Below are 57336 nucleotides of genomic sequence, written 5' to 3'. Positions count from 1 at the left end.
CCATGCCACCGTCCTGTCTCAAGTGTTAGGAGCTTTCTTGTTTTTAGTTTTAGGTCTGTAATAAATAAGGTACCAGGACACTAAAATACAATAGTAAGGTAGCATCATAGGCCCATCTGACAGAAGAGCAGGTACCCTCAATAATATCGTTACAAATCAACTCACAGTCGTACTCAGTGTGGCCCCCCTGGCAGGAATGGGCGTATTATCAAGAGGCTGGTGCGCTCCTCCTTTTGCCTATTATAGTAGTAACATAAAGGATCCAAGAACTGAAATTTCCCCAGGAATCTTTTTCTGAGAGAAGGAAAACACCGAGGCCTGTGGTCAGCCGGAGCAGGGACTTGTCTCCTCAAAGGAAAAGTCACACTGTGCTGATAGCTGTCCGGAGCCAGCCCAGGGTCATTCAAGGCTAAAAGAATCTACTGGCTGAGGCAAAATTCTGATGCCCCATTCCAAAGCTAAACTTCCTCATTTCAGCCTCTGCATAACCTCCTCCTTTCGACCTCTGCAGATGTTGTTTAGCAGACTTCCTCCTTTTACCCCCTGCAGATGTTGTTTAGCCGGGTTGGGACTTTCCAAGAGATAGTTAGCTAAAATAAGATAGGAATTGTTTCAAGATGAATCACAGGATGTTCCCCTGCTGAGATCACCTGGAGGCATTCTCAGACCCCTCCCCTACTGCTTGGCTCCTGCTTCCACCCTATATAAGCTTTTGCTTTCGATTCAATAAACAGACCTTGATAGGAGTTCTACTTGGTCTCGCCTCCTTCTTTCTCGTCCCATCTTTTCAGGTATGGCTCCCCTCGTGACCCCGTAATTACTGGTCCTGCTGGACAGACAGATAGCTTGTCAGACCGCCATGGGGAAGAGACCAGAGTGTGCCAAGGGCTGCTTAGACCTGCACACTTCTTGCCTTGCACTTACACCTAGGCCCATGTTAGCAGTTGGAAATGGACATAGGGGCTCACCGAGCCTGTTAGTTCCTCTTTTTAGTGCAGCCACATTGAATATAATGCATTGTCTGCTGTTAACTATTAATACGAATTAAGAGGATGAGTGACTGACTGGTTTGTTAGGGCTGGCAAGGCCCAGGCTCTGACCCTAATGAATGCATGCATTCAAGTGACTAACACTAGGTTCATGGAACCTTCTAACATCAATAGGATGGATACTACTGCCTTGTCTTAGGGGCAGAGGTAATTTGCAGGGTCCTGTTAGAAAGAACAAAGACAGGAATGCATATTGAGCTGCTACTTGGTGCCAGGCAATTTCCACAAGCTTATGTCTTTGAATGTTCCCAAAACAGTTAGGCATCACCATCCTCAGTTTAAAAAAAAAAATGGTGATCAGCAGTATTTTGTGCCTCACACTGTAGCAATTTTTCTTTCTTTCATAGTGGCACAAACTAAAGGTACATTTACAATTCACAGATTCTTGCAGTTTATAAAATGTGATGTCACCAAAAGCTACTCTACTATGTGAAATTGTATTCTTCCTTGATGGTGCTCTCAGTAGCTCTTGAGTCTACAAACAACTGACAAAAAGAATTTCAGGGCGTTGACGGGCGCCCTCACCACAGCTTGCAGAGACACCCTCACCATGGTGAACTCTAACATTCAGTCCTGTGGGTGAGTGCCAGCATTTTGAGCATGTCATAGTAAATCTTGCCCGTGCTTTCTTCTCCTTGATGACTGTGGTGTGCTGCAGCACAGATGTTCTGTCCACCCAACATTAACATGACTTTAGATTTTTAGATCTGTCCTGGCAGGCTTTGCACTGTGCCTGGCTGTTATTCTGCCTAAGTGGAATCTTTTGAGCACAAGGCAATTGTCTGATGCTCTCGCTATATTTACTTTGGAAGTGTGCAACGTCTAAAAGGAGGAAACGCCTGGGATGCGCTCTTTAAAGTGGAGAAATAAGAAAGATAACTGGCTCGGGGAAAGGGAAATAATTGCAGAACAGAATAGAGCATTTTTTTAAAAAATAATCTGTAAGTGGTGTTTTGATAACATCTGAGAAGGTGTCTTAAAGTAAAGACACTGTCACAGATGCATGGACACTCATAATCAGAAGATACATTCTAGAATTTAAAAATTATAGAGGGATTTTAACAGGTTAAGGAACCTTCCCAAATGTACAGCTGCATCCTTCTCCTCACCATCTGATAGGAGGAGAGCACCTTAGTGCGGGTGAGCAAGCTTATGGGAAGGCGGTTGGTCACTATGAAAGTGGGAGACAGTAGAAAGGCTGAGTCATCTGGAACCCGTGTGGTTGGAGGTGTAGGGTTCAACCTCCAGCATCAATGAGACTCTTGACAAGATAATGAAGGCACTGACATCAATGGTGAAATAAAACTAAATTATAAAATAACTATGTTTTTAAAATATTTTTTATTATTTTGTTCATATTACATCTTGATTGTTAGCCCTTCCCCTGTTTCCTCCCATTCTTCCCTCCCTCCCACTTCCCCCCATAACTATGTTTTTTTTAAAAGGCCGCCGTGCTCCCTTATTGACAGTCTAGAGTCTCATGGCTTATGTTAGCCATGTTCAACTCTGCTCTAAAAATATTAAATGGAAATCCATGAATAAACAATAAAAATTCTAATTATGTGTCTTTCTCAGTAGTATGAAACTCATCCCACAAGGGATGCAAGTCACCTGAGTCCTAGGTGCACACACTGCGCTTTTGTTTTGTTTTGTTTTTTTGTTTGTTTGTTTTTAGTTTTTGTATTGATAATATTCATATTACATCTCAATTGTTATCCCATCCCATGTATCTTCCAATTCCTCCCTCCCTCCCACTTTCACCCTATTCCCCTCCCCTATGACTGTGACCGAGGGAGACCTCCTCCCCCTGTATATGATCCTAGGGTATCAAGTCTCTCCTTGGTAGCCTGCTGTCCTTCCTCTGAGTGCCACCGGGCCTCCCCATCAAGGGAATGCCACACTGCATTTTCTTTAATCAATTTAGAGCTCTCGCTCTCTCTCATCAAATGATGCTGCTCGGTTCAAGCATCCTTATTTTACTTCCTAATGCCCCCAAAGCATAAGCACAGTAATTTTGGTATTGCCAATAAGCCAATGAGAAGCTGGAAAGAATTCCTTTGAGGAGAAAATGCAATAGGGTACTTGGAGTCAGGGAGTACATTCCTACAACCTTCACTAGGATGCATGGTCATGATTAGTCTGTTGGTTGATTATTTAGTCTTGGTGATATTTTGTTGTGCCAAATTAATTAATAAGATTAATAACAGAAAAAAAGGAAGAAAAGATTAATAACAGGTATGTTGTGTATACTGTAATTCCTAAAGAGCTTGTCTAGGAATCAAGCCAAGCTATGGAATCATCAACCACTCTGGGCCTTGGGATATATTGCCTGTGGATCAGGGCAACTATTGTACAAGGTCACTTGCTTCTTTGAGGGTGTGTGTGTGTGTGTGTGTATTTGTGGATATATGGATATAAGGTAATAAAGTGAGAGATCCCTGAGGAAAGCAAAGCACAGAGCTGGCCCACAAATGTGTTTGATGACATGTTTTAGGGTCCATTTCATAGAGTCACAATTCTCTTAGTCCCAGTAGGCTAGGTGATTGCCATGGGAGAGACACTTTCCATACGAAAGTACTTTCCACATATCTTTTCATTTAATATTTAGGGTACCCCTATCAGATAATAATGAATACATTCTCCAATTTACGCTTGAGGAAAAGAAAAGCCCAGAAAGGGGCATGTTTAGAGAAATAAGGCTTCACATGCCTAAGAGCCATGTAAAGTCAAAAGTCCTGCAAGCCGCAGGCATTCAAATCTAAAGGTCAGGCTACAGTCAGGCTACAGTCAGAGTGGGCTTTAGCAGCTGTGAAAATGAAACCCTGGGAGTAAATGAGAGCTCCAGGATGGTGTCATAGCGAAGAAAGGATATACCTGAGCTAACTCATGAAGGATGGCTGTAGTTCAGACATGAAGTCCCCTCAAACACGCATGTGCTGAAAGCTTGATCCCAATACAACAACGTTCATGGATGCAGGTTCTGACATCATTAGTGTATTAGTTCACAGATGTATATATACTTGACTGGAGTACTGGGAGGGAGTAGACATGGTAAGAGATGGGGCCTAGATAAAGGAAATGTGTTTCTCCCTCTTCATTCTCTCTCTCTCTCTCTCTCTCTCTCTCTCTCTCTCTCTCTCTCTCTCTCTCCTCCCTCTCCCTCTCCCTCCTTCCCTTTTTCCCCTCTCTCATTTTCTTATCTGACACAGGTTTCCCACATGCTCCAATCTCAGTACCAAATGGCTACAGACAACAGGCATATCAGATGTTCCCTCACAGCAGCATGAAACTTCCAGAACAGAGGGGTAGACACAGGAAATGGAGCAACCTGCAATTCCATAGCTTAGTAGCAGGGAAACAGGTAAGGTAGGTATCTTATAAAAGCCCATGGAGTGACTGCTTCAAAGCCAAGATTGACAACAATGTCAAGGGTGCTACAAGCCACGGTAAGATGGAGGGACCAAGATTTGGACTTAGAAACATCAAGGGAGGCCTGGCAAGAAGGCTTAGTCATGAAAGGCTAGGCCCACAACCAATATGTCAAGAACCAGGAAGGTAAATGGTGATGTTGCCCAAAGCAGTGTCAGTGCTGGGAGGCATATGCCAAGATGCTGTGGGTTGAGGCGTGCAAAGGAAGGAGAGGCAGCAAGTGTGCACAAGTCTACAGGATGTGATAGATGGATACTATCCAAGTTCAAAGGGGATTTTTTTTTTTTTTGGAGATTACCCTTGATTAGATATAATCTCTTAACCACAGAGTTTGTTTTGAATGTGTGCTATTCTGCTTACTCGGGGCAAAATCCTGGGCATTGCTATCCCTTCTGAAATTCAGTTTCCTCCTATGTACAGAAAACAAGATGAAAAGGAGGGTTAGGAAAAATAATGTCATGTGTTTAAAAGCTGTCAGTCCCGTGTTCAGTATAAACAAAACCCTTACTTAGTGGAGGCTGCCATCTTATTGATGTTATTCAAGGAAATGCAGAAGTTCCCACTGTTGAAGGAAGAAGTTGAGATAAAGAAGAGAAAAGTAAATGGAGGACAGTCCCTAAAGACACAGGTTAAGATTAAAGCCACAGCTAGCAAAGAAATTGTTCTTTGAGGGGAGAGATGTTGACAAGAGTTGATGCAGGTCAGGCTGTAGCTTACGTAAAATGCAGGCTCCTCTCTGCCTTGGGCCTTCTAGTTTCTAAATGATGCAATGCTGGGGTCAAGTGCTGAGGGTCAGGTGATGGGAGCAAGACTTGATAAGAGCAAAAAGGATGAGTAATTCTCCCACAGAGTACACAGCGTTCCCTCAAAGTTGCTGATGGACATGGTGGACCTTACAAAATGTGTTGGAGACAATAGATCCCATGTGTCAAGTGGGTGGTGTTAAACATACCGCAGTGAGTCACTCACAGCATCAGGGATTGGCCAAAAAAGACAACATAGGACCCTACTGCTTTTAATCAGCTTTGAATAACATCCAGTCACATGATAAATGCCATTTTTGCTTAGAGGTTTTTTAAAAAGCAAGCTGCATTTCTTTGACAAAAGGATAGCTATGTCTTCTAATTAGTGATGTGACTCCTACGCCCTATTGATAAGTGTGCTTACAAAGACCTTTATACAGCTCTGTGGGGAGGGGCCAGGAAGAGCTCTCCTTCAGCATTGCTATTCTTGATGACAGGAGTCACAGGGCAGAAGCTCAACTTTAGAAGTAATAGAAGAGTCACGCAGGCCAGATGTGAAAGATACTGTTGCATAATTACACAAAAAAGAGATTATTTTTGTAATTTTTTATAATATTTTAAATCTTAGATCTTCTCTGCAGACAGCACAGTAGAAACACAGCCCACAATCCATCACAGAAATATGACTAATTGGTTCTTTATGCTTAGGTTGGTTGACAAAGTCTATATCTTTATCACAATGTCGTTATTTACCAAAATAAGAGACATTTGATGAGAAGCAATCAAATGGCATTGTCTTCTCAAAGGATTCATTTAAACAAAAGGATATTTATTTCCATTTCTTACTACTTAAAAAACAAAATAAAACAGTCATTAAAGTGGGCTGATGTAATAGGCACGTATTCACAGTACTCAGTCAGTAGAGGCAGGAGTATCAGAAGTTCAAAGCCTTCCTCAGTTTCAAAGTGAGTTCAAGGCCAGGCAGCCTTGCTGTGACATCTCCATGAGATTCTGTCTCAAAGGAAACAAACAGTAACTCATGATAAGTGAATAATAGCTATAAACGAACTATTTTTGCCACTGTGCTACATATCCTCACTGTACCTTCCTACACACTTATCTCTCCATGTTTTTAAACAGAAACTACTTTGATTTGACAGTATATATTATAAATAACTTTCATTAGTACTGTTTTCAATTACCTTTCTTAAAGATTTAATTTTTTTATGTGTATGAGTGTTTGACTGTATGTATACATGTACACCACATGCATGCCTGGTGTCTGAGGCTCCAGAAGATGGCTTTGAGCTTCTGAAACCGGAGTTACAGATGCTTGCGAACCACCATGTGGGTGCTGGGAACTGAAGCTGGGTCCTCTGGAAGAGCAGTCAATGCTCTCAACTGCCATACCATCTTTCGGGCCTACAACGATCTTCTTAATAGCTGTTACCCTGGATGTCCCAAAAATTCGAAAGGTGATCCTTTATTGATATCTGTGTTTATTTTCTCTAACTTTTTTTTTCTTGTTGAGTCTGTAACTCTACAGTAAGATAAACATCTTTATTTAAAATTCTTGATATATAGCTCATGTCATTCATGTAGATTCCTGGAAACATAAACGAGACATTAAAGATTATGTTTGCTTCTTAAAACACTTATTAATAAAAATTAAATGACATGCAGGTAGGTTTATAAAAATTAAATATGCATCTGGTGAAAAATTAGTGGTCTGAGCCCAGGATAGACTCAGCTGTAGCAAATACAGTCCATGCAGTATATGATCCTGGGGTGTAGGGAGGAGAGAGATAGCAAACAACCCTTTGTCACACGATGATAAAAGTGACAACCAGAAAGGACACAGGAAGTACATCCCCATCAGCACAGCAGAGTACCTGCTTCCCTAAGCTCAGCAACTGTTGGTAGTAAGCTTAAAAAAAAAAAAGTCCCAGTTTGACGCGTACAGTGTTTCCATGACCTGCATTCTCATGATTACTAATAGGACTTGTCACACCCCCCCCATACTTATATGCCTTTGACATATTTGGGGAGAAAATGCTGCTTAAAAGTCTGCACATTATTTGACTTGTCTATAAGTCTCCTAGAATTTCATTTCCATTCCTTATGAAATGTCTTCAGCTCCTGAGAGTTGGTGTGGAATAACCACGGTTGTGATGGAATCTCTGTTTTCAGGGTGACTTTATGGTGCTTGGATGTATTGATAAGAGCATAAGAAAGAACGAGAGAGGAACCTTTACATGGTGTGAACCACTCATTATCCAGTTCCTAGTGGCTCTAAAGAAAAGAATAAACAACCTTCCTGCCCCCTCAATCTCTGTATTGACGTGCGTGCTTTTATTTCTATCCACTTGCCCAAGCAATATTTTGTTTAGTTGATAGGTCCCAGCATCAGTCTTGAAGATGCTGATCTCAGTGAATGGAATTGCTCTCATCTGGCTTTGGGTCTCCTGAAACTGGAGTTACAGATGTTTGTGAACCACCATGTGGGTACTGGGACTGGACCTGGGTCCTCTGGAAGAGCATCTAATGCTCTCAACTGCCTAGCCATCTTTCCAGGCCTATAATGATCTTTTTAATAGCGGTTATCCTAAATACGCCAAAATTTAGAAAGGTTATCTATTTTTATTTCCTCCAACATTTTTTGAAACAGGGCATTCCATGTAGCCCAAGCTGTGCTTAATTTATAATCCTTCTATGTCATCCTCCCAAGTGTGAGATTACAGCTGTGTTGGACACCATGCCCCACAATGGTCTACCACTGATTCTTTTGTGTCCACAGAACCAGCTATCTACCCATCAAGGAACGCAACTCTCAACCCCACTCAGTGGTACACCCTGGTGGATGGCATCCTGTTTGTGCCTCGGTGGCTAGATTGGTTTTTAGCACTTGGCATTTTTTTGGTGGCTTATTTGTTTGACTGGTTGCTTACTGGCCTCATGCTGCAGTTCAGATTGGCCTGGAATTTACTATGTAGACCAGGTCGACCCAAACTTGCAGCTTCTCAGGAGGGAGAATTGCAGGTAATATCACCACACTTGAGGATGTGATACATTTTTTTAGCCAGTAAATTGAGAGACAAGTCCAGTGATGACCTCCAGAAGATATTTCCTCACTTTTGCAAAAGACAGACAGAGAAAGAAGCCTTTTCTTCTCCTATAGCCTCCAGGAGTGGTTGTCTCCTTGGAAACAGTCTGATCCTCTTGAAGACAGCAGACCAGTACCATGGGGCTTGAACCCACCTGAAGGGCATCATCTCATTTCTTTGAGGTCAGTTTCTTCTTGGGACTCTGTAGGGACTGGAGCAATTTGCTTCCTTTCTTCTCTTTTTTTCCCCTTCAGATTGTCATAAGATTTTTTAAAAAAATTTTTTTTGTGTGTTTTGAGATTGACAGAATTCTGTCCTTTCCCCTTCCTTTCCCTCCATCCCACCCTCACACATGGTCCTTTTTGCTCTCTTTTAAATTTATGCCCTTTTAAAAATCATTACTTGTTTACATACGTATATGTATATGTGTGCATGGTGTTTTCCATACAATATATTCTGATCATAGTTTCCCCTCCCTCATGTCCCCCTAGGTCCTCCCCACACCCCCACCCATCCAATTTTTCTTTCTCTCTCTCTTTAGAAAACAAACAGGCAAATACAAAAAATAATCATACCAGAATAAAACAAAGCAGACAGGGGAAAACAACAACAAGAAAAACAACAACAAAATAAATAAATAAATAGATAAATAAATACCACACAAGAAACACATACACACACAGCATAAAAACACATAAAAAAAAAAAGCATATTACAGCAAAAGAGCCATAAGGCCAAAAAAAAAAAAAAAAAAAAAAGTACAAACAAAGCATTAGGAGATAAAATATCTCAAAAAAATACAATTGAATTCACTTTGTGTTGGCCAGCTACTGTTTGGCATAGGGCCTGCCCAGTAGTGCGATTTGTATTCCCAGTGAGACTCTGTAGGAGAAAACTTATTTTTTCCTTTGTAAGCAGTTGTCAGTTGAGGGTAGCTTCTGGGTTAGGGGTGAGAGCCCTTGTCCAGCCCTACCTTAGCACTGGGAGCCCACCAAGCTTAGACCTGTGCAGGCCTTGTGCATTCTGCCACAGTCTCCTTGCATTCATCCGTGCATCCATCATCGGGTTTTGTCTGGAAGGCACTATTTTTCTTGGTGTCTCCCAGCCCACTCCCTCTTAAAATCTTTCTGCCTTCTCTCCTGTAGGGCTCCCTTAGGGCAAAGGGGGAGGGGTTTGATTAAGACATCCCATTTAGGACTGAGAGCTTCAAGATTTCTCACTCTCTGCCCAGTGTCCAGCAGTGGACCCCTGTATTAATTGTCATTTGTGGCAGGAGGCAGCTTCTTTAATGATGCCTGAGTGAGACCCTGATCTATGAGTCTAGCAGGATGTCCCTAGGAGTCATTTCATTGCTACACTGCTCTATCAGAACAACAGCATTTGACTTTCTCCCTGGCCACATTGTAGGGTTTGTAGCTGGGTAGTTGTTTACCTTTCTCCTCTGGTAGCATGCAAAGTACCTTCGTGTTCTGTGAACACTAGTCAGCTGGGGTGCAGGCTCTAGTTGAGTGACATCTGCAGGTGGCAACATGGCCTTACCATCAATTTGTGGATCCTACTTCACAGCATTGTTGATTTGTGGATTAAATTCCCAACACACAAACTTTGGAAGACATATTAAAATCATGCACTGTGTCATTTCTAGTTCTGGCCCATAAAACATCCACTGTGAAACAAGGAGGCTTGGGGAATTGCATAAAAACCTGGGATTCTATTTACTTGAGCTATGTACCTAGCAACCTGTTAGCAACTCAGAACCCTGCCCCACAATTGGCGCATAGAGATGCATGTATACCTGCGTTGAACAATGGAAATGAATGACTCTATTTAGCCACCCTTTGACAATGCCAGCTTCTGTTCCAACATGCCCTGGAGCACAGCCCATAAGAGCAGTGGACTATTCTGTCCTAGACCAATTTGGGGTGAGCATGCAATAAAGGAAGCCATGTCTTCAAAGTGAACTTTTTAGTACAAATCTCCTTGTGCTCTCTCATATCTATGCATAATCGGGCATGCATCTGATTAAAATTAGATGCATTATGGGAAGAGACATGTGCAGTGAATGATAAAATAATCAAATCCCATCAATCAAAACAGAAAGCCATTTAAGTATATCGCCAGTAACCAATTTCCTCCTTTTCTTGAACCCCAAAACAATAATCAGGGCCCTTAGTGTCCTTTTACTCTTGTGGCCTATTGTCCTCCTGTCAATCTCTTCTAACCTGAGCTGTCCTTTTGCCTTAAAGCAAAGTTTCCTTGATACTTTGCTTTCTCTGTAGACTTTTGTTTCATTCTCAACCACAGGCCAGCTAGACTCTAACCACTGGTAGCAACTGCACCCCAAAATCTACCACAGCACACAGTCCTCAGTCAGCTTTGCTGGCTAAGCAGATGGTCCCTGAAGAGCAAAGGTGGATAGAGCCACAGTCTGAAGGCAGCATGGACCATTAAAAGACAAACACAAAATGCTTCAGACCAGAATGTGACGACAGTGAGATGTGAGCTTTTCTGGGTTCCGCCACTGAAGAGCAGGGCTTGCCTGTTACATCCGCTAACACCGTCTGTGAACAGTGCACATAACTGTTCAAGGAAAAAAACAGACAGAAAACGAAAGCACTGCAGAGCAGGGCAGCAGCTGCAGACTTGTCCAGCCCATGAGAACCTGACTCCAGGCTGCATCAGCAACTGTGCGTGGTAGATAAGAAATAATTGGATTGGTAGTTAACATGTAACTCATCCAGTAAACTCTCAGTTTTGCTTTCTGTTAGTAATATAGCTAGCTAATCATTAATGTGGGACTCAGGGGGCAAAGGCAGTATGGTTACCTCATCTTTGAGTAGGTAACTCAGTTATGACACTTCACTGAAATTGGCACCTGAACAATTTCACTGACTCAGAGTCATTAATAAGATGCTGAATGTTACATTTACAAATACACTTAACTGCTATGGACCCTGTCTGTCTGTAGGAATTCCTGGTGGGTGCCTTTTGATATTTTTCCGATTCTAATGGCCAAGTTACTGTGCGAAAAATATAATCTCTGGTCAACATAATTTAAGTTTTATTGGTTCTACATCTTTAGTATTTTGTTTGTAATTTATTTTGTCTTTATGCTAATGTGAGAAGTACATGGTAAAGGCTGTGGCTCTGGTTCGGCAAGTGCCAGAACACAAAGACTAGGTGTGGTGGCTCACATTTTAGATGAAGTCATGGAGGTAGCATCCCCACAATAGGATTAAGGCCATTACAGGCAGAGGCAGCAGAATGTCCTTTGTTTCCCATGTGATGATGCTGTGAAAAGCTACTGACTGTAAGCCAGAAAGAGAAGCCACAGCAGACACTGAGTCTGCCAGCACCTGGTCCTTATATGTCCCCTCCTCCAGAGGAGATGTGGAAACATCCTGTCAAGACGCTTGTTCTGTAGTACTTTGCTATGGCAGCCAGAACCCAAGATGGCCGGGATTCCATTCTCCTGTGCTTTTTGATTTCCAACTAACATAAACACTATACTTCATCATCTTGGTCCCCAATGTCAGCTCTAAATTACACGGGTTAATAAAAGTTCGGCACAGGTACTCCTAAGCCTCCTGAAATGATTTCAATTAAGTGAGATTGGCTTTTGAAAGGCATTAAAATGTACTGACATGAAAAGAAGAAAAACGATGTCTTTTCTCTTAATTGTTACAATCCCTTCATTTATGTCTGCCCACATAATGCTCGACTAATAATAGCCTACTTCACTCAGTGTGAGCAAAGAATGCAGAGCGCTGTAATCCACATGTGTGTTATTTTGTTGCACATGCCTGCAAACTATAATTAGTAGATATCTTCTTCAAACATCAAGTTAAACATTTTTTGAGCATTTTTTTTCCTGCTTACAGAAAATTCAAGAGCAGGCAGCTTAGAAAAATACATTTTTTTAAAGCAAGGAAAAAAATGAGCCTTGTTCTATCTTAAAATCACGATTTGACCCGGCTCATCATTTTAAAACTATGTGACTTGAAGCAAAGAATATATCCCTCATAGAAACAACAACAAGCCCAGGCATGGAGGAGGATGACAGCAGGGGACATCTACATTGGACATGTCGGGAAAATGACTTCATAGAGGGCTGGGGATCTAGGTCAGTAATAGCATTTGCTATGAGGACCTGAGTTCAAATTTCCAGTCTCCATATAAAAAGTTGGCCATGGCGCATGTCCATGAGAGCAGACGCAGGCGAGTTCTAGGGACTGGCCAGTGAGCCAGCCTAGATGAAACAGTGAGTCTCTAGACCAGGGCAAAACCCTGTGTCCGAGCAGGGAACCACAAGGGAAGACGTCTAGCATCTTTTTCTGGCATTTTCACTGGCATATACATGGCAGTGTGTACCCACATACTTGTGTATGCAATAAATACACACACCACATATGCACACATCACATGTACACACATGCATACACATGTGAATGCATAAACACACGCAAATACACTTACACACCCACACCCACACACATACCATGTACATCATTAGATGTGGAGAAGTAAAGCTAATCAGTATCTTTGATAATAGTCCTTTTGTTATGAAAACTGAAGCGCAACTACAGTGGGTAAAAATCTCTGCCACCTCCATGCACTCTACTCTGCTGCCGAGATGAAGGAGACCGAGGTGTGTGTCTAACTACAGGATTAGATCCGTGTCCATGAGAAAAGCAAGCTAGTTGCCAAACAGTATGGACATGATTTCATATTTGTGTAAGATAAATTATTAGTGTACATCTATGTGTGTAAGTGTCTAAAGAACATACAGGAAATAGCCACTCAGCCATCTCTGATTTCAGGCAGATGTGTGGTGGATGGTTCCACACTAGTTCTGGCCCATACTGCTTACAATGCATCAAAAAAGCTGCTCATGGTATCATCACACTCCACTTTGTGGTCTTCCTAGGAAACCCACTTAGCCTTGCACACAAGGGCCAGGTAGGACAAGATAGGAGCCACTATTAGAAACAGTACTTAACTGGTGGACATAGGGACTAACACGTAAATTTGCTAGCATGTGTCAGCAGGTCCAGGAGCCGTTCCTTTTATTAACTAGCATAAAATATTCAGGAAATATGCTTACTATTATAACTATTTTCAACATAAAATTTAATAGCATTAAACACACTCATAATCTTATATAATCATCACCCGTGTCTATTTCCAGAACTTCCCTACTATCCCCAATATAAACTCTATGTTAAAATCAGTACCCATAAGCCAGTAGTTCTGCATTCTCCTTATACTTGGTCCCTGATAACCTCTAATATATTTTCTGTCCTTGTAATAACAATTATTCTATATAATAAAGCCAGGTGTGGTAGTGCATTCCAGTACCAAGAGGCTGAGGTGGAAGGAATGGTAACTTCTAAGCTAGCCTGAGCTACCTTGAAAGTCCTTGTTTAGAAACAACAACAACAAAAGAAAGAAGGAAGGAAGGAAGGAAGGAAAGAAAGAAAAAAGAAAGAAGGAAAGAAAGGTGGAATTGCTCCCCTTTTGTCCTGTCTACTCTGCCTTAAGGTGTGATGCCACAATTTGTACCCAGAATGCATTCTGGGTCCCTCGTGTGGATGCATCTTCCTTAGCCTGGAGCAACTGGAAGTCGGTAGCATCCTTAGGCAATGGGGCCGAATGGGAAGAAGTTCTGTCACTGAGATCATGCTCTTGAAGGAAACTGTGAGACACTCATCTGGCTACCTGTCTTTTTTTATCTGTCATGAATTCTCACCATATTGTGTTGCCTTCCTACAGGCCCCAAAGCAATGAGCCAACTGATAATGAACTCAAGCCTCCAAAGTCTCTTTTTTTAATTGATCACCTCATGCATTTTTTTTTACAGCAGTAGAGAGCTGCTGACACTCTTAATTTGCCAAGCACAGCCTTTCAAAGTTCATTCATCTTGTAGCTTACATCAGTATTTCGTTCTTTTTAAGTTTTAACATTTCATTGTCAGATAAACCACCTTTTCTTTATACAATCATCAATTGATGGGCATTTATATGTTGTTTCTGGCTTCTGGGTATTGTGAATAAACTGTCATGAGCACTGATATGCAAGTACCTGTTGACATATGTGCTTTGGCTTATTTGGGACAGATGCTTAGCAGTGCTGGCTCATATGGTAACCCAAAGTTCAGTGTTCTGAGGACTATCAAACTATATTCTTCTTCTGGTTTTTGGTGGAAGAGAACCTCAGAATCTTGATCATATGGCCACATATGAGCACCTCATTTCCTTTTCTGCCTGCCTCTGTCTGCTCCCAGTGATGTTCCTTGTTGCCTGTCTGCCCATAAGACAGCCAAAGTCTTGCTACAGACTTTCCTTGCAAGGGAAGGATGCCTACATGTGATGCTGGTTACCTTGGGGAGCTGGGATTGGAGAAAGAGAGATACTGACTTTTCATACTTTAGAAGTAAATCTGCACCACGACTTCATTGTGTTGCCAATCACAAGCAGCTGCTCCGAATTACAGAAACATTTTGACAGTTCCTGCCACTCTGCCTTTGAAACAAGTTGTGGAGCCTTCAAGATGGACTTTTCTTCCCTTAAGAGGCTTCATGTTTATTTTAAGCTGAGATGCTGCTGCTGTCATAGGTTTAGATCTCTAGACGTCTAGCTCACATCAAGGATTCGTTTTAATTGGCTCATGACAGCCCGTCTTTCAGGTAAGTAGCTATTAGGCCCTGTTGTAAATGAAGAAACCAAGGCACCAGGACATTCAGCCATTTCTTCCAAGTCCTGCCAACAATGAGTGACAGGGACGGTTCATAGTCAGCAGTCTTCAGTACTGTCTCAGGTGGTTTCTTGGGGCGGGTGCTCCCTCAGTTCTGTGAACATGCTGGGCTGTCTCTGACTGCCGCCTCCAATTCCGCTTGCTCCTCCTTCAGTGTCCCATGAGAAATGAAACCTTCCTGCCCTCCCACCCCACAGACACCAGATAACTCTGAGAGCTATTTTTCCTCATTTGACCACTCATCAACAGCTGTTGACATGTTCAGCATCTTTTACGGCCCATGGTGATTTTCCAGACTTCCTGGCTTAATGGACAAAAGAATTTTTGCACTGGCCTAGACCAGGGAAGCCAACAGGTTAGACCCGGGGCTCATGGATTCTATCACCAGACTCAACTTTGCTGTTAGCAGAAAGTCAGAGCCAGGGAATACATGAGTGATCATGGATATAATCCAGCAAACTACACGGGTATTGAAATTTTAATTTCATATGATTTTCTTAAATCATGGAATAGTATTCTTTCAATGGTTTTTCAAATATTTAAAATAAAGGAGATATTTTTGTAGTTCAGAGGTCGTGGCTAGGTTTTAATCAGTAATTTAGTTTACTGCCCTGGGCCCTAGTATTTCTCATCTGTAAATTTATGCATGGTATTGTATTCTTAGTATTTAATTAATTAAGTAAAAATAAGTATAGACTGGGCTCATTTATTTCCCATATGTTGCTTCTGGTTTGGTTACTTTGGACAAAACATTTTATTGACTTTATTTATTTGCTCCCTCTTAGTCTGAGCCCTCATCAGTACAATAAAATGTTAGGCAGGAATAGTGATGGGTTTTTAGACACTGATCACTAACCCCAGGAGCATTCACCTGGGACCCAGTGTGATGGGCAAGAAGGGATACAGTAGGCAGACAGCAAGGAGGCAGTGCTCAAGTCTCTCCGTTGTGATAAAATGCTCTACCACAACTTAAGGGAGAAAGTGCTTCTCTGGCTTACATTTAGAGTAGAGTTCATCATGGTGGGGAAATCGAGACTTCAGGAGCGAGAAGCAGCTCTCCACACTGCACTCACAGTCAGGAAACACAGGTAATGAATGTGCACTGCTATTCGGTTGCCTCTCTCCATTTCTACAATCTAGCTGATCCAGGGAATGGTGCCACCCACAATGGGCAGGTCTAACCTAATCACCTCAGTTAATGGAATCAAGATAAACCTCTACAGGCATGCCCAAGAGACCTGCCTTCAGTGACTCTAGATTCCGTCATCTTTACAGTCACCACTGACCATGGCAGGTCTGTCTGCTCATAGCAACTAGGGCTTTGTTGGTGTCTCTTGTAGAGATTTGGCTTAAAGACTAGGTTTATTCAAAGCAAGAGAGAGGTTTTTCTTATTTTATTTTGGAACTACTTCCAGTGTAACTACATTAAATGAAATAAGAAAAATAAAAATACTGGCACGTCTGAATTATTATTATTTGAAGCAGATGTGATTACACACCTAGAAACTCAGGAATATGCACTGAAAATCATAAAAAAAAGAAAAATTAACAAAATGGATAAAGCTACTTTTTCCTGTATTGAAAAACACCAAACTTCACAGTAAAGTGCATACCTAGTAATAAACTGGACAGGATTTATGTAAACAACAACAAAAATCTTGCTAGTACTACTTGAAATCAAAGATTCAATGCTATAAAGATAGCATTTCTACTAAATCTACTCATTAATGATACCAGAAGTATGTTTTGCACTAAACAGGTTTTGAGGAATTTGGCGGTGTTTTTTGGTTTGGTTTGGTTTGGTTATTTTTGTTTTGAAATATGAGAAAGTAAAATAATTGATAAAAAATTGTTACAAATTTTAAAATAAGTATTTCTAATTACTGAAATGAAAATACAATTAATAACAAGGATAAATGGTCTCTGTGCAGTATATGGGTATATTCATATATGTCTCTAAGTAACAGACTCTGGTAATGTTGCATGAAAAGACAGATGAGTGCAACAGAGTGATGAGTCTAGAAATAGACCAAGACACATATGGGAATTTAGAATATGATAAAGGTGGCATTTTAATTCAGAGCAGAAAAGATGGGCCATTCAATAAACGACGGTGGTACAAGTGATTAACTATCTGGCAGAAAAGTAAAATTGGAATCCTTCTTCATTTCTAATAACAAGATGAATTCCAGACAGATAAAAGAATTGAGTCTAAAACCTGAGCATACAAACCTATTAACATAAAATATGGGGTTTTTTCTTTTAATATCGTAGTAGGCAAGCCCTTTCTAAGCAAGAAAAACAAGCTCTGGAGATGTTAAAGCCACCGCTGAGCTACTTGAGACATGCAAATTCCACATCTGAGCATGGAGAAATATTTCATAATAAGTTAACTGATAAACATGGAAAATCATATAGCATATATGACAAAAGAAGATAATTTTCTGCATAGATAAGGATATCAAGTTAATGAGCAAATGTACATTTCACCAGAAAGATAAATAACACTAAGAGTTCACAGGACAAGAAATGCAGGCAGCTGTCACCATGAGTGAGATGACTGTATGTAAAATGGGGTGGAGGGACTATGTTTCATCTACCAGAAAAGCAAAAAAAACAAAAAACAAAAAAAGCCATACACACACACACACACACACACACACACACACACACACACACACACATAACTCACTGGAAGATGAGAATGTGAAAAAATAGGCATTGTCATATAAGATAGATGAGCTCCAGTGTGGAACATGTTGGGAGCAAGCTGAAAATCATTACCAAAATTTAGATCTAGAAAAATAACCTACATGTCTACACATGTGCAGAGTTAGGATGATGGCTAATGTCACGTATTCATAACACAAGCTACCAAGACATAATTAAACATCACTAATGAGACTTTGGTCTTCAGTATCTAGTGGGAAACTCTGAATCTGTTGGGAAAATGCTAAATCTACACTGACAGTTCTGGAATGGTCTCCTAAGTACATGTTATGCAAAAAAAAAAAAAAAATCAAGCAAGAAATAGAGAAATGTGCTTTCTATAGTATTCTGACCATCTAGAAAAAGAGAAACGTGTGTGCACGTGTAGGTAATATAGAATTCGTACAGGATAGCTCCTGAAGGCTAAATCAAGAAAAAAAAACAAGCAAGCAAGCAAACAAGAACAATAACTAAAACCCCAACCATGTAAGAATGGTAGCTTATAAGGAAGTGGGCTCAAAACAGGGACCCCCACAGCATTATCTAGTTTCCAATAACCCTTGTATGAGATCCCAGATTTTAGCCAATCCTGTGGCTTCTTGAAATATAAACTTCCATGATGAACAAGTATGACTTATTTCTGACTGATAGTTAATGTTGAAAAGGGGGGGAAGGGGGGAGGTGGCTGTCTTTCTTCCCCCTCATCTTTCTGCTGACCCAATTATGGACCTCGATGTCTAGAGGGACCACGAGAGAATGCTCACATTTTGATCATGGCAAGGCCACAGGATAACAGTGGCCTCAACATGCCAACCTCTGGGCTGCTCACCCTCGGGCCATCTCTGAGAAATCAATGTCTATGTTGTTTTAATCATTAGTGTGTAGGAGTTTGTGTCATTCATAGACAAAGCCAACCCTGACTAACTCAGGAAGGGAGCCAGGCAGAGACTAGAGAAAGCAGACATCATACACATGCACACGCACACGCACACGGACACACACATCACGGCCCTCATTGGGTCCACTTTACAGCTTTAAAATGTGGAAGTTTACGAGCGTTCTTGATGAAGAACCCCTTCTTAAGTTCCTATAACTTTACAGGGTCTGTGCAGAGAATCTTCATCCATTAAGCTTATCACAATTTCCCGGTAGTTAGTCACTCAAAAAACCCTAAAAGCCCACGTGATAGACCAAATACTTTTTCCCTGAGTATTCTGGCTGTGATCCTCTATGAAAAGAATAGGTGGGTGGGTATGCAGCGGGCAAAGAGAGGGAAGGAGGAACGTCCATCTTAGCGCACCTCAGTCTCCGCTGGAGTTGTCCTAATTACAGACACTCGGAGGCTAGGGCTTTTTATACCAACATAAATTAAGTTGTTTGTTGCTGGATCGATTCTCAGCTGGACTCATTCCAGTGCTCTGCTAGGAGAAGCAACTCCTGCATTTAATTTAGGATGTGCTGGAAAGACTGCCAAACATCGAGAACCCAGAAACATTCTCAAACAAGGCAAGCTACGCAGCCAGGGTGTCGGCTATCTCTTAGCTTTCAACTTTGATTTATGAGTAGGGTCTTAAGAGACTCAAACAGAGAGGAGATTCATTTAGTACAGATGACCCCAGACAACAATTCATAACCAGTCCAGCTGGTCAGTTATTGGGGGGCCGAGGGGGATCGCAACCTGTAGATAAAGAAATGGGCGAGAGAGATGCAGGGCTCAGGGAAACCGTAGCTTGTCAAGAGCCGTTTATTGAAGGTAAGGGCAGGCTTTTTAAAACCTGCTTTAGGGAGGGCGGGGGTAAGCGAGGAGGGTAATGGAAAAGTACAAAATCTTCTGGGGTTGAGCCCCGGGAACATCTGCAGGGGGAGGGGTTTTCCTGGTTGAGGCAAAGCAGGATGTCTCTGTGGTCTGTGGTTATCTCAGGGTCGGATCGCTCTCTTCTCAGGGCTAAGCCGGATGCCTTGCATGCCTAGTGAGTGACCAAGCAGGATGTTTACTGCAGATGCTGAATGAGTGGGGGTCAGCCACGGGCCGTTTGGTCCCTGGCAAATTCAGAACTATTGTTTTGTTTTATCTACAATGTAATCCAATGACAGCAAGCGAGGGAATTTGGCAATGTTGACCAGCCTGTGAGGGCACAGGAACCCTGAGACTCACATATATCCACTGAGACGATTTCTTGTATTCCCATTGTGTGCTAGTGGCTTTCAATCATAGCTCAACACTATAATCATACTAGGGGACATTAATTAACATACATTCGTGAACTTATATTTCAATATTTTTAATTCTGCACATTCATTAAAACCTAAATCTATTTTTTTCTCCCTAAAATGGCTCTGATGGTTTGAAACAAGCCAATAATTTTACTTGGTCATTGTGTTAAATTCCTTGTCAGAAGCATGGTGGCACTCAATTTTGCCTCTTGGTTTTGGGATAATATACTCCAGATACATCGTGCGTTGCCTTTTCAACAAGACTCCGACATAGTATGCTTCTATCACTGTTTAATTTTGCTTTGCTTTCCCTCAGTTGATCACTGTCATTATTAATCCACTATTCCTTTTGGGCTTCTTCTACTTCTCTTTGTTAAGGTTTCTATCTTATAGTTTCATGCACTGCCTTCTGGGGGATGCCTACGAGAATCTAACATTGCTGTGTGATACATAACCTCCCATGCTTATGTGGCCTCCCATGTTTTCACCTGAGATCTCGTTGGGAGCATCCATTTCACCACAACTCTTGTCAGTCGTCATGTCTCTAAACAGTGACAGTGACAGTGACAAGTCTGACGGCACAAGCTTGTGATCATAGCTACTTCAGGGGCTGAAGCAAGGCCATTGCAAGGTCTTCCTGTACTACATACAGACTGACTTTAAGACCAGCCTAGTTAACTTAGCAAGACCTTGTCTTAATATAAAAAAAAAAATGAAGAAAAGCCTGAGGATCTGGCTTAGTTATAGAGTACTTTCCTAGTAAGAGCAAGGCCATAGGTTCATTTACCAGTACTGAAGAAGACAGATAGGTGATAGGTAGGTAGGTAGGTAGATGATAAGTAGATTGATGATGGATAGATAGATGATTGATAGACAGATAGGCAGACAGATTTCTTGTTTGCTTGATTTTGAGAGAGAGAGAGAGAGAGAGAGAGAGAGAGAGAGAGAGAGAGAGAGAAGGAATGAATGAATATGATTCAAGTCTGCACCAGTGGGAACAAGATCCAGGGCTACATGAACCATGTCTACACAGCTAGGCAGTGTTATGTGGGCAGGGCACCCTGTGGCTTTTTAAAACCAAAGACCTAAACAGCTTAGACTATATCCTTGAGCCTTCACTATGTGAGGTCTTACCAACTGCTAAGATATCCTCAAAGTGTCTCCACTTCACCTCAGAAAAACGTACTCAGATTTCTAATGGCTCTGATCTCCGTAGTGGCCTTAGCTTCCTGGTTAAACTTCAAAGTAGTCCTTTCATCTACAAATTGCTTTTTAATTTGCTTTTGACCTTCATTCCCTCTGTAAATCTAGTTGAAACAGGTAGCAATGGCCATGTCACCACCTGAAAGAGCTGCCGCACTGAGATTTCTTTAGCCACACAATCTTACCCACCACCTTGAAACTCAGCCTCGCACAGAAGTCTCACAATTATTTTTCGGAATGTAACATAAGTGGCCTCTAGTCCAACTGTCAGCAGAACTCTCATTTCTATCAGAACCCTCAAGAACCTCACTGTTCCGCCCATAGCAACAGTCTGGTCTCCTAAGTACCCAGAATCCCCCCTAGCGCTCTCCATTTACCGCATGTTAGGGTTTTTCTAAGGTTTTTTTCCCTAGAGTTTTTCTAGCCTGCTCCTCTACATTTTTTTCCAAAATCTTGCCACTCTGCACCATACTTTCAGGTGGGGTCACAACAATGATGCCACTTTCTGGTTTCCGTCAGCTCTCTGTTGCCGCAACAAAATACCTAAGAGAAACGACAAGAGGAAAGCTTAATCTGGGCGCATAGGTCCGATCCTGGTTGGTTAGCTGACTGTTTGGGGGCCTGTGGTGATGCAGTATATGATGGGATGTGGGAAGCACGTGATGGAGAAAGAGAAAGGTTCGCATCTCCGTGATCTGTGACTGGGAAGAAAGAGAGAGGAAGAGATTGAACTCCCAATACCCCTTCAAGGGCGTGTCCTCGATGACTTAGTTTGCTCCCACTGGACCACATCTCCTACAAGTTTAGCTGTCTCCAAAGAACGTCAGAATCTAGTGAACAAGCCTTTACAGTGAAGCCTTTGGGAGACATTTAAGATCCAAACCATAAAACAACATTCCCTAACTGCAGCTACTAAAAAGAAAAGCATCAACAGCCCACCCGGGTGCCCATATTTTTATCCTTAAATATTTTCTTCTTAAAGATACCTAGAAAAAATAATTAATTCTGGCAAAGAATGTGAAAGACGTACTGGAACACCTGCTGCTCAAAGCACCAAGAAAAAGCAATTAAAGACCATCCTAACTGCGCTAAAAGTGCTCAGGAGCCAAGACAGATAAGCTATACTCAGATGGCACAGGGAACATGAGCTCCAATGGTAGCACACCCTCCGTGGGTTGAAGTCTTTCAAGTGTACTTTAAAATCCTTTTTAAATCATACTAAAAATAAGTTAACTGCTTACATCTGAAAGACAACATAGAAATATGACATCATATGAAATCTGATGAAAGTTACCATTGAGTTCTGGTCCAATGGCAAACTATGGATATTATTTGGACTCCAAGAAGCTGTTAAAAAATTTAATAAGGCAAACAGATCAAAGTGAACATTTGTATATTAATGAATTTATATTAATATTAATGAATTATTAAGTAGCTTACATGTGATAATAATGCTGTAATAGGTTCATTTAAAAGAAAGCCCTTAGCTGAGCACAGAGTCGGAAGCAGGATTATTATAAAAGTCAGCCTAAGATATACATTGATATTATATATTGAAAAAATAATGATGATAAGAATATCAAAGACTGGGGTATATTTCAAGGGCAAAACATTTGCCCAGTATAACACATGCTAAGGAGTCAATCTTCCAACATAACTAATTAACTAAATTATCTAATTTCCAGGCCTTGCTTCAAAATAATCTCAATGAGTAGGTGAGTTGAGGACACATAGATGAAGAGAGCTTGGTTATCTATCAATAATTTTAAAGTTAAATTCTTAACAAATAAAGTTCATTACATTATTTTTCTATGTTGATAATTTGTTAAAAGTCTTAAAACATCAACATTAGGGACTTTCAAATATTATGGTGGATTAGGGGCTATCTCTGTAATATATACTATAGTATATAGCATATGATGTATAATATATAATAATAGATTATATTGAGGGCTAGTAATGTAATTCAATGCTAGGGCATTCACCTAGCATGTGACAGATCCTGAGCTTAATCTCCAGCATTATTTAGATAATTAATTCAAAATGAAAAACAAATCCTTATGTTCTAGATTGAATATACATGTTGAAATATGACCCAATGAGCAAGAAAAAAAAAACTGTAAACTCAATCCCAAACACAAAAAAAGAAAAAATTTCAAGACTCACAAAGGGAGGAATAGGGCAGCGAGAAGTCCCAAGAAACAAAACAGAGATGTGGTTAAAAGAAAAAAGGTAAGTTGATCTGAACATAGTAGCCACAGAGATCCCTGACAGGACAGGGAAGGCAGCAGACACCTCATCTGAAAGTAAATCAAGAAATATCTGAAGTCTCTGGTAAAAAGATGTTAGCTGTGCTGCACACAAGACACGCCAGCAGCTTCTGTATGCCTCAGATGCAGTTGCAGGGTCTGGAGAGAGTGAATTCTTCTGTGGATGGGTCATCAGTAAAGAGGACTTCTATTTTAACCCATTGTATAAAACTGAGTTGCCATGTGGACCTCAGAACAGAAAACAGTTACAAGTCAGGGAGCCTGTTTTCAACCTGCTACAGCCTCTGGGTGAGAGACAGCTGAGCAAAGAGTGAGAACCAGAGTCTGTCAGGCTAAGATGTGCACACAGCAGGAGGCTCAGCCCAGGCAGTGTAGCCTCAGCCTTGCTGCCTAGGAACAGACTGCATCAATGGAGAGTCATGCTAGAATGTGATAGCCCTGAGTCTGAGGTCAGCGAGCGGACCATCCTCCACTCCAGAGCCAGCCACCTGCCACACACTTTACCACTGTACAGTCTAAGAACTCCAGTGTCCTTGCCAGCTACTTGCCACCCATCCACAGGTGCGTCCCTCCAGCAGGGTGATTAATGCTCAACGTGTTTTGAAACTACAAAAAGAGCTCTCTGTAAGGATCTCAGTTTACCGGGAGACACACCTGAGCTAGAACATTAGACACGCCAGGGGGTATAAACTGAGAAATCCCAGGACATTTGGAGAATCTTCCCTGCCCATTGAAAGCCTTCGTGCACAGAGAAAAGAAAGCTAGTGAAGTGAGGGCAGCTTGGGCAGGTGTAGGACACATGTCCAGCACAGACTTAGCACCTGTGCAAACCATAGGAGAGACAAGAAAGCATAAATCCAACTGGTCGCCATCCCTCCATACACCTGGAATATTACAGTTCTCAAGGACCCAGAGTCCTTCATCTCCCTCCAACCTTGTAGTTCCTGGATTTTTTTCCTTATTACTATACTACTTTAGGCAGGGCTCTCTAGAGGAACCACAGAGCCATTAGAAAGTCATATAGTAGAAATCAAAAAGGATTCACTAGATGGCCCAGCTTGAAAGAGACTAAGTAATTCAACAATGGCTACATGCTAGATGATCTGAAAACCTAGCAATGGCCAGATGCCTCAGTAGTCCCAGCCTCCTGGAAGATGCCTAGAGAGTCACAAATCTTCAATACACATTAGAGGCAGAAGAAGATAGAGGCTGATGTCCATTGAGGAAGGTGGCGGCAGAGATTATAAGTTCTAGACATGTTCACCACCAAGAAGCAAAGGTGGGTGCATGTAGTGGTTTAAATAAGAATGGGCCCCGTAGGCTCATATATTTGAATTCTCGGTCACCCATGAGTGGCACTATCTGAGAGAGATTAGGAGGTGTGGCCTTGTTGAAGGAAGTGTATCACTGGGGTTAGGCTTTGGGATTTCATAAGCCCAAGCCTGTCCCATTGTCTCTCTCTCTCTCTCTCTCTCTCTCTCTCTCTCTCTCTCTCTCTCTCTCTCTCTCTCTCTCTCTCCCTGCTGCCTACTGATCCAGGTATAGAACTCTCAATTGCTTCTCCAGCACCATGTCTGTCTGAGTGCCCCCATGCTCCCCACCATGATAAGGAACTAATCCTCTGCAAGTCCCAATTAAATGCTTTTCTTTGCTGTGGTCAGTGTCTCTTCACAACAATAGAAAACTGCCTAAGACAGTGGATAATATTATTTTTTCTTGGGACCTTTTGGTATCTTGGTCACCTGTTTGTGCTTCCCACTTTGGGAGAGGGTCGTCTCATTTAAGTTAATACTTTCAAGACTACTCCCAGAGATCCACCCAGAGCCTTGCCTCTTAGTTGAGTTGAGATGCTGTCAAATTGGCAGTCAGGACTAACTGTCACACACCCACCTGCCTACCAAGATGTACCTGCTGGTGCAATAGTGGCCAGACCGTTATCGAAGGGTTTTGTGCCTGGTTCTGTAAACTTAGAGAAGATTATAGACCCTAGGAGGGAGCCTGTTATTGTTGTATTAAATAGGCATGCAGTCAAACTGCCTTCTAAATGTTTATATTTATAGCCATTGATTTGTGGTGCTCTCAAATTCTATCAGAGAAGCTTCTTTTTGCTGTAGGTAAGAATTAAGGTACAGAGTCACACCTGGTCAAAGGGTTCAGCTGTACCAGCCTCCTTCCATTCAAGGCTTGGGAAGCATCGTGGAAGAATGGGAGGAAAGGTAAGAGCAGGCAGATGAAGTGAGCTGAGAAATGCAGATTTCTGGACACAAGATGACTTCAGCACACAGCCAACTCACAGCAGGCCTGCCTACCTGTGCACACCTGCGGAAAACCTCATGTAGTCCAATCTGTGCTCTGTGTAGAGTCTTGGGAGTGGGACTATCCCCCAGAGCATGGTCCACCTACCAGAAGTCACATCCTTTAAGAAAACAAACCCTTCCAGAGGCTACCAGTGTCAGTAGCTCCTTCCTTCAGGTGAAACTTCATGCCCACTGCCCTACCATGTTGGAATTTCACCTTCTTTCTTTTTTTTCAATATCTCAATTTCTTTGGTGAATTCCACTTCTATGTTGCTGTCTTTCTCATTCACAGGTAGTTTTCTTGTCCATTTTATTTTCATCTGTCTGTTGTTGGCTTTCTTCCCCAGATCCCACCGAATTCCTTGTTTTGATCATCTGTGGTTTTGGTTTCTCTTTGAGGTCACTTAATATGTTTACCAGTAAATTTCTGAAACAGTCTCCCAGTATGCCACCCCTCTTAGTATCTGCAAACACAAAAGCTGAGGCCCCAGAGCTGGGTGGGTAGGGAACGGTGTGTGGCTCTGGAAAGAGTTGAAAAACGGGCGAATACGATCAAGTATATCAGTCTCAAAGAACTAATTTTAAAATTGAGGAAGAAACAGTTTAACGTGTTTAGCTAGCACTGAAATGTAAATTCAAATTGCTTTGAGAGTCTGTCTTACCCCAGGTATAATGGCTGTCGTAAAGGAAACACATGAGAACACATGCTGGCAAGAATAGGTGAGCTGTCACCCAGGCATGTTGGTACAGAAGTTTATCCAGCCACTATGGAAATCAACACGGAGATTCTTTAGATAACCTAAAATCAGGACCACGATATGGCCCAGCCATACCATGCCTGTATATACCTACAAACAATTCCAGGTCAGCACACCACAGATATACTTACTCCTTGTTAACTGCTGCTCTATCCACAATAGCTAAGACATGGAACTACCCTGGTTAACCATAAGTACATGTGCACAATGGAATCTTATTCAACTGCACAGACAAATGAGATCAGGGCATTTTTAGGAAAATGGATGCAATGAGAGATCGTTGTGTTAAAGGATATGAATCTGACTCCAAGAACTATTATGCCTTCCCTCAAGTGGAATCCATGTTTAAATATGTACTTACATGTGTGAGGAGGGGAGATAAACATAGAAAATGGACTGTAAGAATGAATAGAGGAAGAAGTCTGAAAAGAGGGAACAAGAGGGTAATGGAATATATATGACATGAAAGCAAAGATTTAGGAGAGAGACAGGCAAGAGGGCAGAGAGGGCCCTGGGGAAGGAGTAAGAACAAACCATTAAGCGACATATGTATAAAAATATCACACTTGAATCCATTACTTCGCATGCTGACTAAGAATCAATTTTAAGCATCAAAGTAAGTAGATAAACTCTCACTATTTACTAAGGAGTCAGACAAAACTCAATTGTTAGGCTCACAGAGCCCAGCAAAGTGCCTCCTTCTACAATCTCTCCTCTGGAATTGCAAACACTAATTACCACACTGGCTTATGTGGGCGCTGAACCCAGGCCCTTGTGCTTCCTAGGCAAGTACTCTGCCAGCAGACCTCCATCCATCCCAGCCCTTCGCTGAGTACTAATAACCACTTTAGTATCTGGCAAATTTGTTTCATCATCTATGAATTTAAAAGGCTTCTGACTTTGTCCACAAGAGTTAGAAATGCAACAACACCCCCAGCAATGTTTTGTTGAATGAAATCAGAGGTACACCCCATTAAACATGAAACCACCTACATCAATGGTTCTCTGCCTTCCTGATGCCACAACCTTTTAACGCAGTTTCCTCATGTATGGTGATCCCCAGCCATAAAAATAAAATCATGGCTATTCTATAACTGTACTTTTGCTGCTGCTATAAATCACAATGTAAATAGCTGATATAGAAGATCTCTGATACGCAGCCCTGAGGTCGCAACCCACAGGTTGAGAACCCATGGCCTGGTAGTAGCATTCTGTTAAGCTTCGGCCAGTATGTTTTCCTGCCCAAATATCTTTCCTCCCATGTGCCGCTAAGGACACACTGAAATCTTAGCATCTTTCCTCTTCCTGCTGAAGTTCAGAGGCTTTGGTCACATTCTAAGCCTCCAAAAATTGTGGCTCCTGAATTCATCACCACCAAGCACTTGTTAGATAGTGGGAAGTAAAAGAAAATCCAGCCAGAAGATGAAACAGGAATTATCTGGGAAACAGAGTCTAAGTATGAAAGACGAGCTATTTACGTGTCTCTAGATATTTTAAAGGAAGGTTTGGTGTCACTTTTATAGCCCTGGACATTTGACTTACTTGACAAAATTGCTAAGTGTAGCTGGCAAGACATGGGGTGCTGAATAGATAACTTTACCAGAAAGGCATCATATATGGGAGGGATGCTTTGAATACAATCCACGTGAAGGTAAATGTCACTAACCTGGAATGACATGGCATGGCCCGAGCAGAGGCAAGGAAGCAACTCTTCCATGTTCTGAAGGCCTGCCACAGCTCCAATAACAGGAGATGCCAGAATGAAATGGCAGCAGGGCAGCACTGGGTACTTAATTGTTCTGGTTACTTCTAGGTATGAAAATACAGGGTGACAAAGGATTATGGGAAATATCTTGGCTTTCCCTTTCCAAGATACTCTTGGCCACTAAGTTGGTATTCATGCAGAAGACATCTGCTTGTAGGTGACAGATGAGAAATGAAATAAGAATATAGCATAAAGCATCTGCCCCCGACTCCATACTTTGCCAGCCATTACCAGTACATGTGGGTGTTGGATTGGTAGCAGTCCCGGATTTCCTAAAAGCAGAGATGGCTCTCAGTTAAAAACGGCAACTTGAGGATGCATTTAACTACCCTTTATTCCATGCAAGTTTTCTGGTTGAAATGCTCTATAAGATGCTATATGCAGAGAACCTCTTACAGTATTGGTGGTAACTGAGAAAGGAAGAAGTCTGCTAAGTGCTTAGAGACGGAACCATGAAGAAAATTCCTGGTAACCCAGGTTGCTGTGCGGTCTGGAAAGCAGCTAGAAAGGGACGCAGCCACATCTGACTCTGACCCTCAGTACACAGGACGGCACACGAGTCAGTGTCCTGAGTCACTCCTGAATCCGTTAGCTGCATAAGAAGCAGAGACCTGGGGCCCTGCTGGAACATGGACTATGAGTGCTGAGCTAGGAAACCAGTAAAGCTGCCACCAACAACTTTCCAAATCAAGGTAACCCTGCTGGAAACAGACTGGACCCTCCTGCCCCAAATAACCCCAAGCCATCCCTTTCAGTGTTCAGAAAGAACTCACTGAGCAGGGCACGAACTCGTGTTTTCTTCCTTCTGCTTAGATTGCTAGATTTCTGAACCAGAAAAAAATACATTTTAATTTATGAGTTCCGTAAACTTAAGTGTTTCCCATTTATATTAGTTGTTCTGCGACTTTTAATACATATAATCACCACAAAATCTCAGACCATGAGTATTGGACAAGGCCTGGCCTTTAACTCTTTAACTTGGGAAACAGCAGGAAATAAGAAAAGGCGAGTTGAACAGGCAAGCACTCATGCCAGAGATGACGGAAGTAATGATGCTAAAGATTCCCCATCCGGAATGAGGGACTCCTCTGAGTCCTTCACACACTGGACATCAGGACAAGCACTCATAAACTCGGAGGCAACGTGGAAACAGAAAGGACTGGAAAATGTAAACCCTGTCAGATGTTAAAGGGCATCTTCCCCTCAGAAGTGAGTTGGGAGGATCACTCATTTAAAGGCAGCTTCACTGCTTTGCAAGTTCAAAGCCATCCCTGCCTGAGATCCTGTTTCAAAGAAAGAAAAAGAGAGAAGCAAGGATGGAGGTGAGAAAAGGAGGAGGAGGGAAGGAGAGGAGAGATAACCTGACTATGTGGCGCCAGACCCAGCGCCTGGAGCATGCTGGGCAAACATTTTATCTCCATTTCACATCCCTTTGGCATATGACTTTGAATATATAATTTTTGCAAAGTAAATTTAAACATAAGTAAAGCAACTTGTCTGAAATTACACCTTTTGTTAAGAGACAGAGCATTAATTTGAAACTTTGAAGCATTTTTAAAATAAATAGGAAAGCTTCACATTTATTTAAAGAATTTCCATATTGCTGAGAACAAACCTGACCCAAATAGAAAATATATACACTACACACACACACACACACACACACACACACACACACACAGATCCACCATGCAGATTTAGTTCACTCAGTACAGACAGAAAAAGCAGAAATGAAACAGCAGAGCCAAATGCATGCTAAAATAAAATAACACACTGTGATGATGTTTATCTGAATAATACAGGGATCACTCTGAGATCTTAGAAAAGTATAATAGCAGATCAATATATTTAAAGACAAAATTCATAGCAATCTTGGTAGATTTGATATCAAGGACATATGATTATGTAACTCAACATTATTTGTTGATGAAAACTCAGAAAACATTTCTGTAAATTGACTAAGCTTGATTCTTTTCCAAAATGTGATCATGCACGATTTAACCCTCAGCACCCCAAAAGCCAAGTGACAGCCAAGATTGACACTCAGGAACACCTAGATATAATGCTATGGGAACTTGAGATGTTCTTATTAAATTAACAAAAATAAAGAAAATCACATTTTGCATCCATTAAATTAAATTATAACATTTTAACCTTTGTCTTCCTTACTTTAACTTGTGGGACTTTGTACCCTCTCACTTTTGTGAAGCATCAGTTTATGACCAGAAAGACCTGGTGTGCTGTGGTTCACATGTGTAAGCCCAGCACTTAGGAACCCAGGGCAGGAGACCTGATGGAGTCTGAGGCCAGACTGGGCTACATAATAGCATTCTTGTCTCAAGGAGTGGAGGGATGAAGTAGAGAAATAGCTCCACAGTTAAGAAAACTGGCTCATGGAGAGGACTGGTGGTGCATAGCCTTTAATCCCAGCACTCAGGAGGCAGAGGCAGGCAGATCTCTGAGTTCAAGTCCAGATTGGTCTACAATTCAAGTTCTAGGATAGCCAGGGAATACACAGAAAAATGTTGTTTCAAAAATAAGCAATCAATAAAAAACAAATAAACAAATCAATGGCCGCTCTTGCAGAGGACCAGAGGACCCAGGTTCAATTTCCAGTAGCCACTTGGTGGCTCACAGCCATCTGTAACTCCAGTTCTGAAGCACTTTGGGGACCTCTGTGGGCAACAAACATGAGTAGGGAACCTCAAAACTCTGTTCAAGACACCCCAAGACCATGTTCTCAGCACAAAGGATTAGTTGATCCAGAGGGACAGAGCACAGGGATAAGGGACAAGGACAAGAGATGGAGAAAGAAAGAGAAAGGGGAGGGACGAACGAACGTGTATTTGTCCTGGAGGACAAAGGGCTGTCTCTGCATAGGGAGGAGACATGTGGCCCATAGGCAAGTGGCAGCTTATCAAGGGAAAATGGGAAAACCCATGTTAAGACGAAGTGTTTCATTTTAATCAGGCATGTTAGTTAGGAGAACTGAAGGGAGCTTTTGATTGCTGGACTTCAATAATTTGATATCTGGATCATGGTAGTCAGCCTAAGGTGGAGGAAGTGGCAAAATAAGGACGCAGGCTTTGGGGGCTAGCTTTAGGGGTGTGCTCTAATGGCATTTAGCAAGACAGAGGGAATCTGGAAGGGCAAGGACTGCTCAAGTCATGCTTGCCATACTCAAGCTGGCCAGGGTCCCTTCAGGGTTCAAGTGGCCCTCAAGCATATATATGTATATGCAAGCAAAAATACTCATGTCTGTAAAAATAAAAATATGTCTTCTTTTTTTAAAAAAAAAAAAAAGGGAACTGAAGGGATAGAGGAAAAAATAAAAAAGACAGGGGAGGAGGAAGAGAGGAAAGTAGGGAGGGAAAGAGGGGTGAACACCTGCTGTATACGCTTCACTGTGTTCTCATGGCCCCCACCTGACCTGTGAAGAATTAATTCCTAAGAATAACAGCAGAGCAGCTCTCCCATAGAGCAGAGAAGATATTTCTCATCATCATCATGCTCAAGCCTGATCTTCTATCCTATTAGAGATGACACAGAGTACATACAAGTTCCTATTTTGTTTGTTTTGTTTTCTCTACAGTGAACGGAACAGGCAGAAAAGCATGGTCCGATGTCATATCCAGAGTTCACCAAAAAGTTTGTCTAACGAACCACAATCGATGAACTGGAGACGCAAAGAACGAACTTGTTGCCTAGAAGAAGGAAGTTGTTGCCTATTACCCAACATATGTTGGCTCCATACCAACCTGCAGCTGTTAGCTAAGGTTCAAAGGGTGGGGTGAGGGTCCGGAGATGACTCATGGGTAAAGTGCTTACCACACAAGCCTAACAATCTGAGTTCAGATTCCCCAGGACCCACGTAAAAACCCAGTGTGTAGTGTGCACCTGTAATCCCAGTTACACCTGTGTAGAGGAGGGAGGCAAAGACATGAGATTTGCTGGAGGCTAGTATGTGGGCTAGCCTGGTGTACAGAACAGACCACCTCAACCAAGGTGAAAGGCAAGAACTGATTCCAGAGGTGTCTGAGCTCCACATATGTGCCATGGCTTGTATGTGCTTGAGAGTGTTGGCGTGCGCACGCACGCGCACACACACACACACACACACACACACACACACACACACACAAGCAGATTGACACAGATTGACAGTTTCTATGATAGTTTCTCAAATCCAAGCCACATTCAGTTGAAGATATAATAAAGTCTGGTTGCTGAAACTACAGCAAGCTTGTAAGATGTAGTCCAATTTCGGAAATGGTACGACATGAGGAAAATGTACACATTTAAATTAACCAAACGGCACAGAACTTTTACTCCCTCATGTAGTGCTTGTTAACTTAGTAGCTCCTGCACCTAAATAGACACCTGGCATGCAGTGGGTCCTCTGTGGATTTGGAAAGGGTGAATTTTAGGGGAAGGAAATGGCAAAAAACAAAAAAACAAAAACAAAAACAAAAAAACAGGAATCTTTGTGAGTCGCCTTTAATGCAGTCATCGGAGCTGTATGTAATGAACCGGCCTTCTATTCTGTTAAATTCTGAACTCTGATCCCTGTCCAAATGGTTTCTGCTCTGAGGTGCTTCAACATTACCATGCGCTCTCCTCCCAGGACGTCCTCGTCCTCCATCATGTAATCACCTGGCATCCCATCCTGGTGCCCCTCACTTGCAGCTTTACACTTTTTCCTATGCAATACATGTTTGCTCACATTTTCTGGGTCTAATTGCAAAACAAAAGAAAAATTGGCCAGTGAAAGCATCATGAGTAAACGCCACTTGATGGAAACATAAAAAATACCAGGTGTTGTGGCACGGAAATCCCAAAACTCCAAAAGTGGAAATATAAGAATAGTGAGCTCCAGATGTTCCTAGAAACCTACAAGAAGAACATGATGATGGGCAGATCTGGGCCCAGGGGTTCTGCTCAAGCTATGGCACCAACCAAGGACAATACATGCAGTAAACACCAAACCCCTACCCGGGGATCTAGCCCATGGACAGGACATTCTCCACAGTTGAGTGGAGAGCAGGGATTGACTTTCACACGCCCCCTTGATGGGAGGCCCAGTGGCACTCAGAAGAAGGATAGCAGGCTATCAAGAAGAGACTTGATACCCTATGATCATATAGAGTGGGAGGAGGTCCCCCTCAGTCACAGACATAGGGGAGGGGAATAGGATGAAAGAGGGAAGGAAGGAAGGAATGGGAAGATACAAGGGATGGGTTAACAATTTAGATGTAATATGAATAAATTAATTTTAAAAGTAAAAAAAAAAAAAAAAAGAATAGTGAGCTCAGTGGCATCCAAGCTAAAGCTAAAGTGAAACCTTTACTAAAAAAATTAAAAGGTGAGGGGCTGAGATGTACACCTCAGTGGTAGAGTGCATGCAAGGCCGAGACCCTCGGTTCAATCTGTAGCAGTGAAATAACAAAAGGAAACAGACACAGACACATACACATACACACATACATATGCACACTCACACACAGACATACAGAAATGCACAAATGCATACACATATGCACTACTTGCACACACAGATGCATACACACACAAGCACACATACGAACACACAGAGACACACATGTATCCACACACATGCAGGCATGCATAGACACATAGGTATATGCACATGCAGGTTCTGCACATTCATAGACACACATACACTCACACACGCTCATGTAAACACACACACACACACACACACACACACACACACACACATGCACACACACCAGCAAGGACAGGTGGTAACAGAGTTGTCTCACCCATAGCTTAATATGCTATGGGTTGACAACTCCAAGTAAAAAAGCAAAATCCACAGCCTTGATAGCTCAAAAACACAGCTTTTCATAATTTTACCTTGTAATTTATGTCCCATGCACATGAATACACAACGTGTTTTCTTCTTATAGCTGAGCTATTCTTAGGCAAGATTGCTGAAGACGGGGTCTAGGTGATTGAGAGGGAGCAGGCTTAACAAAGAAGCATAGCCAATTTTAACAGGAGCTGCCTTGATCCAATAGACTTGCAAACATCACCCTTGGGAGAGTTGCCCTCCCCGTAGCCAGCCGTCCCTCTTGGTCTCCTTTGCCAGCTGCACCTCCTCTCTACATAAAGCCCTCTTTTTTTTTTTCTTTATGATTTATTTTTTTATTCAGTGTTGAGCTTTCAAAATATTGATTAACCATAAAAATATGTGTACATAAGACTTTTGCAAGGTATGAAGCCTAAGGACACCCAATGAATCAAGACAATTCATATTTTAATGACATATTTTAAAAATCCAAACTCATATGAAAAACTCTGGCAAAGAAAAATATCACACTCTTCAGTAAAAACAGGATCTGGTCCTGTGCTATGACGTCACGCATGCATTTGTCTCACTTTAGCCTCGAGCCCTGATGTACACAGTCTTACTTACAGGAACAGGTGGCTCACCCAAGGCCAATTTCATATTTTTTAAGTACACCATTAAAGGACAGTTTATCTTGATAACTGCTGGCACCCCCTTGAGCTTTGCACTTAAGGGAAAGGCCTACCCTGTCCACTGCCCAGTTTATGATATAAGGAAGTATCTATAATTTATAAACTTTTAAAACTCAAATTTCTTACTCTATGGCATGTTATTTTTCCTTGGCTTAATATTTGGCTCAAAGGCTCTTCTGTGCCTATGTGACCAGCTGCAGCCCATTCATCTCTACGGTCCACGCTGTCGCCTCATATGGCTAGAGCATGGTTTATTTGTTCATATTTTTATCCGAGGTGCAGCTTGTCAGCATTTCTTATGTGTGGTTTTGGACATTGCTTCTATGAACATTCTTGAACACATCATCTGTCTATGAGCAAAGAGATTCATTCTGTGGGCTCCTGGGCTCCTGGAATTGCTGGATCCCCAGGAGTGTACAACTTGATACTTATGGAGTAATGCCATCTTCTGATCTCACACGCTTGGGCAGTCTGCAGTACGTAATCTCCCACCACCAAGACTTTCCATTGCTTCTCAGACCCAGCAACTTCTTTAAAGGCTTGGCTAGGTCACATGTCTCATTTGTGTTTTTTAATTAATTTGTTTTCCCATGATTAAAATGTGAATACTTAAGTATTTCACCCTTTCTCTTCCACAATAAAGACAAAATAAAAAGTCAGGAGCTTTGCAAACTTGCATAAGACTGGACAGGCTTGGGCTAGGGGACAAGGGTCATGTCCTCCCACATTCCAGGTCTCACCTAATTTCAACCTTCACCATTTCATCTTAGCTTCTTGGGATGGAGACACGGCTCAGTGGTTAAACGTGGTGACTGTTCTTCCAGAGGACCAGGGTTCAATTCTCAGCATCCAGATGGCAGCTCAGTTCAGCTTCCTGTAGGTGAGATGATGGCTCTAGAGCAGTAACTTTGAGCATGCCTCCTTACTACAGCAGTATCCTTCTTGGGGTGTGTGATACAAGCTACTAGCAGCCAATCAGCACACGTTAAACACATTGTAACAACTGATGTGCTGTAACAATGCAGTCTCCAGTACTGTTTTTGAGCAGTTATCCTGTAGAATTTGTACATGTGCTTCCTTCATGGCCATGTAATGCTTGCCTTGAATAAACTCTTAATTGCTTGTTGGCAACTTCATAGCTTGGATTAATGAAGCTTATGTGTGTTTTACCTAATTTTATATTAGAATATACCTCAGTGTATATATGTATATGTATATATACACACATACACACATATGTGTGTGTTTGTGTGTGTGTGTATATATATATATATATATATATATATATATATATATATATATATACATATGTAACGAGAGAAATACAAAGAGAGACAGAGACAGAGAGGATAGATAATATAGATATATACTAACACTTAGAAACAAAATATATTTTGCTAGCCATTTTATTTACATTTTTAGAAATTCTTTTCATATTCTGGATATCCATCTTTTGTTGTTTGAATTCTAAGTATTTCCTTCGATTTATAACACATCTATTCACTCTATTTTTGGCATCTTTCTATTTATAAACATCCTAAATTTAATGTACTCAAATGTGCTATGTTTAGCTTTCACAATTAATACTTATGTTTCTTGCTTATGACGTCATTATCTCTTCTGTTACTAAGTAGATTTTATTTGATGTCTCTTAAAATAGCTTCCAATTGTCTTGATATCCTGTTGGTCACATCCTCTTCTGCAGTTATTTGGTTGTTGTTAATTGATATAAATACCCTGAATTTTATTTATGCATCCAACAAGTAAAAGTCATTTCTATATCCATCATAATTATTAAAACTTCTGCTATTGATTTTTCTTTTTTTTTCTTTTTATTGAAAATTGATTTGATTTTTTTCACATATAATATATCTTTATTATGGTTTTCCCTCCCTCTACTCCTCCAAGTTCCTCCCCAACTGCCCTCCCACCCAGATTCATTTCCTTTCTGACTCTCATTAGAAAAAGAACATGCTTCTAAAGGATATGATGTGATAACAAAAACTAACACATCAGAATTGGTCAAAACAAACAGGAAAAAAAAAAGAGCCCAAGAAAGACCCTCTCATTCACACACTCAAGAATCCCATTAAAAACACTAAACTGAGCCGGGCATGGTGGTGCACGACTTAATCCCAGCACTCGGGAGGCAGAGGCAGGTAGATCACTGTGTGTTTGAAGCCAGCGTGGTCTACAAAGCAAGTCCAGGACAGCCAAGGCTACACAGAGAAACCTTGTCTCAAAAAAACAAAAATCACTAAACTGGAAGCCATAATTCATTCATAAAGGACATGTAGAGTAAAGAGACTATATATAAATATACATTATATACTATATTATTATATACATATCATATTGTTATATGCAATATGGTACTATATGTTATATAATTATATAACATTACATATTATTATGTTTATTTGTTATATATTATTATATAATGTTATATATTAGTTATATATAAAACATTGTATATATGTGCTCTAAAATATAGAAATATATATCATACATTTATATAATATATAGTAGCCATTAATAATATATAATGTTATGTATGTGTTGTATAATATATAAACATATGTAAATAAATATATTACACATAGTTATATGTTTTGGGGAGGTTGGTTTACAAAGAAGCCTGACATGACAGTATGAGACAAGGATCCTCCGGCCAAAGACACTATTGAGTGTGTTTCCTGTTGGCCATCTCCTCCTGTGTATGTAGCTTACCCTTAAAAGTAGTTTGTTTCTGGCATTGGAGAAGATGGCTCAGCAGTTAAAATCAATGGATGTTTTTCCAGAGGATCTGGGTTCAGTTCCCAGCACCTACATGGCAGATCACAACTATCTGTAACTCCTGCTTCAGGGGATCTGGCACCTTCACACAGACAAACATGCAGGCAAAATACAAACGCACATAAAAATAAATAAATATTTTTTTAAAGTAATTTGTTTCCCCAGTGAGTCTCCCTAGGAGAAAACTAATTTTTCATTTGCAAGTGGTTATCAATTCATGATTGCTTCTGTGTTAGGGATGGAGGAATGTGTCACTTTTACTTTCAGCTCTAAGTTTCATATGGTGCAGCCCTGCATAGGCCCTGTGCATGCTGCCTTAGTCTCTGTAAGTTCACATGACTTGCAGTTGTTTTTAAATAGCATTTTTTGTGTCTTTTTTAATTAAGTTAATAGACAAAAGCCAGTTTGGTAAAGATTAATGTCTTTATAGCCATGGGCATGGTACAGTGCCTCATTCATGATATTGTTCTATGTAGTAAATTGAACAGTGGTTTTGGAAGATGTGTCTGTGTTCTTATCCACAGCACTTAGGAATGTAACTGACTTTGAAGAAGTTATTTCCAGGCATAATGAGTGCTCTTGAGATTAAATAATCTTTGAAGATCCAGGTGGCCTTAAGTCTAATACGAATGTCACAGAGGCAGAAGGAAATTTAGAGACAAGAAGAAGAAGCTCTGCTGTTCTATAGCCACAAGCACAGGAAAGCGAGGCTCACTGGAGGCTAGCAACACCAGGGCAGGGCTCTCTAGATTTGCAACAGTTCTCAAGTTGAGGGTCACAACCTCTTTGAGAGTCAAAGAGCCCTTTCACAGAGGTTGTCTAAGACCATCTGCATATCAGATATGTATACTACAATTCATCACAGTAGCAAAATTAAAGTTACGGAGTAGCAACAAAAATCATTTTATGGTTGAGGGTCGCTACAACACAAGGAACTACACGAAAGGGCTGCAGCATTGCAGAAAGGTCAAAACCCACTGCTCTAGAACCTTGTGACATGCAGAACTATAAGAGAATAATTTCTGTTCTTTTAAGCCACCAAGTCTTTGATAACATGATAACTGAATTGGATCTTTTGAGTTGCTGTGACCAGGATACCTTACAGAAACAACTTAAGTCAGGAAAAAAATGTTGATTCCTGATTTCAAAGGTGACCAGTCAGTCCATGGGATCTAAGAAAGCATGGAAGAGAAGTTCACCCTAGGTGAAACCAGATCCAGAAGCCAGTGGTAATCTTTAGAGGCCCACCTTTACCACACTACTTCCAGAAGCTTAGGCCCTACTCCTAAAAACATCATAGCCTCTCAAAACACATACTCAAAATATGAGCCTTGGAGATGGTCCAAACCATAGCACTTGCCCTGAACAACTAATATGCTTTCAGTAAACATTTATAAGTCTTCATAATGGCCTTGTTTATATATTGTTGTGTTTATTCTAAAATTCTTTTTAATTTTCTATTGTAAATGCCATCTGTTATCTTTTACTTTTAGTAGCTTGATAATTATATTTATATAAGCAATTAGTATTTAGACATAGATCTAAAAATTTCATTAAAATCTATATATTAGCAAAACCATATGAATACTATATTGAAATGTTAATATAAACAGGAATATTTCCTATGAAATGAGTTAAAATGTCACATATTCTTTGCTCTCTGACCATTTATGAGTTACCTCATTAACAGCCACTCATTGAAAAAGAGTAAATTTATTTTTCCCAAAGCTGAAAGCCATACTGGTCTATAGGTATAAGCACGAATACTTAGAAGATAGTTTGGCTATTTATCACTTAGAAAAACAGCAATAGGAAACTTCCATCCAGAGCCTATGATTTCTCTATTTAGGCTTTTGACTAGTACTACAGTACCAAGCATGTGCTCTTGTCTGAAATCCAAAACTGCTACCAGAGAACTCCTATAGTTGATAAACATCTTCAGCAAAGAGGCTGGATACATAATTACCTAAAGATAGCAGCAGTCCTTCTGCATACAAATAATAAATGGGATGAGAAAGAAAGTAGGGAAGCAACACTCTTCACAATAGCCACAAATAATAAAAAAATATCTTGGCGTAACTCTAGCAAAGCAGGTGAAAGACATGTATGACAAGAACTTCAAGTCTTTGAAGAAAATACCTATAGATATAGATATCAGAGATACAGAAAGATTTCTCATGCTCATGGATCAGTAGGATTAAAATAGTAAAAATGGCCATCTTACCAAAAGCAATTTACAGATTCAATGCAATTTCCACCAAAATACCAACACAATTCTTTACAAATCTTGAAAGAACAGTTCTCAATTTCATATAGAAACAAACAAACAACAAAACATGAATAGCTAAAACAATCCTGAATAATAAAAGAACTTTTTGAGGTATCTCCATCCTGGATTTCAAGCTGTACTACAGAACAATGTAATAAAAACTACAAGATATTGGCATAGAAACTGACAGGTTGATCAATCGAATCAAAGACCCAGAAATAAGCCCACACACCCAGGGACACTTAATTTTTGACAAAGAAGCCAAAACCATAAAAGGAAAAAAGAAAGCATCTTCAGCAAATGGAGGTCTGCATGTGGACGAATACAAATAGATCCATATTTATCACCTTGCACAAAATTCAAATCCAAATGGATCAAAGACCTCAACCTAAAACCAGACACGATAAATCTCATAGAAAAGAAAGTGGGAAATAACCTTGAACTCATTGGCACAGGAGACAACTTCCTAAACCAACAGCTCAGGCTCTAAGATTGACAAATAATAAATGGGACCTCTTGAAACCGAAAGGCTTCAGCAAGGCGAAGGACACTGTGACTAGGACAAAAAGACAGCCTACAGAAGAGGAAAAGATCTTCACCAACCCTACATCCAACAGAGGCCTAATATCCAAAATGTATAAAGGACTCAAAAATCGAAACACCCACAAACCAAATAACCCAATTAAAAATGGGGTACAGAGCTAAACAGAAAATTCTCAACAGAGGAATCTTGAAATGTCCAAAAAACACTTAAAGAAATATTCAACATCCCTAGTCTTTAGGGAAACACAAATCAAAGCTACCCTGAGATTCTATCTTATACCCATCATGATAGCTATGATCAAAAACTCAAGTGACAGCACATGCTGGAGAGATTGTGGAGAAAGGGAAACACTCCTCTATTGCTGGTGAGAGTGCAAACTTGTACAACCACTGTGAAAATCAATCTAGTGGTTTCCTGTGGAACCCTGGTATTAACATCAAAGTTTGGCATTTATGGATAGCCTCTGAGTTCAGTTTAAAATGATGCAATCCTTTTCTCAGCTGGTTTCCCTCTCTGCCTGATCTGGGGAACCTCAGATCCTCTAAGGAGCATCACATACCTCTCAGGGAGATTACAAGCCCAATGCTTTCCTAATAGGAAACCCATTTAGTGTGTACCTGGGAGTTCCTGGAAACACCCACCCTATGCTAATGAGATATCTTCCCATCTTGGCTTCAACCAAAGACATTTAACTGTACCTGGAGTTCTTCCCCCATCCATAAAATAATTAAGTATTGTGTTTCCCCCTCTTACAATAGGACTGTGTTACTGTGTGTAAATCAAGTATCCCTGACACCCATAGCCACAGCAAATCAAACATATTCACCCTCAAAACCCTTCCCACTGCCCCAAGGTTTATAAGTCTCTGTTTCACATGAAAGAAAGGGGCCAGCATCACCTATTTCATCAGAGATCATCTGATACTCCTCATTTCTTCTGGGGAAGAAAGGGCTCCCCTTCCCCTTTTCCCTGAAGAACTCATCACTGGACGCCCCCCTGGGCTTGGCTGCCAATCAGCCAGCCACGTGCTGCTAGGTATTGCGAGCTTCCACCTTTCACCAGCGTATCAGCATGGATTGCTGTCACCTTCTTTCTGGCGCTACTCCACCCATTACAGTACTCATCTGTGGGAGCCAGTAGCTGGCTGTTCTTGAAGCAGCCATTTTGTCCTCCCAGACAAAACAAGGCTCATGCCTCTGCCTCTCTTGGTTTCAGAGCTTCGAGTGAACTTCTCCATTACAGGCTGCTCACAAAGCAGCCACCAACTTGCCGAAGTCAGGCCAGGCCCTCGTTGCTATCAGCTCCAGTTTCAGAGCACTGAGATGCTTTGGATCTGTGCTTCACTCTTTTCTGGCCCAGCATGTACTTTGGTTTCCTCTTTACAGGCCAAGCTTCCTAGGACAGTACCCACCAAAGCCCAGGCTCCCACCTTTCTTAGAAAATTGAGAATATTTCTACTTCAAGACCCAGCTGTACCACTCCTGGGCATATACCCAAAAGATGCTCTACCACCACAAGGACACTTGCTCAACTATGTTCATAGCAACTTTATTCGTATTAGCCAGAAACTAGAAACAACCTAGATATCCCTCAACCAAAAAAATGGGTAATGGAAATATGGTACATTTACACAATGGAATACCTTCAGCTTTTAAAAACAATGGCATCTTGGAATTTGCAAGAAAATAGATGGAACTAGAAAAAAATCATCCTGAGTGAGGCAACCCAAACCCAAAAGACACACATGGTCTGTATTGACCTATAACAGGATATTAGACGTAAAGTACAGGATGACCATGTTACCATCAACAGACCCAAAGAAGCTAACTTACTAGGAGGGCCCAGAGGAGGATGTTTGAATCTCACTCAGAAAGGAGGCTGATGGAGGGAGGGAAATGAGTAGGAGAGGGCATTGGGAAGGGAGCAGGCCTAGGAATTGAGAGTAGGGGGCGGGATGGGTAAGAGAATGGTAATTGGATGTTGAGGGCATCTCTGGGATTTCCCAGAGACATAGGATAGGAGAGGCCCAAGGAAGTCTATTGGGGGGGGGGGGGTAGTCACTCTCTCTGAGAATCCTAAGAATGGGGGATATGGAGCCTAAAGTGGCCAATCCCTGTAGCCAGGCAGGACTTCCAGTGGAGGAATAAAGACACCAACCCCCCCACACACACACACACAAAACTTTCAACCCAAAACTTGTCCAGCCTACAAGATGTGCAGGGACGAAGATGGACCAAAGATTGAGGGAACGACCAATCAAAGACTGGCCCTATTTGAGACTCATCCCATGGGAAAGAACTAATCCCTGACACTATTAAATCCTACTCTGCTATGCTTGCATACAGGAGCCTAGCATAACTCTTCTGAGAGGCTTCATCCAGCAGTTGATGGAAACAGAGCTCCCCAAGCTCTACCAAACATTAGACAGAGCTTGGGGAGCCCTATGGAAGAGTTGGGGGAGAGACTGAGGGAGCTGGAGGGGTCAAGGACTCCACAGGAAGACCTACAAAGTCAGCTAACCTGGGCCCACGGAGGCTCACAGACATTGAACCATCAACCAAGAAGCATGCTTGCACTGGTCTGAGAGCCCCTGCACATTTGTAGCAGATGCAAAGCTTGGTCTTCATATGGATCCCTAAAAACTGGAGTGGGGGCCCTCTCTGACTCTGATGCCTCTCTTTGGATCCCATTCCCATAGCTGGACTGCCCTCTCTGGCCTCAGTGGGAGAAGATGTGCCTAGTCCTGCAGTGACAATGTGCTAGGTTGGGATAGTACCCGTAGGGGACCTCCCTCTTTTCTGAGGAAAGGGAGAGAGAGGAAGGGAGCTGCAACAAGGATATAAAGTAAGTAAATAATTTTTAAAAGCAGTTGGTTACGCCCAGAACAGTCATGCCACTATTTTCCAACAGGCTCTTGAGAGGCTCTCTCGATCAGTGTTGTAACACACAAGTTCACCGCTTGGTAAAACCATTGATTATGTTTCCCCAGAAGGCTGCATAACACCTTCTGGGGGTCCGAGTGGAGATGAAACTCTTTTCTTTGTATGCTTAGTTGAATCCACAGATACATAACTCACAGATACAGAAGACCGGAGTTCTTCCACCTAAAATCCTCTTTCCCCAATTCCCTAAATCTCCTTTTCACAGCTTAACTTAAGGTTACTTCTTCAGAGTCTTTCCTGAAGAGAGTCTTATTATTGTGTCCTCTTTTTTTCATTTTTTTATTAATTTATTCTTGTTACATCTCAATGGTTATCCCATCCCTTGTATCCTCCCATTCTTCCCTCCCTCCCATTTTCCCCCTTATTCCCCTCCCCTATGACTGATCCTGATGGGGGATTTCCTCCCCCTGTATATGCTCATAGGGTATCAAGTCTCTTCTTGGTAACCTGCTGTCCTTCCTCTGAGTGTCACCAGGTCTCCCTCTCCAGGGGACATGGTCAAATGATCATAATGAGTGAGTTAATCCAGAAGCAGAAAGACTCAAATAGTATATACTCACTTATATCTGCATGCTAGCCCAAAGGACATGTCTCATGAAAGCCTTCACTTACCAAGAAACTGGGACAGAGGGGGGGACATCCTATTGGGACTCTAGATGAGAGAAGCATGGGAGAATAGCAAAGTAGAAGGATCCAGAGGGTCCTAGAAACCTACAAGTAGAACATTATGAGAGGCAGATTTGGGCCCAGGGGTCCTGCTCAAACTAAGGCACCAGCCAAGGACAATACAGGCGGTAAACTTTAAACCCCTACCCAGACCTAGCCAATGGGCAAAACATTCTCCACAGTTGAGTGGAGAGTGGGGTATGACTTTCACACGTACTCTGGTGCCTCATATTATTGTTTCTTTTTTGTTTGTTTGTTTTGTTTTATGTATTTTTTATTAATTTATTCATATTACATCTCAGTTGTTAGCCCATCCTTTGTATCCTCCCATTCCTCCCTTCCTCCCATTTCCCCCCTACTCCCCTCCCCTATATCTGTGTCTGAGGGGGACCTCCTCCCCCTGCATATGCTCATAGGGTATCAAGTCTCTCCTTGGTGACCTATTATCCTTAAGTCCCCATATGTCTCCCTAAAAACATCCATGGCATTTTTACTGTAATTTTAGTTGATTATTGAAATTCACTCCTTTGGTGTACAGTTCTGTGCATTTTGACAAATGTGCAGCCTGTTAATGACTACTGAAAATTCTCACTGACTTGTCAACTGGTGTTGCCATTGTGTAGGTCTTGGTTAGATGACCATATTGTTGAGATGTCATGGTGCAGCCTGCCTGTCTCTTACAGAAGACATGCTGGTCCTCTGGCTCTTACAGTCTTTCTGCCTTCTCTTCCATGATGTTTCTTGAGCCATAGGTTTAGGACTTGTGTTGGAGATGTATCCAGTGGGGATGAGCATCCCATGGCCAGTAGTTCTCTGTATGTTGTCCATCTGTAGGTTTCTGTAGTGGTCTCTGTGCTGAGGAGTGAGAGCTATGCTTATCAGACTGATACATCACACAGAGTGTGTGATCCAGGCTGGGCCCAGAGGTTGGATGTATCTTCTTTAAGAAAATGTCTGGGAGTACGGCATGATGGCAGATGCCTTTAATCCCAGCACCTGGGAGGAAGAAACTGGTGGGTCTCTCTGAGACAGAGACCAATCTGGTCTACATAGTGAGCTCAAAGCCAGCCCAGACTATATAGTGAGACCCTGTCTCCACCTCACCCCCACAAAAAAAGGGAAAACAAAGAAAAAATGTCTATTCTAGTTTTTGCCCATTTTGTTAAAAGAACTGAACTAGTTAATTTCATATCACTGATTTTTGAAATTTTTTATTTGTTCTAATACAAGATGTTCATCAAACACAATTTTACAAATATCTTCTGCTGGTTTGTAGCTTCTCATTTCAATCTTATAACTATATTTTGTAAAACAAGGTTTTTAGCTTTAATGAGGTACAATTTCTCTTATATTTCTTGTATGGATCATGATTTTTCTGTTTTCTTTTGGAAGATAGAGTTCTATGTTTGACATGTGTTTCCATGATGCCTTTTAGTTTTTGTAAAGTACAAGGTTTAGTCTCAGATGTTTTGTGTTGATGTGTTTGTTTTTCTTTCGAATAGCTGGGTAATTTCTTTGGTCCTATTCATTGTTGGAACTGTCTTTTCTTTTCTTTCTTTTAGTTTTTTAATTGTCTTTTCTTGATACACAGAACAGGCATAGTTGGGGGTGGGGGTTGGTTTAAGTTTTTTTCCAGGCAGAGTTTCCTTCTGTAGCACTGGTTAACCTGGAACTTCCCATGTAGACCACACTGGCCCCAAATTCATAGAAATTTACCTGCATCTACTTCCCAGATGCTGGAATTCAAGGTATGTGCCTCTATGCCTGGTTATAAAAGACATAAATGCAAAGTGTTATACAGCCTGCCACTGTGAACGTTCAGCATGCACAATGAAGGAATTGCAGGGCGCCCATCTCTGCTGATGCTGTTGCTACATGCTCTATTGATTGTCAAGAGCCTGCGTCTTCTGCTGTTTCTGTTGGTGTAGTTGCTATAGCAATTGCAGTGCAGATACCTTCCTTTTGCCACTAAAAATAAAAGGCAGATGCCTTTCAAGTGCGTGCTGCTGACACTCCCACCAGGCAATGTTTTATACTTTGCTTCCACTGTCATTTGTACTTCAAAAAGTTTGTGGGATGAAATAAACCTGTTGTACTCATCCAAACAGTTCCTGTTTTTATTGCTCTCTTATTTTAAAATTCAGAAACTGTTCCAAGTGTTGACTGGCTCTTCTTTTAGAGCAGGTCATCTAGCTTTCTTTCACTGGGGAATTCCTGTTTCCAGCCATATTCAACAAGATATTTCTTGCCTCTGGATGTAGAATTCAGAGTGGACAATTCTTTTTTTTCCCCCTTGGCTTTGTTTTGTTCTACTGTATACTTCTTACCTTTGGTGGTTTATTGTTTTTTAAATGATTGTTTTGAGGCTGTTGATTTTTTTTCTTTTTGTATTCTCATCTGACTAAGTTCTATCAGGTTTTTTTTTTCAATTTTGTTAGTATGTATAATAAGGTTTACTTCTGTTTCTGTGAATGTGTGTGTCTGCATGTTTTGTGTATACCATATATGTATAGTACCTGTGAGAGACAGAAGATGGCACCAGAGCAGTATTCACTCTTAATTGCTGAGCTATCTCTCCAACCCTTTCATTGGCATTTTAAGAGGTGAATTCTTTATTATTTTTAATACATACATACATGTTTTTAATTTTTATTAAATACTTTTTACATATACATTTATATTATTACACATGTATACAATAAACTACTTACAGCAAGAAGAACCACAACACAATCAGGAATTTTATAAATGTTACATTCTTAGTGTTTTAGCTGTTTGTATTTGGCATCCTTGAAGAAAACATCTTTCCTATCTTAGCGAGTCCAAAATTCTGAATGTAAATCAATATCTATAATATCTCATCATTATCAACTGAAAACATGTATCTAGACCTAAAAACATCTTAACCCCTAAATAACTAAGTTTAATTGTAAAACTAAACTATCTGGTCTTCAACCCCATAAGAGACTTGAGAAGGAATAAAATTGATTACTTAAGTATATGAGGAGTGCAGGTTAGTAGCTTTCCAAATGAGAAGATGACAGAAACATTTTGCTACCTGAATAGTCACCCAAAACTCTCTATAACATTGGAGCATCATCTTCAGCCTTCTGGTCCAACATATCTGACAGACATATTTGTGAGGCAGGAACTATTAAGGATTTGTTTACCCTGTCTAGGCAGAGTTTGGCTGTTGACTCTGCCTGTATTCAAGTTTGGCCTTTTTTAGGCAGAATTCTGTCTGTGGTAGAAACAAGGACACTTTGTCCAGTGGCTGGTTTGCTACATTTGAAGTCATCTCCATAAGGAGGTTCTTTGATGCTTATCATTTTCTTTGAGGTTGGCTGGGTGTTGCCAAAAGTTAACCTGTTTCATTGTCAGTGAATTTTTAAAATAATAAAAACATTTTTTAAATGCCATATTCTCTATGTCTCTGAGGTTTTTGAAGACCTTATCTAACTATTTTACCTTATTTTTCCACAGAGTCATAGCTATCTGTTGGACCTAAGATGTATATTTTGTGATAAAAATAAACCAAATTGATATAGCCATGCTTTGATCAACTAACAATTAACTTGTATATCTTATTTATCCTGAACAGCCTGCAATAGAACTTTCAAAGTATTGAAGTAAACCTGGACCACAAATGCTATTCCTAGCTTGTTTAACCATTTCCCTAATTTTATTTGGGCCCCTACAAAGGTATTATTCATCCTAAATCAGCTGAAAGAAACCTTAAGAGAACAACACCCCGTTTCCTTTGGTTGCTTTCTTGGGCTATAGAGGGTTATTTTCAATAGGAGTTGATTACAAGTTATTATTGGTCTTATTTAGAGAGAAAACAAGATTGGACTCAGTGATGTCTCTCTTTTCCTTTATCTTCCATTCTTTGGATTGGAAATAGGGGCTGAAAAGAAAGAAGGGGGAATATAGAAATATATAGGGAAGATAGAACAAAAAGTAGATCAGTGAATCTACTCCTCAACTTAATGCCTCAATTGTTACTTGCAAGGTTATTTTTAATTCACTGGTATGGAATCTTGTATATAGATGCAAAATAAGTTTAATTTTTAGATACAGTGGTATAGAATTCAAATGTAAGATTATTCTTCACACACGTTATATATATGTATGTATGTATGTATATATATATATATATATACACTTTTACTCTAATATGAGGTTTTGTTTGTTTGTTCGTTTTTTATTTTGGTTTTTTGAGACAGGGTTTCTCTGTGTAGCCTTGGCTGTCCTGGACTCACTTTATAGACTGGGCTGGCCTTGAACTCACAGATATCTGCCTGCCTCTGCCTCCCGAGTGCTGGGATTAAAGGCGTTATGCCCATATAATTCAATTATAATACAAGATTTACTTCATAGATAGATGGATAGATAGATGATAGATAGATAGATAGATAGATAGATAGATAGATAGATAGATAGAGATGTATTTCTTTACTATGTATACTATGTGTGGCCAGTATGTACACATTCAGGCTAGAAGAGGGCAGCAGATCTCATTACAGATGGTTATGAGCCACCACGTGATTGCTAGGAATTGAGCTCAGGACCTCTGGAAGAGCAGTCAGTGCTCTTAACCTCTCTAAGCTATTTCTCCAGCCACAGAGCTGAATTCTTATTTGATGCTCCTCATACCCATTCAACTACATTTGGACTGATTATATTTCTTCTTGTTTTATTTTTCTCTCCTTGTTAGAAGATAGCACCTTATTTCTACTCTCTTAGTCATCATAATATAAAAGATACTTAGCTTAAAGAAATATAGTGTTTACCTACTTCAAACACAGATACAAAGATTTGGGGTAACAATACTTTACTGCTTTTTATTATGCTACGTGACTATGCTTTTGCTTTAAATTTTAACTTTATAACATAGGTGTTATTAGCATTTCATCCTATCAATATGCCCTTCATTTTTATATATTAACCATAACCATCCCCCATGACTTTGCCCTACAACTCAAATTATCACTGGATATCTTTTCTATTTGGGATGTCTGTCTGTCTGTCTGGTTTGGGGACAGATTGTCCGTATGTAGCATGACTGACCTGATACTACATAACTCAAACTGCCTTGAACCCACAGCAATCCGCCTGCCTTAGCTTCCCAGTTGCTGGGATTAGAATTGTGAGCCGCTCTACCCAGAACTGTGTCCTTCCTTTCTTCTTAAAGCACAACTTCCAGACGTTATTGGAATAAGTCTCATTTTGGAGAGATAGTTATTTTTTATTGAAATGTCTTTATAAACGGTTGCTTCATCTCAGTGCCTTAAAAATACTACTTACCTCACACCTGTGGCCCATCCGTGAATTCAGTTGTCAGTGTGGTTATTATTCCCTCCTGTGCTTTTATATCCATCCACTTTAAAAAAAATACTTAGTTCTGTAAGATGGGTCTGAATAATCACCACTTTGATGAAAGTGTTAGCCAGTAAGTCTTTAAAAATTGTCTTCCACCTTCCGCCAGGTTCCTTCTGCTCTTCAGTCAGTCCTTCCACCATTTGAAATGGCATTTGCTTCTCTCTCTAGAAAGTAAACTGTATGAGATAACTCCGTCTTCTTTTGTTCCCGTGGTGAAGTAAGTTACTAGGAGGATGCCTGTCACACAACAGATGCCCAGGAAGCATTTGTTGGCAAACAACTGTGCTTTTTATTCTTGGAAATCCTATTTGCCTTTTTGCAGTCTATGTGGTGGTCTCTTTTGCCTGTTTCTCATTTTCTTTCCCCCATCTAACTTAAGCTACAGTGCCTCAGCTTGGACTCTATATCCAGTGATTTATATCCTCTAAATCCAAATAGAGGCTTTGTTCTGGTCTGTGATTCCTCCTTTCTCAAGCCTGTGTTTGTGGTAGCTGGCTTCCCTGTGGCTTTCAAGTTTGCATGGGTTTTATATTCAGGGATTCTTTGAGGTTGAAATAAAACAGTTGTATTCTTAAGAAGACTTATACTGTTCCTGGGATTCTCTACAGTCTTTTTTTTTTTTCTTTCTTCCTCTTTGGGTTTGTTTTTTAGACACAATCTTCTATGGCCCAGGCTGGCCTTGAACTTGAGAGCCTCCTGTATCTGCCCGCCAAGCGCTAGGATTACAAGCCATTGTCTGGCCTCTTGCAGTTGATTTTAAACTTCAGCTCTATGTCTCCATTTCTAAAGATTGTGCAAACAATATAATTTATGCCAAATCCATGGAGGAAAATTTTAAGGGAAACATACGGGATTTTGATGGTGCCCTTGCTGTCTGTCCTGCAGAGGGTGCTATTTGTTTTTGGTTTTGTTTTGTTTTAAAGCCAGGGTCTCTCTTTGTCGTCCTGTCTGTCCTGAAGCTCACTAAGTAGACCTGGCTGGCCTCAACCTCACCTGTACTGTATATGTTTCCAGTAGGCAGTTTCCTTGCGTCTCATATACACGCTTCTAGCAACACATCAGCCTTCACTCTAGCTCTGACTTCTCTCTTGAGGCTGAGGTTCACGGACACCTGCTGCTTGACATCTTCGCCTGAAATCATCTCAGTCAGCGCGCTATTGAATTTATTTTCTACTTGACCTCGCTATTTCGGTTAATATCGTGGCAAACTGCTCAACTGCCCAAGTCAAAACCCCTAACCCTCAGCCTTCGTCCCTGCCTTGTCTTTCTCCCCACATGCAACCAGAAACAAGTCCTTTCTTCCTTCCTTTCCACGTCATTCCTTAACCTCGTTCCTAGGACGTTCGGCCAAGCCAAGGTCATCTGGGACTCGTTTCCTTAACTCCTCCCACGAGACAGTCCGGCATGCATCTACAGCGTGCCAGGCCTTTTGCAGGAAGCAGGCGGCGCCAGGACATTGCGTCCTGAATCTCTCACCCGAGGGAGAAGTCTTATAAAAAAAAAGTATTAGGTAGCAAGAATAGGCGGAGATTGGTCCTGACCTGCACCACAGACCTCCGAGGTTAAGATGCTGCTGCGGGAGCCCCAGGTTCCTGGAGAGTACTCAGTCCCTGAACTCCTCTCAACTGTTGGCTCTTTACTAACCTTTCTGCTTCTGCCCTTTTCCAGCCTTCATCAGCTCTCTGCTGACCTACTGAAAATCCTTGAACCAACAGTGTTGCCTCGCTATCACTTGGTACTCGCCTTATATTTGGGCTGCTGTACACTGAGGAGCCAGATGAGACTAAGACTTTCTCCGAGGCTCTAATAAACAGGAGCTACAGTTCTGTATCATGGTCCAGGAACGGACTTGGCAAGGCCAGTCTGAGGCTGGAGTCTGTGTCTCCTCCCTAGGGAGTCAAGGTTGCAGCTTCTGGGGGCCCAACTCTTCCCCTGAGCTGTGATTCTCAGTCCTAGGGCAGCTGTGTCTGACGTAGCCCATATTCTCTTTGCCAACACTGCCTGATTTAGTTCTCTGTTGACCCACCCCACCCCTACCCCTAGCCCCTGCAAATAGTATATATGACACTGTACTTCTTTTTTTTATTTTATTTAATTAATTTATTCAGGTTACATATCAATTGTTATCCCATCGTTTGTATCCTCCCATTCCTCCCTCCCTCCTGCTTTCATCTTATTCCTCTCCCCTAGGTCTGTGACCAAGGGGGACCTTCTCCCCCACTATATGGTCATGGGCTATCAGGTCTCATCTTAGTAGCCTGCTTATTCTTTCTCTGAGTGCCACCAGGCCTCCCCACCACGGGGAAGTGGTCAAATATGGGGCACTAGCTTTCATGTCAGAGTCAGTCCCTGCTCTCCACTCAACTGTGGACAATGTCCTGTCCATTGGCTAGATCTGAGAAGGGGTTCGATGTTTACTGCACGTATTGTCCTTGGTGGGTGCAGTAGTTTGAGCAGAACCCCTAGGCCCAGATCCGCCCGTCATGACACTGTACTTCTTAATAAATTTGTTTAGCATAAGTCATCAGCCTTTGCAAGACCTCCATGTCCCAAATATTATGTTTCTATTCTTTATTTTTCATCGTCCTTATTTCTCCTTTCTGGGCCTCCCATTGGTTTTGGGTCATTGTATTTTTCTCTTATTGTTCAACCTTCAGAGCAAATTCTTAGGAAGGAATGGACTCAATGACACAAAGATGTTAACCTGCAATTGGATGCTTATTCACAAGGGCTTTCTAGGATAGCGATGTCCATTTAGTGCACAATAGGCCATGTTCATGTTTAATTCCTAGGGCTTATCGTGGAAGGGAGACTAAAGAGCTTTGAACCGTTAAAACTCTCTCTTCTGTTCCCTTAGAAAGTTTCCCTTCGATGTAAACGTCACTGTAAGCTTTTCTCTGGCCTCCATGAGCTGGCATCAGAAATGTGTTTCCTTAAATGAAAGTGAAATTATCTACCTAGTCAATAAGTAAACACCTTTTGTTTTGTTTTGCTTTTCTGGCCTCGGAACTCACAGAGATCCACCTGCCTCTGCCTCCCCCAAGTGCTGGGATTTAAGGTGTGTACCACCATGCTCAGCCCTATAAACACTTTCACATCAGTGTAAACTCCTGGGTTTCAGTCATGGACTATTTTTTAAAGATATATGACATGGAATATCCTTTCCTTTAAGGATAATTTAATTTCTTTCTTTTTTTAATCTGTCAATTCTTTTTTATTATTTTTATTATAATTTATCCACATTGCATCCGGATTGTTATCCCCTCATTCTTATCTTCCTGTGCCCACCTTCCCTCCCTCTCCCCTAGGCCTGGCAGGAGGGCTCTGGGGGGGGAGTTTTCTCCCCTACCAGTGACCACAAACCTGTCATGTCTCAGTCTGATAGCCTGCATCCGCTTCCTCTGTGTGCCCACAGGGCCTTCCTGACAAGGGGAAGTGATAATTTAATTTTTTTTCTTTTTTTGGTTTTTTGTTTGTTTGTTTTGATTTTTCAAGACAGGGTTTTTCTGTGTAGCCTTGGACTAACTTTGTAGACCAGGCTGGCCTTGAACTCACAGTGATCCTCCTGCCTCTGTCTCCCAAGTGCTGGGATTAAAGGTGTGTGCCACCACGCCCAGCTTTCTTAATTTTTTTCTCAAACAAGAGAATTTTGCTGGAAGTTTCAAATATGTGCTCATTTAGTTTCTGGGGAGATAGATCTGCTTTCCCATGCTTAGGAAAGTAGCAACATATTTTATGTAAAAGAAAAAAACTAGGAAAATAAAACGTGAAAAATGGCCTCAAACAACAGGAGAGACGAGTAGGGACAGGAGAGGGATTCAAGAGGTAGGAGAGCGTAAAAGAAAGGGTGCACGCTCGATGTATGATAAAAAAAAAATGTGTGAAAATGTTATAGTGGAGTCCACTAATTTATAAAATGAATATGGGTCAAATAACAAAATGGAAAATAAATGTGTATATTTAAAAAAGAAAAGAAAAGAAAAAACTATTTGACCCCCTAGTACCATCACAGCACTCACAGCACAGGCTTAGACACAGCAGGTGTAACAGAGAGTGCTCTTTGCCCCCAGGTCATTCTTTTTTTTTTTTTTATCTTCACAAAATCTGCACAAGGTTCTTCTTCTTGTCATTCCTAATTCTGATTCAAGAATCCTTATCAATATCACACACAGATGTTTTTTCTTTTTAGTGAAAGCAAGAAAAGCAATACATAGTGTTAGACTTCTGAAAGACATTGTTAATCAGGTGAATCGGGAACCCTGGCTTGATCCACAATAACAATGTGCAAGTCAATAGTAGTATAAACTGTGTAAAATCTCACGCAAGATCAGGGCCCATTAACCAGTAGTAGTTTGAAAGAGATAGAGATCATTTCTGGGGAAGAAAAGACAACCGGAGAAGGAGTGGGAGCTGGCCTCCGTGACAGGTGAAAATGGTGCATGTTTGAGCTGAGTGGTGCCCACCCGAGCCCATGCAAAGGTGACATTCAGCCACGCACTCAACGTCTGTGTGCTTTGTGAACTTTTTCAGTAGCATATCTTTTCTTTATTCCCTTGCTCTGAGGTTGAAGTCTATTTGAAAAGCTGATGTAAGAAGATTGTCATCATATCATTGAATGAAATACAAAGGAAAAGCAAGCAGGGCCTAATTGTTTTTACATCGATAACATAAGAAGCAACATGGCGCATGGTCGGTCCCATGCTAGCAGTAAATGAGGCGTGTGCACGGAAAAGGAGGTCAGCTGGTTAAACCCATGAGGTGTCGTTAATTAGCATCCAGCATCCTAGGGCTGCTTACATATGGGGAAGGCATGGGGTCTGGTGACAACCTTGTCAAAGGGACCCTACTGTTTTTAATATTTTAATTTGTTTCGATAAGAATCTACTGAATTGGACCTATGCATTAGTTAAGAATCTGCAAAGTGAGTCTAGGACAGGCAAAGCTATACAGAAAAACCCTGTCTTGAAAAGATAAATAAATTTTAAAAAACATTTTTTAACTCAAAATGTTTCTGTTACCTGATCAAGATTTGGTCTAAGGATCCCTTAGTATTTTTCAGAGTCACTACAATTAGGGTTCCCAGTGTAGCTGAGGAGGTGGGCACAAGATGTGTGTGTGTGTGTGTGTGTGTGTGTGTGTGTGTGTGTGTGTCCTTGGATCTAAACCCCAGCAAGAACCCAAACAACAACAAAACCAATCCATAGAAAGTGTCAGAGCAGTTTACAGTGTGCCAGCTAACTTAGCTCTAAAACGCTCATTTCTGAGTATAGAGGATGCACTCCATACAGGTGAGGTGTTCAAGCCGTTGTTCCTCTGTGTTTTCACTTGGGCATCTTTTACTGTTTCAACCGTTTAGAGTTTAAAGGAGCAGGCTGTTGGTTTCCGTTACAGCACACCACATTCCACTAGCAGCCTTAGGCTGTGATCAGGCTTTTCAAGAAGTGTAGATAAGGAAAACTGGTAGGCGTTGAGGACTGGTAACATTTTAGCAACTCAGAGCATCAATGAGCTATTAACTATCCAGTGAGATTCTCCTCACACATCTGATGGTTTGCAGTGAGCGTCAGTCTGTGTGCTGAAAGCAGCATTTCCTTTTGGACAATAGAAGGGTTTTTGAAGAAATTAACCTAGCCGCATGACATCATTTTTTAGATATTAACCTAGCCACATGGCATCATTTTTTAGCCTACATAACTGTAATTAAAGGGGGGGAAGTGAAGAGACTGAGGCATTGGGGGAAAAAAATCTAAATTCCAGAACTAGGAATAACTTTACAGTTATTTTTATAAAGAAGAATGCCTTAATTTTTTTTCTCCTTCACAAAAGCAATTTATATACACTTTCTTAATGAAGAAAAACAAAAAGCAGCTTAGGTAGCATCTCTTTTAAATGGCTAACAATGCCTTGCCTGTCTTCCTTAGGAAGATAGGATGGCTGGACCTGTCTTACCTTCTTCCTTTCTTTGGTCAGAAAATCTAAGGATGAGGAGGACTGCCATTGCTGGGGTTTTTATCTTATCCTGCCTCTTAAGTGGTAAGTTATGAGAAAGGAAAAGCCAAATGGAGGGGAGGGACAGCTGGTTAAGAAAACAAGGATTACAGTATGCTTGAGTGTAGAGTGGACGTGAGGAATGTGGCGTGTGAGTACTACGGCAGAAGCCGCTTTCTCCTGCTTCCTCTAAACCTACTCGCAGGTTAATCATCTTCTCACCCCAGAGGCACTGTGGCCCTCTGGATAACGAGAGTAAAACCCAATCCTTGAACAAACGGTGAATAGATTCCTTTTTTTTTTTTTTAATGTATACAATGTTCTACACCATCCTAAAGGGTCACTGTATCCCTTCATTTACTCCTCACTACAGCCCTACATGGCAGGCGTTGTTTTTCTCATTTTATAGAGGAAGAAACTGTATTAGTTACCAGTGTATAAGCCATCATCATCATCATTGCTAAACTAAATCATGCATACCAAAATAGACCAGACCACAAGTCTTTCCAAGTAAGGAAAAAATGAGTAAAGTAATTGGGGTGCGGGGGGGGGGGGGGAGGTAGGGGAGGAGAAGCCCAGTAAGACTTTCTAGTACTTTCCTTATTCTGTGTAGTTTGTTACTGATTCCAACATTCTTTCACTTATAAAAGAACTACGTTAAGAAAACAGGGAAATTTCGATTCTTCTAACCAAATCCTTAAGCACCTCACACTAGGTAGGTGGCCATGAAGGCAGTGTCTCCAAGCAAGTGTGGTGGAGCTCCATCAAAGCAGGATGACACTATGTGCCATGGGTCTGAGAAATAAAGTGGGTCTCCAATGGCTGGCAGTAAGACCAGGCCGTGATACTCCCAACAGGAAAACTTGCTCAAGAATTCCCTGAAGAGCAGTTGGCCCAGGAATCCAGGCAGCAGCTGACCCTCAACCAGGAAGAAGCCAGATCGTTAGCAGGAGGAGGTGATCAAAGGCCTGGGGCACACGAAAGGTTGGCAGTTCTGCCCTCAGAGGCTGCCAGGAACAAGGGTTTAGGTTTCAAAGAAGCTTTCTGTCTCCATCTCTTGCACTTATGAAAGTTATTAAGACTTGTTTGGGGGGGGGATTATTGGCAAATGTAACCTCTGGGTGAAAGATATATTTTTTGGAAAATAATTGGCCTAATGCATATAAATTGCTTAGCTGAGTCCAAGGCATAAACACCATTCTTTTGTTGTGGTGGTTTATTTTTTGAGACCATTTTAATTACAGCATTTTCCCTTCCCTTTCCTCCTTCCGAACCCTCCCGTAGGCCCATTCCCCACTCTTCCTCAAATTCATGGCTTCAGTTTGCTATTGTATGCACATCCACATTTAAAAGTATATTTGTTGATTGACCTGACTAGTGGCTCTCGTGGCCCAGACTGTCTTCTATTGAAAATCACCTCAGTTGGAGCAAAGGAAGATTAAAAATGCATTGTACAATATGTCTAGTAGGTTATTGTGTGGATTCATTAGTCAATAGGAGTAACAGGGCAGTGGTTGTATGCTGAAAGAAGGTGGAATTGTCAGGGGTGGTTGTGCTCGCCTTTAATCCCAGCAATCAGGAGGCAGAGGCAGGTGGAACTCGGTGAGTTCAAGGTCTAAATAGTGAGTTCCACTATAGCCAGGGCTAGGTAGAGAGACCCTGTTTCAAAACTAACAAACACAAAGAAAAAGAAAGGATGAAGGGAGGGATAGGAGGGAGGGAGGGAGAGAGGGATAGAAAAAGGGAGGGAGGGAAGGAGGGAGGGAGAAAGGGGAGGGAGGGAGGGAGGGAGGGAGGGAGGGAGGGAAGAAAAGAACTCTAAGTTAAAATTTGGCATAGTTACCATATACCATAGAGTGTTTGAACCACTGGGGCTTTTTTTTTTTTTTTTTTTTTTTTTGAGACAAGGTTTCACTGTGTAGTCCTGGCTGTCCTAGAACTGGATGTGTAG

The 57336-nt window shown here is 41.3% G+C and overlaps 1 protein-coding gene and 1 long non-coding RNA gene across 10 annotated transcripts in view; both read left to right on the top strand.

Annotated features, from left to right (window-relative positions):
* The first annotated feature begins 742 nt into the window (after nucleotides 1-742).
* Nucleotides 743-36034, top strand: LOC311591917. 2 transcript variants are annotated; one of them, XR_014777256.1, is made up of 4 exons: nucleotides 743-791; nucleotides 1431-1628; nucleotides 4259-4415; nucleotides 31887-36034. It is a non-coding gene; the product is annotated as an uncharacterized lncRNA (long non-coding RNA). The 2 variants fall into 2 exon arrangements; XR_014777257.1 differs by lacking the exon at nucleotides 31887-36034 and adding an exon at nucleotides 8400-8483.
* Nucleotides 36035-54749: 18715 nt separating this feature from the next.
* The window catches only part of LOC311591916 (uncharacterized protein C9orf57), a 6169-nt gene continuing 3582 nt past the window's right edge, over nucleotides 54750-57336 (top strand). For 3 of the 8 annotated variants that reach the window (XM_084771746.1, XM_084771743.1, XM_084771749.1), the window contains exons 1-2: nucleotides 54864-55430; nucleotides 56243-56341. In XM_084771746.1, coding sequence (XP_084627872.1) covers nucleotides 55328-55430; nucleotides 56243-56341 — 202 coding nt within the window. In that variant the 5' untranslated portion in view covers nucleotides 54864-55327. The other 5 variants (XM_084771745.1, XM_084771742.1, XM_084771747.1 and 2 more) reach the window with 4 other exon arrangements.

The sequence above is a fragment of the Acomys minous genome (genome assembly GCF_964271855.1).
Source record: "Acomys minous genome assembly, chromosome: 2".
NCBI lineage: Eukaryota > Metazoa > Chordata > Mammalia > Rodentia > Muridae > Acomys > Acomys minous.
The sequence above is the reverse complement of the archived record's forward strand: the minus strand, read 5'-3'. Positions and strand labels throughout refer to the sequence as shown.